The sequence below is a fragment of the Diabrotica virgifera genome, chromosome 7, assembly GCF_917563875.1.
Source record: "Diabrotica virgifera virgifera chromosome 7, PGI_DIABVI_V3a".
Lineage (NCBI taxonomy): Eukaryota > Metazoa > Arthropoda > Insecta > Coleoptera > Chrysomelidae > Diabrotica > Diabrotica virgifera.
In genome coordinates, this window is record NC_065449.1 from 121,757,643 (window position 1) to 121,829,731 (window position 72,089).

At 33.6% G+C, this 72,089-nt stretch overlaps 1 protein-coding gene across 1 annotated transcript; it reads left to right on the plus strand.

Moving 5' to 3' along the window:
• The first annotated feature begins 6,904 nt into the window (after positions 1-6,904).
• LOC114334920 (glycine cleavage system H protein, mitochondrial) lies at positions 6,905-53,610 on the plus strand. Its single transcript, XM_028285058.2, has 5 exons — positions 6,905-7,180; positions 7,237-7,316; positions 21,931-21,994; positions 48,718-48,849; positions 53,401-53,610. Exons 1-5 carry the CDS (start codon positions 7,063-7,065, stop codon positions 53,499-53,501), a joined length of 495 nt encoding a protein of 164 aa, XP_028140859.1. The 5' UTR covers positions 6,905-7,062; the 3' UTR covers positions 53,502-53,610.
• The last annotated feature ends 18,479 nt before the right edge of the window (positions 53,611-72,089 follow it).

Below are 72,089 nucleotides of genomic sequence, written 5' to 3' on the forward strand. Positions count from 1 at the left end.
TTTCAATTGCCAGATGACGCTAGTCACCTACCCTATTTGTTTCAGTTGCGCTGTGTGAGAAAAGCTCTCAGTGCTGGTCAGTTAGGATATGGAGAACAAGCCTGCGCTCTCTCCGATGAGATTCCAATAAGAATCGAAAATCGCGACTCATAGAGCTGGATTGCACTCCGTATTCTAATTGAAAAGTAAGATTGTTTTGCCTTCGCATTGCAATTGAATAAAAATGGTATACATTTTTATTTTATAGTCGTATTACTCCGTAGAGTAACTAGGTGCATTTTACGTTGGAACTTTACCAAGCTGCAGACGGGGATGTGAATTGCATAGTGTAGAATTCCTTCCCTTTGTCTTCACTGCAGCAACCATTTGGCTTGCAAATTGTAGAAGCCTTGGAGATCCAGGAAAGTGTACCAATAAGTTTTTCAATTTAAAAAACTTTTTGTTGATCTGAAGCTATGGCATTTTTATAATTAAGTATTTTCGATGGGAAAATAAAAAATACTTAAAATACGCAACTCATCAATATTGGCAATATCGTTTTAAAGTCTTCTACTTTACATGCCTGACTTGCCGATATAAATGAGTCAGATTAAATAAATTATTAGAAGAATTTTTTACTAAGCAACAACATTTTTGTTTATTTAGTATTATTTTGTATTTTGTCAACTACATCCGACTTGGGCGTCGAAACGTTAATAAATTCATTTTTTTTTTGGTAAAATTGTGGCTTATTTCCCATCGAAAATACTTAATTATAAAAATCTTTTAGTAATATTTTTAATATTTTCAATATAATTAATGTTGCTACTAGGATTGAAAAACTTCATCTATCTTTATTTTTGTTTAGACTCGGTGTCATAATCAAAAGTTTCTTCGAGTAACCGTGTTTGAGTTAGAAGTTCGTTAAAAGTTTTTACTTTGTCACGAGGGATTTTTCACGAATTATTTTATTAAGCAGACCCTAAACCATGTCTAGTTGCACTGATTTTGTTAGCGTATTTTCAGGTAGTTGTGCTAGTATAGCGCGAGCTTTACAAATAAATATATCACTAGCGGTACGTGAGTCTTGCTTATTCTCAAAAAGTTCTTCATACACGCGATATGCGGGCTTTTATGGACCGAATGTAGTGCGTAGAAGTTGCACGATTTCATTCCACGACTTAACCGTAGTTTTAACGCCTTGATACCAGTTTACGGCAAAACCGTCTAGCAGCGTTTGGATTTCTTTCAACTTTAAAGTCTTTAAAGATAGTGACCGCGTCTAGAAAAGCGTTTACGTCCAAATTTTTAGATCCGTCGAATCGCAACAGCATTCTGATAAGTTGCCTGCTTGATGAACGGGCAGTGGTTGAGTAGTCACCGCCAATTTTCGCAATAATTCTTGGAATTGATCGTTTGTATGTGTAACTGATGCCATCTCCGCTGTAGAATTGTCTTCTGAATGGCTAGCAGCTGTTTTTGAGTACTTTGACCGAAGGGATATGTATGCATAAAAGTCTACTTACAGTTTTTATGATTAACCTATATCTAATTTCGTCTTGACTGCAATATCCGCAAGACACACTGTTTCCAAGATGTAAGATTGCACAAGACAAACGATTTGCACAAAAGACGCGATCTTGATTGCAATATCTGGAAGTCGCACTGTTCCCACGACGTAGATTGCACAAGAGTCTAGCACGAATTGTCGAATTAGTCTTATTTTGGAGTCCATTCACAAATTAAGGTTCCGCGGTGGGCGCCAGTTGTAAGGGAGATTTGTTTTCCCTGAGTTCGAATGTACCAAAACTGTAAAAATCAGACAACATTTAAACTATTTATTCGAGAAAATGTAAAAGCGTTACAACGTGTACCAAAAAGTAGGTTAAGAATCATATATTTCAACTGTCCAAAAGTCAACTGTTACTCTTGACTCTTCTCTCAGGCTGGCGTCTGGTAGTCAGAGCTATGCAGCCCAACATGTTGGTATTAAGTGAGTGTTACAAGATCCAGTAATTTTTTGAGCGTTATAAAGTAAGTACAAAGACATAGGTACATATTTTTTTTTTGTAATTATATCTTTAATTTACCGTACACTTTTCGTAGACTCTGCCGATAAGGTAGAGTCGTGTTGAGAAAACCTGGCGTGCTCATATTCAAAGTGGGCGCGCCAGGTTTCCTCAACACGACTCTACCTTAGCGGCAGAGTCTACGAGAAGTGTACGGTAAATTGTATGTATTTTTACTCACTTTATAACGCTTAAAAAATTACGGTATCTGGATTTCAACGCATATTTTTTTATAATTCTCGTATCACAGTTACGCGTGACGTTAGTCGTATTGATGACAATTGGGGAAACATCCGCGACCCATTCAAAGTGGCATGCACCACTTGAACCTAACTTCAGCCCGTACGTAATTCAGAACTGAGAACAGATCACTGGCATGTACATACTACCTAATAGGGCTTTTCGTCGATTGTTATTTGTTTCGAGCTTCTGTCACACCTATGTTGTATAATCTGTATATAATATTAATATACACGGAATATACGACATATAACAGAAGCTCGAAACAAATGACTGTGAATGAAAAGCCATATTAATCCCTTTTCAGTCGTAGGGATGGATTAATTTATTAACATTTTTCACGTCAATAATATCATATCTTTTAATTAATCTGTGATCACTACTTTCTTTTTAGATTTAGACTTCAGATTTCTGACTTTTTTAATGTATTCTTAAGGTATCTAAGTATCTACGGTAAGGTATCTGAAAATCTCAAAGCAGAACAATCACAAAAACAAACACCAGGTTCTAGAAATTAAATGTTATGAGTTGATAACAGTCAAAACAAAGAGATACACACGCATCAAAAAAGCACGTTTCTACATTTACTGAATAGATTCAAGAATAGTCAACTCAAACTAATAAGAGTTGATTCTCTTTTTCCCGGGATCTACTTTCAATGACAAGGTATAGGAAGTGTCTACTTCAACTAGTAAAAGTTGAATTTATTTTTTAAATCAACTCTTAGGTACTGCTCATTTTAGTTTGAGTTGACTCGAACTAGGAATATTCAACTCTAACTGAGAATCAACTTGAACTATAACATATAAACATATTATTAAATACATATAGATATGCAAAGTCCGCAGATAATGTGCTATTTTTTATAATCACATTAGATCTTCGAAAACGTGTTTTCTTTCAATTATCTTTGCTGTGTAACTAAGAATATTTTAACTTTACACAAAAGACACTTAAATAAAAATTCACCGTAATTTAATTCTGCATAGAGATATTTTTTCCAGATTTGCTTCGACGAAAATTTTTCTCGGAGTATCTAAGTTTTCCCAACAAAATCTATAATTTTCAACTAAAATTTTAGGTCAGCAATTATTTATCGATAACTAAATATCTGTGTCCTACCAGTACTTACATATTATATAGCACAAACATGGTCATTCACAAAGGAAAATATGGAACAGATAGCCAAGACTCAGGACAATGGAAAGGCAGATGCTTAGTATCCTAAGTAATAAAAGGAAAAATACATGGATCAGAAATAAAACCAAAGTGAAAGACGTAAACAAACATGCAGCTACTAGTCCAAGTAATGACAAAAAATCGCAATTTTTACAGAATGGATCTATTTGCTTGAAAATTTGACAATAAGTAGTGGATAGTCCAAGGATAAAAACTATATCATGCCGAAAGGCGCTTTTACTATGGGGGTGGTTGCCGCCCCATCTCGGGGGTGGAAATTTTTATTATATTTTAATCGCAAAAGTTGGTAAAAACGTTCATTTTAAGCAAAAAACGTTCTATACATTTTTTTGATACAATTGATAGTTTTCGAATTATTCGCTATCGAAAGTGTTAGTTTTATATCGAAAAAATCAATGTTTTTAATAAGTTTCCTGCTAATAACTCCAAAAGTTTTCGTTTTATCAAAACAACTTTACTTAACAAAAATGTATCTTTTGAAAGAATAAACAAAACCGTTTTATTTAAATTTTCTTAGAGACCAATAATAGTAATCGAGCTATACTTTATTATATGTTGGCTCTTCTTCGTCAAATGCTAAATATTGTAGTTTCAAAGTCAATAGATGGGAAAACTATGCATTTTTCGAGGACAACTTGTTCAATCTAATTTAAAGTGCTTAAAAATATCTATGTATCTCCATCTCCAGAAATAAAAAAAGTCTCTAGCTCAATAATTAAGTGACTTATAATGAAAAGAATGTCAGTCCTCATTTTTTTCAGCGAAAAAAAGTGATCGCAAGCAAGTTCCTAATTAACATTAGTCATTAACCTTATTTGTTTTTTTATTTATGTATTATTGATAGGTTCTAGAAGTTTGACCGGCTTAGAACGATTATTTAAAAAAAATGGAGTTAAAAGCGAATAACAAATTTTTGTAGTTTGGAAAAAATGGCTTTTTTTCAGAATAGCAAGATTAGCATCACAGATACGAAAAAATGTTTCAATACGAAATTATAGCTTATTTAATTTCTAAGAACCTGATTTTCAAAAATTTTTCTTACGACAAAATTAAGTGAGCTATTGACAATTAAGACTTATAATAACATGCAAAAACCACCTTTACCAACCCTTTCAAACTCACCTCTCTTTGCGACTGAGGATTTTAAAAAGATTTAATATTAATAGGCTACTAGATTTTGTCAAAACCTACAAAATTATTTTTTATCGAATTTTCTATGATGAAAAATAAAAAAGTTACGGTTAAAAAATCAATATATTAAAAAAAAAGAGAAGTCCAATTGGAAGCATAGTAATGTAAGTTAGCGGTGTTTTTAGTCATTGGCCTTATTCATTCTTATTTATTTATGTATTATTAATAGATTCTGGAAGCTTGACTGGCACAGAATGATTAGTTTTTAAAAAACTGGGGTTAAAAGCGAATAACGAGTTTTTGTAGTTAGGTTAAAATGTCATTTTCTTTAGAATAAAAATCAGAGATACGAAAAAATATTTCAATATATAATTGTAGGTTATTTAATTCCCAAGAACTTGGCTTGTAAAAAATTTTTCTACGTCAAAAATTGAGTGAATCGTAAGTGAGTATATCGAAAAACATTGATTTTTTCTATACAAAACTAACACTTTCAACATCGAATAAATCGGAAACTATTAATTTTATCAAAAAAATGTATAGAACACTTTTTTGCTTAGAATGAAAATTTTTATGAACTTTTGCGGTCAAAATATAATATAAAATATCTACCCCCGAGATGGGGTGGCAACCACCCCTATGGTAATAGCGCCTTTCGGAATCATCTAGATTTTGATCCTTGGACTATCTACTACTTACTCTCAAATTGTCAAGCAAATCGATCCATTCTGTAAAAATTGCGAGGTGAAAAGCTTCGGTTCCTGGCCTATACTCTCAAATGGAAACTTGCAGGACACAACAGCACACAAAGAGACGGAACATGAAATGAAGCGATAATCAACTGGAAACCTTGAGACCATAAAAGAGGATAGGACAGACCACAGATGACGATGACAGACCATAGATGAGATGGTCGGATGACCTAAAAATAAGATACCTACCTGCGATAATGTTGTCCAGCTTCAAAAAGTACTTGATGATAATGATGACGACGATGACATCATCACAAATCCTGACAAATCAAATGAATTTGAGGAGGACGATTTCAATGAGGAAATTGAACAAATTTAATTTAGCAGGATCATCGTCGAAGAAAAAAAAAAGTTGGGTAGCTACTACAATAAACATCTCGAAACAAAAGGTCTGACCTATCTGAAATCTGAAATATTGAATTTCGCGAAAAAATGAAAGAGATCAAATTAGGTATGCTCTTCAAGAAAATTCAATACTAACTGTCTAACTGCGTATGGTCTAATTGTCACTGTTTGCCCCACTAAATTGGAAATTATCCACCGCATGAAAAAAAGTTATAATAAAAGAAATTACAGGAAATCGCATTTTTAACATTTTCAGTCCTTACACTTTTTATCGAAAAGTTGCGAATGACGGAGATATTGAACAAAAAATGTTCTCCTTTACCTTTAAAATCAAGATGGCAGCTAACGCAACGGCCAAATTCAGTTGCAATTTTAAATTTACACTACTATTGAATCTCCCTAAAGATTAGAAAAATAAAATACTGGGTAGCTCGGCATGCAATGTTTAAAATAAGATATCGACGGGACTAAAAGTAAAATACCTTTTACAGAAGTTAACCCACACGTCGCGCCATCTCTTAGAAAATCATATTACCTGTCTGTCCAAGTAGGTACCTACTGCTGTCCTTTTAGGAAAGAATCCTTTATACATATATAAACAATGCGGCGCAACTCATCGAATTCCAGTTCATCGAAACATATTTTATATACATCGAAATCGAATATAGCCATTTCATGAAGAGACCCAACTCGTCAACTAGACATTTCGTATACATTCTGTACTATGCTGCGACCATGTATGCGAGTTGAGGTGTATTATAAATAGGATCGCATACAATTTGTTGCGTATGCGTTTTGGGTATACAGAACTTGGGATTCGAGAAATTTACTATCGATGAGAGGGTAGGAATCTACTACAATGGCTACCGGTAATAGAAAATCGTAAATCCCTGTAATACTGCTTTTCCAGAAGCCGCTAGGGGGAAGTAGGAATTATTAAAAGGAATTTATTTTTATTTGTGAAATATTTAAAATTTAAAAGATATTTTTTTGTAAATGAGAGTCATGGTGATTTTAATATAATATAATATACTTATTATATTCAGGTGTCCCTTAAACAGAAGTTATTTTAAATATATAAAATAGTTTGCAATATAAATTAAATGAATTACGAAAAACTATTTAATAGTACCTTAGATTTATCACACAAAATTGAGGCAATATTTATCATTTGTTTTTCAATATAATCTCAACTTTGTAATAATTATTATTGTATTACCTAATAGATATAATAATCAGCGCTTGTTGGCTACTTACTACTGGCTACTGCCATTACTGGTAGATGTCACTTAGCTGATAAAGACTGTAAACAATAAATTAAGCAGTTTAAATAATTTTAATTTAAGATGGCTCTTCCTCGCGTATTTTCTAGTGTTTTACAAGTAGTTAAAAATCATAATTTTAGTCAGCACTTAAAAATAACAAGTGCCAGAGGTTTCCATACATCAAGGTGCACATGGGCAGGTATGTATCTAAATTGTGGGTTATCTAAAAGATCATTACATAGTTTATAATTTTAGAAAGACTGTTCACTAATAAACACGAATGGGTTGAAGTAACTGAAAAAATTGGAATTGTAGGAATATCACAGTATGCCCAGGTAATTATTTTATTTTTATTAGCACCTAACCTAAATTTTTCACAAATTTATTATATAAAAAATGCTATACATTTAGGAAAATCCTTAAACTACACAACAAATATTCCTATTTTAAGAAAAAATAATGTCCAGTATGAATAAATGATGCAAGATTGTTCTTGACATAAGACAGGGTTATCAACTAGTGTTAACATAATCTAAAAATATTTTTTGATAAATATAACAAACAGTTTAAATTTAATTTTATATGAACTTCTTTACTTAGGTTACTTAATAATAATAATTTACATAGTTTATCTACCAATTCGTTGCTACCATGTATAGAGAAGTACCCAATTACAGTCGAACATGCTTATTGGAATAGCCTTCGTGACAAGCAAAAGTATTCCTATAACCGAGATATTCTAATAACCGATCATTTTTGGCTAGTACAAGCGTTCCGGGACCTCAAACTTCTATTCCTTAAACCGGGACATTCCTATAACCGGTATTCTAATAAGCGGGTTCTACTGTACTACCAGCACAGAGTAAAATTTAATTAGAATAGCTCTAGTGTGGGGATGTTTTGCAAATTTTGTAGATAAACTTTGTAAAGATAAATAAAGGATTAAAGGGGTACTTAGTTATGTGAGATTAGAAGTACCTGACATATTAACATAGTGTATATTTTATTCCATAGTACTTGTACCATTACGAATTAGGTAATGAACAAAGTAACAGGGGAAGGAAGGATACACTAGATATCGACAGTTAAATACCGAAACATCATAATTCAACATCTACAAGTTTTCAGGAGAGGACCATTTCTTTCTCAGTTTTTATTTAACCCTTAGTCTCCCCATGGTACTAAGTACCACCAAATTCTGGTAACCTTATATGCCAAGTATTAAAGTAGGTCTAATTCGAGAATGTTCTGTTAAATATCATATTAGTTATCAGCTGTGTTTAATACTTCAAATGTCATTCCGACGATTTAGTATTGAATACACAATAAGATTAGTAGGTACTCTAGAGGATCTTTGAGAACAAACAAAGCTTTGAGCTTATTTTAAAAAGTTCTGACCAAAAAAATAAGGATGACTTAAAAGTACCATTAATAAGTGACTCAAAAAACATCTAAAGGAGCCGGGAGACTAAATTTTTAATAATTATTACTTTGAAAAAATCATGCCAAAACATCCTTTTCAACCGAAAAAAAAAAAGAAAAAACATGTACTAAGCGTGAAGTTGTTTCGCTCACCTGAAAAGTTGTAGATTTTGACTTATGAGGTTTTGGTATTTAACCGTTGATAGGCTTTTCTAAAGTATGATTTTTACCCTACATTTAAGTATAAAGTATATATTCCTAAATAAAATGCATTTTTACATATCTTTTGCTAATGTATCAAGAAACAAAATTTTCTAGGTGCTAAGTGCCTACCTACTTTTCTTCGGTAATGGGACGGAACTACTTAACTACTCCTAGTAATCCTGTACCCTTTCATCACAACAATATTAATAATAATAAATTTGACAGTCTGGCACATAACCCCTTTGTAAAGCAACAGGCAAGACAAATACCACCGGCTTCAGCTTACAGTCCCTATACAAAGTTTAGTATTAGGAATGGTACCTAGCGCCTTTGTTAGGATGTACACAATGGCACATACGTACAGCCTTTCTATGGCAGTAACTCAAAATCAAAAGTTTTGGCACAGCAACTTTGAAACTTTCACTCTTCAATTAATTAGTTATTATAATAGTATATTATGCAATGAGCATTTAATGATGGTCATTATGAAGCAAGTATGAGGGTTACGAAACGAGCCATATGTGACGAGTTTCGTATAGAGTACGAGCTTCATAATGATAATTAAATGCAAGTTGTATACACTATTTTTTCTATGATCATTCATAACAAAAAATATATTCAAATTTATTAATTTTGTAACACAAATAAATTCAGTAGTTTGTCAGTTTGACAGTTGTTTACATATTGAGAACTGTCAAAGCATATGTATTTGACTCGCCATTGGTCACTGCGCATGTACCACCTTTATCGTGAATGCCATATCGCGATTCTATTGGTTGAAAATCTGTATCATAATGAAGTTCATTATGATACAGGTGGTGACATCAATTTAGACTAATTATCCTGACAAGTAACGTCTTAGGGCCGGTTGTTCGAACGCTAATCAAGAAGTTGATTATAATTAAGTCCCCTTAACAACCATCAAATAACAAAATCCGTTGTTCGTACGCCAATCAGTTAATTGTAATCAATTATGTTAATTATCATTATGATAATTAACATAATTCATTGATTAATTAATTATTAATTATTAATTAACATAACAATTATTAACATAATTGATTAATTAATTAATTAATCTCATAATTGTAATCAATTATGTTTTCAGCAACCCTATGAAAGTTGACATTGACAGTTGGTGACAGTAATTAAATATTTGATAATGATCAGTTAATTCCATTTTTGATTAGCGTTCGAACTTTTAGTTAATTTTGTTCCGAAACATCTACCTTTTCACCATATGATTAAGTCTAGTTTTTCAATTGATTGTACAACGTATGGTTTTCCAAAAATCCCTCATTAGACTGATAAAGTGCCAAATATGCCATTATTTCAGCTGACACATCACCATATTTTAAAATTGCTAAATTATCTACAAACTCAGTTTCCTCAACTTGTTCTTCTCTGCTTAAATGAACACCATTCTAAATATTTGCACGTTAATATTGCACCAAAACAATAAATATTGACACTGTAAACACCCTTGCTAGTGGTTCATGGGATTGGAAAAACAATATACATACCTACATATTTTTTAAATTATAATAATTTGACCCGTATCTAGTTTTTATTTTTATAATTTAGTATTTTCTATGGGAAATAAGCCACAATTTTACTAAAAAATGAATTTATTAACGTTTCGAAGCCCAAATCGGGTTTATTACTATAATAGTATTTTGTATTTTGACAACTAAACCCGATTTGGGCTTCGAAACGTTAATAAATTCATTTTTTAGTAAAATTGTGGCTTATTTCCCATAGAAAATACTTAATTATAAAAATGCCACAAGGAAATAGCTTCAGAACAACGTTTTTATTTTTGTTTCGGTTTTTGAAAATATAGAAAAATTTTTCTGAGAATATTCTCGAGAGAATTTTCTGGCCCAGAATATTCTTGTTCTCGAGAATATTCTCTTCTAACATCACTAAATACCATATGAACGGTCAGAGGGAAATCCATGAATGTTAATTTTTGGTCATTTTGCGATTTTTGTGCAATCTGTTAGCTTAGAAAGAGTAGGTACTATCAACCTGTGAATGGTCAAGGGGAAATAACGATGAGAATTGTCTTAAAAACATGTCACAAGATTGAACGCAAGGAGGAAAACCAATGAATATGTAACTTTGTTTCTCATTTTACCGAAAATGCTTCCAAATATACATATAAGGGACTATCCGAGAAACTTAAAACAATAGGAAATAAATTCAACATTTACAACAACATTCAAGACAACAAACACATTGAGATCTATTTTGTCTAACGCTAAACCTAACAGTGAACAAGAAAGAACAAAGAATTGTGTTTATAAAATACCTTGTGAATGTGAACTATTTTATTTAGGTGAAACATCAAGACTATTAAACGTTAGAATAAATGAACATCAGTCTTATATTAAAAATAGAGAATTTGATAGATCTCAAATATGTCAACACGCATGGGACAATGAACATAGAATTCAATGGAAAGATTCAAGTATAGTACTGAAATTTCACACATAGTAAAAAGAGAAAAATCAAAGAAGCGGCTCTAATTATACTAAATGAAACCAATTGTGTCGCAAATTCCTCGGTAGAATGCAGTAGGATGTGGTTACCCATACTAAAAGAGGAAGTCAATAGAAAGAAAATACCACGATTAGTAAGTCAATAACATACAGAGAATTGTACATAATTTATATTTTAGTATTATTTATACATATATCTATGTATTATTAATATTATTTATAATTTAAAATAACATACTGATGTGATCTTGATTATTGATATGAGATAATATTTTTATATGTCATTTAATTTAATCAATGCATTAATAATAATCTAATTAATTTACCAGATCACATATCAATATGTTTTCAATCTCAGGGCTTTTTATAAAATTAATTACTTACATACGTGGCTTCTAAGTATTTCTCAATGGTTCCTAATCGGGATAGGAAAGAAAAGAGTAAAATAATAACACATATGGGTTACAATTGTAATCAAAATATTGTTTATTTTATTTAAATGGCAATCACTGCTTAATATTTGCTATATCTTATTATTCTTAAACATAACATTTACACATGGGAATCTTATTTCCTTTTGGTTTCCAATTGAAAGTTTTTATTAACATTTAACTATTATGATTTATTAGCAACAATTCTATTTAAGTTTTATGAAGCTTTTCTGATATTATTGATTATGTTTCTTCAATTTTAAATGTGGTATTTAATACGAAAAACCCATACATTCATGTCCAAACAAATGAGACTAGACCCGTTTCCTGCTATCCTTGGCTGCAATCAAAACCTCGTCCTGGCTTCCAGTAATGTTCTCCTCTGAAACTAGCTCGTATAGCTCTCGTTTCCTGCTTCTGTCGTGATGCTGTGTTCTACCTTTTTCGAAACTGCAATCAGCTACCGGGAACTCTTGGCTCAAAGAGGTTCTTTTACTCTCAACCTGGCCTACCTCTCGTTCCACGATAGATACTCCACACTCACGGAACTACACCGGCTTTCTCACTCTCCGTACACTACCGTCTACTACTGGACTTCACTTCTCGACAGCTCAAAACATTCTGATCTCTATTTGTCATTCATTCCCCTACTTTCTAAATATCCCTTCCAGATTCACAAATCAAACTTCCACCACCAACTCTCATTCGCAGTATTCCTCAAAACCAATTTTTAATCTTTCTAAATATGCTTAATGGATTTCAAAAGAAAAATAGTTAATTCCCATTCTAAAATTACTTTCTACTAATTACAAAATTTAATGATCTATTATCTACTTCCACTAAGTCTTATTTAGCATCGGCTAATGATCGAACCTTCCGCGAACAACGATAATGACCTATTATCGATTTCACTTGAGTCTTATTTAGCATAGGCTAATGATCGAACCTTCCGCGAACAACGACAATGGTACGCGACTTTCACTTTGTTCATTCTAAGCGCATTGTCCCGAGTTTCGTTTAATCACTTCTTAAAATTAAATATAACAATTTGTTGTATACAGGTTGTTCTAAATTTATATGCCCGTGGTTGAGAAAATTGAAAATATTTTATATTAAATTGAATTCTGTTTATAATTATCAAAATTTAATTTTCATATCAAATAGAAATATAACAAATCCCCGCCTTGTATTCGATAAAATTTATCTGCATTTTTAAATAAATTTTTTCGAGGCAAAACCAACTCCCTGTATATTTCCTTACTTTAATCTACGTCTTATACCCCTTCTTCTTGTATTACTCTAATTAGTCCCACCTGTAGAGTAATTGTTTCCTTATTTTCAGTGTCCTCATCCTGTGTTAGAGTGTCGGCTATTATGTTGTCTTTCCCTTTTTCCCATATCAATCTTCTGTCTTTTTCCTCAGATTTTTCACATACTTTTACCGTGTATTCTGCATCCTCGTTTTCATATGCCTCCTCTTCAAATGCCACTGTTTCGATCATATCTTTTTCGCTTTCATTTGTTAGCTTTATTTCTTCTTCTCCTGAGCTCATCTCTTCTTTTGAGGAATCCCAGTTTTCTTTTGCTTTTGATACTCTCAATTTTTCTTCTTCTGGGCTCAACTCTTCTTTTGAGGAGCCACAGGTTTCATTTTCTTTTGTCTTTTTCTGACTTTTTCTCCCTTTTCTTCTTTGTCCTTGCTTCGTTGCCAAATTCATTTCCACTGTTTGTTCTTTACCTGATTCGTCCGTATTTTGTTTCTCCTGTTCCTTGTCCTGTTCTTCTTCTTTTTCTTCTGTTAGATTCATCGTATTATTTTTAAAATCTATCACTACATGTTTTTCTGCCAATTCGTCAACTCCTACTATCATGTCATGTGACATGTTTGGCATTATTACACATTGTAGTGCATACATCTTCTTACCCAGTCGTACCATTACTCGTATGCCTTCATTTATAGTTGCCAATGTCCGTTTGTTTGCGCCCACTAAATTTACCCTAGGTATTTTGTAAATTAAATTTGTTAAGTTAACTTCTTCTATTAGTTTTCTGTTGACCAATGTTATTTCAGATCCAGTGTCTATCATAATTTTAATTGGTTTCTCGTTGATAAATCCATCCACAAATTTTAAATTAACTCCATTTTTCTTTTCGTTGTTTCTTGCCAATTTAATAAACTCCTTGGGGTTACAAAAGATTCCTGTTTGATTTTTGGTTTTTAGTGAGCGCCGTCGTGAAAAGACGCCGGTTGCTCATCGTTGTTTATATTTTCGTCATAATGTCTCTCTCCGTCATATTCATCTGTCTGGGTATTATTTACTTCTCTTCTATTTTCTCTTGGTCTGTCGGATCTGTTTCGGTTTTCTCGATATCCCTGTTCATTTTGTCTACCATTATTTCTGTTTTCTTGATTTGCGAGTGTGGTGTTTCTATTCTGGTATTCTCGATTTCTGTCCTCATTCCATTGCCTATTTCTTTGTTCATAATTTCCTCTTCCGTTGTTTCTATTTTCGTTTTCCCTTCTGGGATTAATATCTCGTCTTGTATAGTCCCTCCTATTTTGATTTCTATCTCTGTAATCCTGTGTTTCTCGGGGCCTGTAATCTTCTCGCGACCTTCTTGATTTTCTTTCTCTTAAACGTGATTCTCTTATTTGTAGGAATTGGCATAAACTATCTATGTCTTTGTAGTTTTGCAATGTGATATGGTCTTCCAGCGTTTCTTCGAAATGTCTTGCAATCAGTTCGACTAATTGTTCCGATGAGTAATTATATTGTAAATGTTTTGCGTTATAGTAAATTTGTAATGCATATGTCCTTTCTGATATACCCATCCTATCATTATATTTCCCATTTTGCAATTCCTTGTTAATTTCCAATTGTTGGACTTTTCCCCAGAAATAATTCAAAAATTTTTGTTCAAATTGTTGCCAACTGTCAAATTCTTCTTCTTTGCAATCGAACCATAGGCTTGCTTCATATTTTAGATGATTTCTGATAGTTTCTTTTGCTGTTTCGAAATTTCCGATGTGCTGTATTTTCTTTTTCAGGCTATTTATGAACGGCACTGGGTGTAATCTTCTTACATCCCCGCCAAATCTTATCTTCACGTCATCTGTGCTATGTATAACCATTTCTCTTCTTTCTCCGACATTCTGTTGCGTATTGATTTCCGCAATCTTTCTTTCCACTTCTTCTATGTCTGCTTGAATAGCGTTTTGCAACTTGTTTTCCAAACTTTCCATTTCTTTTTTCTGGCAATTCGTTATCTCCTTTATTTTATTTTGAATTTTCATTTCTTGTTCTTTCATCTCGTTTTTCATTGTTGTTAAACATCCTTTTACTTCCTTTTCTATGCGTTCCTCCATTTTCTTGTTGTTCTCTTCTATTGCTTGTTTCATTTTTTTTTGTGTTTCATCCATTTTTTTATCCAATTTTTGTTGTGTTTCATCCATTTTTTGTTGTGTTTCATCCATTTTCTGTTGTGTTTCATCCATTTTTTGATCCAATTTTTGTTGTGTTTCATCCATTTTTCGTTGTGTTTCCTCCATTTTTTGATCCATTTTTTGTTGTGATTCATCCATTTTCTTTGATGTTTCTTCTTGATTTTTATCCATTGCTTGTTTTGTTTCCTCCTGATTTTTATCCATTGTCCTTTTTGCTTCATCCATTGCTTGTTTTGTTTCTCTTTGATTGTCATCCAGTTTTTGTGACTGGAGTTGCATCAGTTGTAATAGTTTATCTATTCCTGATAATTCTTGCTGTTCTGATGCCATGATTGTCGTGTCTAAAATATCTTCTTGGTCTGAATGTTCTTTTTGTTTTTTGTTGTCTTTGCTTTGGCTTCTTGTCACAGACATTTGTTTTCAAGAAGTACTGTCCCCGCCAAATATGAAATTTTACTAGTATGTTACCAAGACGACTTTTTCTCACCCAAATATTATAAATTGTCAATAAATATATCAAATGTAAATATCGTAAAAATAAAATATTAAATCAGTTATGTAAAATTTGTACCTAAAGAGATCTAAAATTTTATGTTATCAAATGTAAGTATCTCACTTTTTACCACAGGCATATAAATTTTCAAATACCGGCTTTACTCTTTCTATCCTTCAAATTTGCCACTAGAAATACTTTACAATGCTTTCCACGTTGGACGACAGTTGATGTGATCTTGATTATTGATATGAGATAATATTTTTATATGTCATTTAATTTAATCAATGCATTAATAATAATCTAATTAATTTACCAGATCACATATCAATATGTTTTCAATCTCAGGGCTTTTTATAAAATTAATTACTTACATACGTGGCTTCTAAGTATTTCTCAATGGTTCCTAATCGGGATAGGAAAGAAAAGAGTAAAATAATAACACATATGGGTTACAATTGTAATCAAAATATTGTTTATTTTATTTAAATGGCAATCACTGCTTAATATTTGCTATATCTTATTATTCTTAAACATAACATTTACACATGGGAATCTTATTTCCTTTTGGTTTCCAATTGAAAGTTTTTATTAACATTTAACTATTATGATTTATTAGCAACAATTCTATTTAAGTTTTATGAAGCTTTTCTGATATTATTGATTATGTTTCTTCAATTTTAAATGTGGTATTTAATACTAAAAACCCATACATTCATGTCCAAACAAATGAGACTGACCTTTTTCTGGTGAACTGAGAATGTCTTCACACAAGACCCGTTTCCTGCTATCCTTGGCTGCAATCAAAACCTCGTCCTGGCTTCCAGTAATGTTCTCCTCTGAAACTAGCTCGTATAGCTCTCGTTTCCTGCTTCTGTCGTGATGCTGTGTTCTACCTTTTTCGAAACTGCAATCAGCTACCGGGAACTCTTGGCTCAAAGAGGTTCTTTTACTCTCAACCTGGCCTACCTCTCGTTCCACGATAGATACTCCACACTCACGGAACTACACCGGCTTTCTCACTCTCCGTACACTACCGTCTACTACTGGACTTCACTTCTCGACAGCTCAAAACATTCTGATCTCTATTTGTCATTCATTCCCCTACTTTCTAAATATCCCTTCCAGATTCACAAATCAAACTTCCACCACCAACTCTCATTCGCAGTATTCCTCAAAACCAATTTTTAATCTTTCTAAATATGCTTAATGGATTTCAAAAGAAAAATAGTTAATTCCCATTCTAAAATTACTTTCTACTAATTACAAAATTTAATGATCTATTATCTACTTCCACTAAGTCTTATTTAGCATCGGCTAATGATCGAACCTTCCGCGAACAACGATAATGACCTATTATCGATTTCACTTGAGTCTTATTTAGCATAGGCTAATGATCGAACCTTCCGCGAACAACGACAATGGTACGCGACTTTCACTTTGTTCATTCTAAGCGCATTGTCCCGAGTTTCGTTTAATCACTTCTTAAAATTAAATATAACAATTTGTTGTATACAGGTTGTTCTAAATTTATATGCCCGTGGTTGAGAAAATTGAAAATATTTTATATTAAATTGAATTCTGTTTATAATTATCAAAATTTAATTTTCATATCAAATAGAAATATAACAATACATATAAAATCAGAGTTTGGTGTTAGTTTTGAAAGTAATCTGAATGTAAGATCAAATACTTACAATGTCGGGATAGTATCATGAGGTTTTTTTCCTGATTTTTCCTCGTTATTTACCATGGAATCACTAACGCGAGAATTTTACTGTCACCATTACATGTGGTTGTCTTTTTAAAGACAAATCACTTGCTATGATTTTTTTATGACGGATATTCTTGAGTTAAAGTTGATTTCATGTAATCGAAGGAAAAGTCGTCCAGGAACGCAGCTCATAAAGATTGCCAATATTATTTTATAAAGCGTTCTACTTTAAAATGTATAATATGTCTGAATTTCCGATATGAATGAGTCAGCTTAAATTATTAGAAGAATTTTTTTACTAAGCCACAACATTTTTGTTTAATTTAGTAATATTTTGTATTTTGATAAGGGGCCGTTCAAGTATTACGTAACGCAGGTTGGGGGGATCAAAAATCTTCAAAAATTGCGTTACGTAATAGTTAAACGCCCATTTCAGTGCGTTACGTAGAGGGGTAGGGGAGTCAAAAATCTTCAAAAATCGCGTTACTTAATACTTGAACGCTCCCTAACGACGCGCGACGTCCGATGTGGACGTCGAAAGGTTAATAAAATCATTTTTCAAGTTAAATTGTGGCTTATTTACCATTTAGAATAATGAAGTATTATCATTAAGTAAATGTGTGATTTATGTACAACAAAATATTTTTAATTTCTGAAATAGTAATAATCACAAAATGGTCTATACCATTATTAATACTTATAAGCAGATAACATAAATGTGTATTAATTCTTACTACATGAATGAAGACATCTGGTTATTTCATCTTCAAGAAAATAATGTTTACTTAATTGTTTTGTAAGATGTTGATTTTCACTAATAAATTAAGATGTTTATTTCCCATAATTAATAAACCAGACAGAGAAGAATGGAAGGAAGGTGAAGCCATGCAGGCGGAAGTTACCTGGTGCACCAATGACTTAAAAACATTGGAGGGGTATGTTAATTATAACTATACAAAATTCACAATCAAGATGCAGTAGAAGTAAACAAACCAAGACACATTAACTGTTACAGGAGCACTCCCGAATCATGATTTACAATGTATAAACTTTGTATATCATCATTTGGGATTTACAATATATACACATTGTAAATCATGATTCAGGAGTGCTCCTTGTAACAGTTAATGTGTCTTAGTTTGTTTACTTCTAGTGCATCTTGATTGTAACTGTAGTATAGTATGAGATTCTGTGGGCACCCTAAATAAACTAGGAGCCTGTAACAAGGTTACAGTAGCCTGGGTACCGAGGCGCGATGGTTATAAGGACAATAAGAAGGCAGATGAAATGACCATTTTTAATTAAAAAAAAATTGATTGTAGGATCCATACTTACCCAAGTTATCCGGCAGTCATTCGGACGACTTTCAGTCCTTCTAGAGGTAGAAAGTGGTTCTTTTTATAGACAATGATCCGTCTTGACTTAGTTACAAAGCATGTACTCAAAACACCTTATACACTAAAAACACTATAAATTTACCCATAAATCTATGTGACTGGCTTATGACCAAGCTGTATAAAAACCATCAATACACAGTGACACATAACTGCATTTTATGCCATTTTGAAACTGATCAGTCTCTATTCAAATATAGAAACAAACTTGAATAAATTGTGATAAAGCTTTTTGATCACATAAAATCAGTACCTAAACTAAATTTGACTAAATAGATCCATCAGAGTCATCTAGCCTAATTTTTCTGATAATTAATTGTAGTAATTCCTAGAAAATGGTTCTTTTCATTCTTGTCATTTTGTTAAGTCCATCAATTATTGATGGCAGTATCGAAGGAAAGCAGGAAATGCGGAAATGCAGGAAAGCTTACATGTCCGAATTTAAGCCTACAAATGGTCATAATATCATTCCTTGTAAAATTATACTCTTGGTGCCACAACTCTGTCGGTATACTTGAATGTAACAGTGTGTATCGTGTGGGGAAATTACAGCAATATTTTTTCCAGTGAAATTCCCATCTTCCCTTAAAATTATTTTTAGATATCGTTAAATATTCTTCCTGCATTCAGTCCTTCTCAGTGCCGGATTTAGGGTATTTGCGGCCCTAGGCCAAATTACCCCGAGCGGCCCCCGATAACTTCACGATTATGTAATTAAAGCATAAAGACTTAATAATAATAATAATTAAAACGTTTATTTTAGTTTTACTTTTTAAAATTCGTAATACAAAGTATAGCATAAATGAATAGAAATGCCTCTAATGTTCTATTTGAATACGGGCATAAATAGTTTGAAATATATTTACTAATTAAATAATCTTGGTTTGCAAATTTGGCTAAAACCCCAAAACAGCTCTAACAATTTCTATATTTATAGCAATTTCGAAAAAGAAAATTTATAGAAAGAATTATATTTTTATAGAAGCTTGGTTTTTCGAAGGGTGCTGAAGATCTCTTGGACAGATCACGTGACCAACAACGAGGTGGTGAGACGAATGGATACTGAGAGAAAATTCCTAAATATTGTAAAAAAATAGAAAAACGAGCTATCTAGGAAATAATTTACATAGGAGAAAGATACAACTTTTTACGACTCATAATGGAAGGGAAAGTGGAAGGAAGAAGAGGTTCAGGAAGAAGAAAATGCTCCTGGCTGAAGAACGTGAGAGACTGGACAGGCATGGACACACATTCGATACTAAGAACCGCTCAAGATAGAGAACAATTTGCTGTAGTTATAGCCAAACTTCAGTAATGAAGAAGGCACCTTAAGAAGAAGATAGAAAATATATAATTCAAAATGTTAGCAAACAGTAGTTATTTGTATAATTATTAATATTGCTAAAATGATTATACTTATTATAAATAATTAGTATTGTAGTTAATTGTTAAAGTTAAATTTTTAAATACCATTTGTTTCATTCGGAGGGAAAAGTACAGATGACAACAAAAAACTAAAAAAAGCCGAGTTGAAAAGACATTATAAGTAAAAGAACAAGCAAAATAATATGAACTGTAATAGTAATAGGCTACGGTACTGAAAAATAAAAATATTAATGCCTGGTTGCACCAACAAATCTTAAGCTCCAGCTTAACCCAGATCAGCTTATAGATAGGGCCGATTTAAGTGTCATACGTTGCACCATAATTTTCAATTCTTATCAATGCAATCCACATGACAATCCATTGTGGCAAGCTGAAAATTGATCTAAGACTCAATGGTGCAACGCATATGTTTCGTTAATGCACGCCTTAAGCTAAAGATCTGTTGGTGCAACCAGGCATAAGAATACAACAAATAAACTTCTAGATCGTTCAATTCATTATTCATTATTCTCTTATAATAAAAAATATATCTAAACTCTAAAAACTCGCACTTTTCTAGCTTTTTTGGCTGCAAAATCTTTAATCAAATTTTTAAAGTCTAAGGCTTGAAAATGATCAGCATTTGAAACAAAACTGACCGAACTAGACAATCTAGAATCTTCATCAGAAGTCGAGTTACTCAAGTAGTTTTTGGTTCTTTTCAACACGCTGAATGATCTTTCTCCAGATGCATTAGATGTCATCATGCATAGTAGAATGCGCAAAGCCGTGTCCATATTCGGAAATAATGTTGTTAACTGTTTTTCATGAATGATTTTCAGATACTCCAAAAGTGTATTTCTCGGAGGCTTGGTAATCTTGTTGTCATGAGGTTCTCTTTCTTCATCAAATATACCTTCAAAAAAGCCTTTGAACTGTACAAACTCTTCTCCAAAGTCGCTATCTATGTCGATTCGATATTTTTTAGTCAAAATAGAAACGTTTACCCCGATTTCTTTATTGGAAATTGATGATAAGTTGTTTTAAATCCATATTCTTCATTAAGACTGAAATAAACTTCGGACCTTTCATTCAATTCTGAATAAAGCGTGTCAATTACAACATTGAATCTTTAAGTTTTCTATGCCATTAAAGTTGGGTTCAGTGGATTTATCTTCTTTGTCTTAGCCAGGGAGAGCTTTTCTTTTCGGGCGTCTTTTTATTTCAAGAATTTAGGTTTCATTTTTTCTTTTTTCTTTTCTCTTTTCCTCTTTTTTCATAGGAATCAAAGTTGTCTCTCAGACTCAATGCATACTCCTTTATAGATTTGTATGTTGCAAGTCACATTCAAGTCTGTAGCAGATGTATTGCTACTCTTGTCAAAACGTTCTAAAAACCGTACCACGTGTTTAGTAGAATAGCCATTCTCTTATTTGAAAAATTGTTTACTGATATAGTAAAATTTTTTTACCAAAAAAGTTTTTTTGACAATACGCTGCGGCCCCCTTTTGCTTGCGGCCCTAGGCCGCGGCCTAGTCGGCCTAGTGGTAAATCCGACACTGGTCCTTCTAGAGGTAGAAAGTGATTCTTTTTATAGACAATGATCCGTCTTTACTTAGTTACAAAGCATGTACTCAAAACACGTTATACACTACAAACACTATAAATTTACCCATAAATCTATGTGACTGGCTTATGACCAAGCTGTATGAAAACCATCAATGCACAATGACACAAAACTGCATTTTATGCCATTTTGAAACTGATCAGTCTCTATTCAAATATAGAAACAAACTTGAATAAATTGTGATAAAGCTTTTTGATCACATAAAATCAGTACGTAAACTAAATTTGACTATATAGATCCATCAGAGTCATCTAGCTTAATTTTTCTGATAATTAATTGTAGTAATTAATAGAAAATGGTTCTTTTCATTCTTGTCATTTTGTTAAGTCCATCAATTATTTCTTTTTTAGGAAGCCTTAGGAGATGTAGTATATGCTCAATTACCAGATGTAAATACAGTGGTTAAACAAAAAGGTAAGCTGGTTAAGTGATAATATGGGATGTATATGTATCTATATAGGGTGACTGATTAGTGTGGTAAAGCTCCGTAGATCCGTTATAGTAATAGATAGCACTAAAAGTTAATAACAAAAATTGTAGCAGCCCACTTTGAGCTTCACATTTCAAAATTAATTAAAATGTTACATTTTGGTCTGCCACTATGTTATCGAACACCCTGTAACATTCTAACTAATTTTGTAATATTAAGCTCAGTTAACTTAATAGGCAATTTACTTCTCTGGCGCTGAGACCCAGAACTATACAGGTGTTGTCATTCTGGTCTCACCAAGATTACAAAAGTCTGTTGTCGAATTTAAAGCTGTGAGCGATAGGATAGTTCTCCTCAAACTGGAAGGCAAAAGACATAAACTTAATATCATACAAGTTTATGCGCCAACCAGCACATCAGATGATATAAAGATCGAGGAGTTCTACGAAAAACTGGAAACGACAATCGCCAACATACCAAATAAAGAGCTTACTTTAATATGTGGCGACTTCAATGCAAAATTTGGCAACACTACACAGAATGACGACATAAAAAATGTACTGGGGAAGTTCGGCATAGGACAGAGAAACGAAAGAGGAGACCGTTTAATCGAGTTTGCTATCACAAACAATTATTCTATCATGAATACTCGATTTAAAAAAAACATGTACGTCGCCTTTATACTTGGAATATTCCTGGAGATAGGTCTAGAAATCAAATAGATTACATCTTTACCAATATTCGCTGGAGATTGCCAATTCAAACAGTCAGATCATATCCAGGGGCGATATGCGGATCCGATCATACTCTCCTCGTAGCTAAAGTAAAGCTTAAACTTAAAGCGCCCAACAAACGAAAAGATACAACTAGGATAGAACTGAGAAAGAAGGACGACCTTGTCCAGGAAGCTCATAAAATAATGCCCTCTATTTCGTAACGGAACATCACAAGAAATATGGGAGACTTTTAAACATTGTGTAACAACACCTATTGATCATCCAAAGATAAATAATCCTGTGAAACGGAAACACTGGATAACAGATGAAACTTTTCAAATCATTGAGAATAGAAGAAATCTTTCTCAAAGTGGTGTGCATAGTGAAAGGGAAAAAGCTAGTTTAAGAAACCTCAATAAAGAAATAAAACGAAGATGCAAGGCAGATAAAAAACTGTACTATCAAAGTATATGCAAAGAAATTGAGAGATATGATCAGAATAATCAGCTGAGAGATCTATTTAGAAAAATACGCTACTTAACAAGAGACTTCAAAGCCAGAACTTGGGCCATTGAAGACAACACTGGAACTCTGAGAACAAACAGAGAAGATATAGCAGAGACATGGAGATCGTATTGCAGGGACCTATATAAAGATGATCAACGCCAAGAACCTGTAAACCAAATCTCTGACGAGGTGGAAGAAGAACCTGATATACTTGAAAATGAAGTAAGACTCGCGATCAGTAAGCTCAAATATAATAGAGCACCAGGTGCAGATATGATAACAGCAGAAATGCTCAAAGCCACAGAAGAAACTGGCGTAAAATTACTTCATCTACTCTGTAACCAAATATGGCATTCTAAACAATGGCCTGAAGACTGGACAAAATCTACAATAACGACAATTCATAAAGAAGGCAGCTTCCATAAATGCGACAATTATAGAACTATTTCTCTTAATCACATGCCAGTAAAATAATGTTACATATAATCAATGAGAGATTAAAAACACTCCTTCAAAGAGAAATTCCACAAAAGCAAACTGGATTTACCAAAGGTAGAGGTACTGTAGTAGAGTAAATAATAAAATATATAAAACATATAAAAATTTTTATTCCATATTCAGAACGCTGCATGTTGATCCAGATAAGTGCGCACCCTCTAGACATAAATATAATTCAGGTTTATGCTCCCACATCTGAGAGTACTGATGAAGAAATTGACGAGTTTTACGAACAATTAGACGAAATCATAAAAAACCTAAAGAAACAAGACATAACCATGGTAATGGGAGATTTTAACTCCAAAATAGGAAAAGGCGAAGTCAGTGATGTAGTTGGCAAGTATGGGTTGGGAACAAGAAATAAACGAGGTGATCGACTAATACAGTTTTGCCAGGAGAAAAACTTAATTATCACTAATACTTGGTTTAAGTTACCATTAAGAAGATTGTACACTTGGAGGTCACCACAGGACAAGTCTGGGTACATCGTTAGAAATCAGATAGACTTTATAACAATCAACAGACGATTCCGTAACGCAATAATATCAGCCAAAACATATCCTGGAGCTGATATAAACTGTGACCATAATCCTCTTGTAGCCCAATTACGAGTCAGACTAAAAACCTTAATCCAGAAACAGAATAACAAAAGATTAGATATGGGTCAACTTAGAAATCCCGAGATAAAAGTCAAGCTTACAAATAGCATTAATAGTAATGTTGCTTTAACAACCAATACTGATGATATTGAAAGAGACTGGATCAACTTAAGGGACGCTATATGCAACGGTGCGAAAGAAGTAATTGGTGACTACGAGCGGAAGAAGAAGAACGAATGGATGACAGATGAAATATTACACCTCATGGACAGAAGGAGGGAAAATAAGAATAATCCCGAACAATATAAAGAACTGGATAGAACTGTCAGCAGAAAGATAAAAGAATCCAAAGAGAAATGGTTACAAGAAAAATGTCAAGAGATAGAAGAGCTAGAACGAAGACGCGATAGTTTTAACATGCATAAAAAAATTACTTATACTTACAAGAGTTTACTTATACTTACAAGAAAAAACAGTTTGGTAAGTTAATAGACGAGAACAACAAACTTATTGTAGATAAAGAAGAACAGTTACAGACTTGGGCAATTTACATAAAAGATTTGTTTACGGATTATCGTCATATTTCTACGAACACTCTTGATCTGAATGGACCAAAAATATTGAAAAGTGAGGTGATAAAAGATATAGATCAAACGAAAGATGGGAAAACAACAGAATGCGATGAAATACCAGTCGAATTTTTAAAAGTTTTTAACGAGAACAACATTAATGTAGTATTGAAACTGTTCAATAAGATATACGATACTGGTCAAATTCCATCGGACTGGCTGAAATCTACATTTGTGCCCCTTCTCAAGAAATCCAATTCTAAGACGTGTAGCGAATATCGCCTTATAAGTTTCATGAGTCATACCCTTAAAGTATTCTTGCGTATTATCCATTCCAGAATACGAGCAAAATTAGAACACAGCATAAGTAAAACACAGTTCGGTTTTAGATGCGGTTTTGGAACTCGAGAGCCCCTATTTGCAATACAAGTCTTGATTCAAAAATGCCTGGATCAACAGAAAGATGTTTACGCCTGTTTTATCGACTATGAGAAAGCATTTGACACTATCAGACATGACAAACTCATAGAACTATTACATGTTTCAGGACTTGACACTAAGGACATCCAGATTATAAAAAATCTATATTGGAATCAAACAGCCCACATAAAGAATGGACATATGGTGAGTGAAAACATAACCATTTCTAGAGGGGTTAGACAGGGCTGTATTCTTTCGCCACTGCTTTTCAACCTGTACACGGAACAAATATTTCTAGAGGCACTGGAAGAGTACAATGAGGGCATCAAGATTAATGGCGTACCAATAAGTAATTTTCGATATGCAGATGATACTGTTATACTAGCCGATAACATCGAAGATTTACAGATGATGCTAAATAGAGTAAATACAACTGGCAACCAATTTGGACTGAAGATCAATAGAAAGAAAACTAAATTTATGGTGATCAGTAAAAAGAACATTCAACATATCGACCTGAATATTGAAGCCGAACGTATTGAAAGGGTACACCGATTTAAATATCTGGGATATACATTAAATGATAAGTGGCACCCAGACGTAGAGATTAGGATCCGAATTGAAATAGCAAGATCCAAATTCATAAAAATGAGAAAGCTCTTAAGCAACCGCAACCTAAGCGTTAACCTCCGATGGCGCGCCACAAAATGCTATGTACTCTCTACGCTACTTTACGGAGTAGAAGGGTGGACGTTAACAGCAGCAACTATAAAGAAGTTAGCGGCTCTAGAAATGTGGCTGTATCGACGCATACTGAGAATTCCTTGGACAGACAGAGTGACCAACACAGAGGTATTGAGACGAATGGGTAAAGAGTTGGAATTGTTAACAACTGTTAAAAGGAGAAAAGCGTCATACCTTGGCCATGTGTTCCGTAATGATAAGTACAGTCTGCTACAGCTTATCGTCGAAGGCAAGATTGAAGGTAGAAGAGGTTTGGGCAGGAAGAAGAAATCCTGGCTGAGAAACTTGAGAGAATGGTTTCAAATACCAGAAGCTGCGAACATAATACATGCGGCACAAAACAGAGAAACCTATCGTTTGATGGTCGCCAACCTTCGGTAGAAGACGGCACATAAAGAAGAAGAGGTACTCGAGAACACCTGCTGAATATAAGACAGATAATCGAAAAATCTAGGGAATTCAATATTCCACTGCACATATGCTTTATAGATTATCGTAAGGCGTTCGACAGGGTCAAGTGGAGACACTTATGGCGAATACTAAAAGAAGTAGGCGTACCCCAACACCTTATTTCGCTTATTACTGGGTCACTATACACTACCGGATCAGTTAAAGTTCTTGACACTTAAAACTAATTTCATCCAGAACGGGGTGTCAGTCAAGGATTATACTATCTCCACATTTATTCAATATATATGGAGAGCATATTATGAGAAGAGCACTTGACGGATGGGAAAAAGGCATCTCAATAAATGGTCATAAAATAAACAACCTACGTTTCGCAGATGGCACCTTCTTGCAAATAGTCAAGCAGAGCTGATTGATCTTATACGACTAGTTGAAAACGAAAGTCAAATATTTGGGCTGCAATTAAACATATCAAAGACAAGGATCATGATAATGCATAGACTACATAACAATCATCCACACATAACCACAATTGATCGGTTTGAGGTTGTGAGCTAATACTTATATCTGGGATCATTAGTCACAAACACAGGGTCCCTACAGGAAGAAATAAAACGTAGATGTGATCTAGCAAAAGTCGCCACATCAAAAATGACCACAATATGGAAGGACTGTCAAATTTCAAGAGCGTTAAAGATGAGGTTGATAAACTGCTTAATATTCCCAATACTGACCTACAGATGTGAATCTTGGACCCTGAGAAATTCGGAAAGAAGAAAGATAGACGCCACTGAAATGTTCTGTTGGAGACGAATGCTACGAATTCCTTGGACCGACCATAGAACAAATAATTCAATTTTAAGAGAGCTAAAAGTTAGCCAGCGACTCTATAGTAAAGTCCATCTCCAACAATTAAAATACGTTGGACATGTTATGAGAGCAAACATAAAGACTCATTATACAAGGAAAGGTGGAAGGCCGAAGATTACGAGGAAGATCCCCAACAAGATGGATCGATCCAATTACAGGAATATGTAAAAGACCTATGCATGAGTTAAAAGAAATGACCAGAGACAGAGATCTTTGGAGACGGACAATACACGACATCACGTCGACCACTACACTCCCTCCGGGGGTCAGGATTGAAGAGAAGCTCAAAGTTGGCTACAATTTTTGTTATTAACTTTTATCGCTATATATTACTATAACGGATCTACGGAGCCTGTATAGATAGACCTATAACCCTGTATAGATAGACTTTTACGAAATTATATTTTTTGTTATGAGAAGCTACAATTTTTAAATTTATGTAAAACAGAATTCGTAAATTGTTTTACATTAAATGCAGCTAATATATATTTTAAATTAGTTTTTGTAATTCACCTTTGATGTATTAGCAGATATATTTAGCATTAGCTATGAGAGTATGAAGTAATAATTGACTATATGACAATACTGACATATGTCTATATGTTGACTGGAATAAAAAGAGATAAAACTAGTGGAGGTGGGAAATTATCAATATAAACCTATAAAATTTACATTATACATATTGATAGTTCCTCACCTTTAGACGATCGTTTTAAAAAATTCTCCTGTCATGGTGGCAGTTGCCAAACTCATCCGATACGTCTAAAGATACACACAAGAATGTATTTGAACGGCCGTAGCTCAGCGGCATGATAACTGGCCTCATACGCCAGAGCACACGGGTTCGAGCCCCGCCAACGACAATAAATTTTCATTTCTAAAAATGATACGAGCCGTTTCACCGTGCCTCGGAGAGCACGCTAAGCCGTCGATCCCCCTGGGATAGTGTGTATAGAATAGAATAGAAATATGCTTTATTGTCACTGAAAATTATACAAATTTTATGGACAAAGCTTAATTAAAGTCAGAAAAAATAAATAAATAATATCTAACAATAACAATAACAAATACAATTTTCTGAAATTTGATAAATCGTCAATATAAAAAAATATACATAAATACAAAATATAAGTTAATAAAGTAAAGAAAAAAAAAACAAAATCAATATATTGCAACAATTTATAGAAATTGCAAAGTGAACATACAACAAAGTAAACTATTTATAGACATAGGAACTAATAAGTTTACGCTGCTTCATGTGACACCCAAATATAGATAAGTTTGGTTACTTGTACATTACTGTAATTTCTTAGTTAGTCATTAAGAAACTCTTCTACTGAATAATATGGTCTTTTAGATAGATGAGCTTTTGTCATTTTACGGAACTTGGGGAAAGATGTTGCAGATTTGAGTTGTAAAGGAAGATGGTTGTATAGTTTTTTTGCGGAATATAATATAGATTTCTTTACTAACTCAGAGGACGGGATCGGTATCGGGATCAGTACATCGACACTAGTTACTTGAAACAGGGTTAAAGATGTAATTGGCGCCAGAACCTGTCCGAAAGGATCTCCCCGGCAAAAATTCCATACATTATTATTATTAAAGATAGGAAACTATCAATATAATGTAAATTTACAGGTTTTTATTTGACAACGTATTATGTTTTCCGTCTTTTGCGTTATTTTGCCGGTTATTAGTGTACTCGTCACTGTATATCTTGGATTCATTACACTAAAGTTTATCTTAAAATCTTCTTTTTTTTTTCTATATTTAATCTATATGTATTATATCAAAACATTTTCTACCATAGAGTGTAAAGTATAACAAATTTCTAATAATGTATTGATACATTAGCGCCAAATTAATAGCAAAACTTTAAATAATGGTAGGGGAGCAAAGTATGCTGAATGTGCAATCATTCGAGCGTTATAGGGACCTATTGGGTTGTGAAGAGTAGGTCCTAAAACCAAAAAAAGTTAAGTTTTCCATTTTAGTGGGGATTTTCCATTTCCAACAATAGTTTTTTAGATTATAGCGCCAACCTAGTGTTTGGCAATTTTGAAAATGTTTGGCCATGAAATTGTGGCCATGAAATTGTGTAAATTAATAGCAAAACTTTAAATAATGGTAGGGGAGCAAAGTATGCTGAATGTGCAATCATTCGAGCGTTATAGGGACCTATTGGGTTGTGAAGAGTAGGTCCTAAAACCAAAAAAAGTTAAGTTTTCCATTTTAGTGGGGATTTTCCATTTCCAACAATAGTTTTTTAGATTATAGCGCCAACCTAGTGTTTGGCAATTTTGAAAATGTTTGGCCATGAAATTGTGTACTATGTTTGGCTCAAATGTGTGCAAATCCGCGTTATCAAGAATGAACTTTATTAAACATTGGTACAGATCTCAGCGTACAGATAAACTCCCTAATGAGAATCAGTTGCACTAAACTCACTTCAAACTTCAGACAGGTTGTACATAACAAAAATGTCATTTTTCTCTCTGATAATTTAATTTTGTAAAGAGTTTTCCCCTTTGTTATAGTTACTATAATCATTAATTTTGAATTTAAGTAAACTGTAATATAAAATTGCCACGTGCGTTTTTTTATATTCATTTCCTCTCTACTATATGTTAAGTGGGAGAATTTTTCAGCTGTGCATGTATTTGAAATAATTTTCAGATTTAATAAGTTTGCAACAAACAACTTGAATTGAAACTAATGTAGAAAACATAACATATTAATTACCATTTTGTACTATGATTATTTATTTTAAATTCCTCAGTTTCCTCTCTACAAAACTGAAGATGTCTAAAAACTTCATTAGCATTTAAAATATAATTTCCTAACTTTTAAAATATTCTCAGTAACAATTTACAATACTGATACCGATAATAACATCAAAACAATACACGATGATCAAAAACGAATAACCATTTTCTAACTGTCTAATACACTGTCTAATACACGATGAATTTATATTTTTTATATTTACTGTACCAGGAAAGCTTTAAGTCTACAGTGACAAAAAAACAATCAGATAGATATTATTAGTTTTCATTTCCATATTAGTTCATGTGTGAGGCCTCTTTCGTATGAAAGATATTTCTGACTCGATTTCTTTGCGGATTGCTGTTCAAAAATGTCACCTTTAAACAAATCAGAACGGTTCCGGGCGTAAAAATTTTTTTAAACACATTCAGAATTACCTTTTTCCCTCGAAAAATGTATTTTTAGGTTTCTTGAATAATTTTAAACAAAAAAAAGGTCTCTTGTCATATTTCTAAAAAGTTGATAGTTTTCGAGCTATAAGCGATTTAAAATCAGAAAAATGCGAAAATGCGCATTTTCGATGTTTCGATAAAATGATAGAAAATATTTTTTGTATAAGATGATTAAAAAATGCTAAAAACATATTTTCGGGGACAAAAAGGGTGATGTTTTGAATTTGTTAAAAAAAATTGTTAAACAATTTCAGCCCAAGAATTTCGCCCGGCACCCTACTGATTTGTTTATAGGGGATATTTCTTAACAAGAATCCTCAAAGAAACCGAATCAGGACAACCAGACACAGGCAGCATTAAATCTGGACCCCGGAAGTGTCATAGGTTTTTGAAACAGACCCTCAGCGAAACTAATTGGTGACCCCTGTATAACGCCATCTATCAATAACTCGAAAAAATGTCTCGAATAAAAGTTACTTATTTTTACGTAAGGAATCCAAATCTGCAATCAAAAATGGGGGCTCCCATTTAAGATTTTAAAGTAACCCCCTACCCCACTTCCGTGGGGGGTCGTGTTCAGTGCCATTCGATAGATTTTTCAAAAATATTGAATAAGTGTAAAGTAATTCAGTTTTTCGATCTGATGTTTATTTCGATAAATTTCGCGGATTCGTATTTAAAATATTAAATTTACCGCCCACCCCTCTCCGTGGGAAGTCGTGTTTGGTATCATTCGATAGATTTTTGAAAAATATTGAGAACATATATTTTAGTTTTTCGATCTGTCATTCATTTCGCGAAATATTCGCTTTTTTTTTGTGAAACTTTGGGACTCACCCATTTCCTTACACCCCGCTCAAATCGTCAGATTTTTGAAATAGACACTGTTTTGTATGTACTTAACTTACCTTATCTTAATCTGGCGATTTCGAGTTTTTCTAAGGATAGATTTTTTTTCGGCCCCCCTTAACGAACTCTCCTGCATTAAGAGCCAATATATGGTAGAGGTACATTTTCAGGGTACAAGGTTTCTCCCCTTGTAATAATCTGACGCGCTCCAGTAACTGCAAAAAATCCCCGCTTGGGCTCTCCTACCATAATCTCTTATTGGCTCGAGTAGAAGTTTACTAGCTCTTAAATTAACGTCTAAAGGTGGGACTTATAATCAAGTCTGGAAATAATAAAAACTTACTACTTACTTACTAGCGAACGCCCACCATTGGCATGTTAGCCATTTGTCGGCGCGCTGACCAGTAGTCCAGTCGGCAAGTACTTTTAGCGACGAAAAATTCCGAAGTTAATGAAATTTTAGGGTGTTGTTTGTACATGTTTAGTGATGTCAAATCCAAGTTTTCGACCTCGAGGAGGTTGTGGAAAATTTTTGGCGGCCGAAAAACCTCGAAATTTTCGGACTTGTTTCAGTTTGTTGCTCATAACTCTAAAACGGTCAATCCTACGTGAAAAGCTATTATATAGTAATTTAAAGAAGGCACAATTTCCCGTCGATCAAAAAAAGTCCGGAATCGGTCCAATAGATAAACTTTTACGGGCGATTAAAGTTTGGCAACACCTCTTACCTTCACATGATTCACCACACCCTCTGTCAACGATGATCTGCATATGAAACACTCCTCTCTCGTAGGTGTTGACGAAGTTGAGGCCATGTTTTCGTCACTACACTACTAACAACTATATACTACTGTACACACACTACTATAATATACTATAATAATAACTATATAGTAACGAACGTTTTGGAAGGATATCAAGTAAAAGTAGAAAACTTCGCACGATAAATACGACCCGATACTTTGGGAGGCTTCTACACAACTGGCTAAATATTTATATTTGTTTTTACTTCTGAAGGGACGAGGTCGAAAGTGAGGAGGGAAAAGGAAGGGTGAAGGGAGAAAGAAGGGAGGATTGACCCAACCAAATCATACTTTTGACGTATTTCCCGTTAGCTTTTATTGCTTTCACCTTAAAACTATTTAGTAAAAGGTCATTTGCCTACTGAAAGGATTAACCTATTGTTGCATAGAAAACAGTTTCAACTTATACTTGTAAAAGATAAGTGAACTTTTAGTCAGGGAATTCCTTTAAAATGTGTTCAATTTTTATAAACAATAGCCATTGATTCAAGTGTTTTTATTTTCTGGCAAATAAAATGAAAATTTCCAATCAAATTAGTTTTTTTTTCACATATACATTTTGGATATTTTTCCTCTTATTCAAAACAACACTAACTTTTACAATTATTTTATTTTAATTTTATTTTGCTTTTCGTCATAACATCAGTCAGATTTTAGTAGTATTTATTAAATAATATTGACAACCGTTATAAAGTATACATGAATTTATTAAATAAATGCAATAAAAGTAAGGAGTTTGAAGTTTTAAATTAACTTGAAAATATGAATCGGGTTTTAGGGTCCTGCACTGAATGTGTTAACTCTGCGGTATAATATTTACGTGTATTTATATTTGTATATATTATCAATTCTATCAATAAACCGCAAAATGTAGGTGCAACCTTATTTTTTTAATCACTTTGTGTATCAAATACAAATTCAACTTAAATATGTTCAATCAGTTTTTATTTATATATCAATACATTCGTTTTTGTTTCATTAAGAATTGAAGAAAAAGTATTTAAGAAATTTTCAGCCTTCTTTCAGCTTTAGAGGCGCATTTTTCGCTCAAAGCAAGATATGTTGCATATTCATAACCTTCTATCTTTTACCGTAAGTTTGATAGAATAAAAGATTTTACATTAGGGAACCAGTTCAAAAAACATATTAAAAATTGGAACAACGGGATTATTTCTTAGTTGACCCATTTTTTTACGCTATTTGCACTGGCCTATACCTACAGATATTTTCTACTAAAGGATAATAAATCCTGACCGATGAAATATCCTGATAATATGGATACGGTAGATTTAAATACATATATCTTCAATAATCCTACATACATAGGTAAATCCTTATTACGTCCCTAGGTCGATATGGAATGGTATCAGAGACGATTGTGGGTTATAGGGTTGAATAAGCCCCAGGAAAGAGCATAAAACCAGGTGGGAGCTACTTTCGAGAAACGCCAATTTTAAAAAAACAGGTTTTAAAATTTCAAAAATTAGGCCAATTTTAAAATTTTTGTGGTTTTTGAACTCTCTTGTTGATGCTCTACAACTTTTAGGGAGGGGGGTAGGCAATTGGGAGTGATGCTGTAAAGCTACAGCACTTTGAAAATGAGGTTATGCCAGATTTTAACAAAATTAGAAAAAATTGTCATTTTTTGATCGCCCGTAAAAGTTTATCTATTGGACCGATTCCGGACTTTTTTTTTGATCGACGGGAAATTGTGCCGTCTTTAAATTACTATATGATAGCTTTTCACGTAGAATTGACCGTTTTAGAGTTAAGAGCGACAAACTGAAACAAGTCTGAAAATTTCGAGGTTTTTCGGCCGTCAAAAATTTTCCACAACCTCCTCGAGGTCGAAAACTTGGATTTGACATCAGTAAACATGTACAAACAACATCCTAAAATTTCATTAACTTCGGAATTTTTCGTCGTGACGCCCCTTTTCCACAACCTGCCGACTGGACTACAGTATAGACGAGCCGTTTCTCGTAGGCGATCTTCATCCTCCTCGGGTGGGTCTGTTATCAGGGCTGGGCACTCTGGGAGGTGAGCAGCATCCATCTGGGGCTGATTACATAGTGGACAGTTGTCATTTTCACGGACGCCGATGCGATGTATATGGGAGACCAGGTAGTCATGCCCCGTAGTTGTTCTGAACGCGGCTACACTGATGGGTCTCGGCAAGTTGTGAGGGATTGATATTTTTTCGGTGACGTATTACACTGACAAACAGGGGTTCACTGTAGTGAAAGAAGAATCACCGAGAGACGAAACGTGAAACATGAGATTCAAATTGCCACCATTTGATGGGAAATCTTCTTGGTCCATACACCTTAGACAGTTTGAAGCTATTGCGACCGCCAATCATTGGACCTAACAAGAAAATGCTGTTTCCTTGACTGCTGCTCTACGAGGTGAGGCTGCAGGTGTATTAAGGTCAATTCCTAAAGGCCAAGAAAAATGTTACCAGACCTTGTTCACTTGTCTAGAAAAACGCTGTTGATATGTTTATCTACAACAAGTATACAAAGCACAATACCCCAGGCTATGGGTGAAAAAACGTGATATAATTCAGGAATTTTTGAAACCTATCAGGTGTTGTAAAGGACGATGCCAGGAATAACTTCTACTAAAATGTGACCAAAAATATTGTGAGCTTTTTTTTTAATTGCGATTTTCATTTGTTAAATTTGCAATTTTTAAAGATTTTTAATTTTGCAGCTTAGGATATTGATTTTAGAGAAACACTTTTTGATAGAAAGTTGTAGTAAATTAAAAAACCTACAATTTGAGCTATGGTAAGTTTAATTTCGTTTATTGGTTATTGCAAAACAGCATGCGAAAGGTCCAAAATGGCCGTTTTTTACAATTGCGTTATTTATTGTACAAATATTTTTTTTTATTTTTTAAAGCTTTAAAATGAAGATCTTTCAATTCCAAACATAAAAAAATTACAAGGTTGGATTAACGAATTTGTTGCTTAGATATTATAAATTGTTTATCCCAAGAGGTCAAATGTCGAAGGCTATAACTTTTTGAAGAAAAATCGTAGAGAGTTGTTGTAACATCCAATCTCCTTCCAAAGAGTTTTATTTTCATATTCTGATGTAAATAAATGCGTAAAACATTTTTAAACCTCTAATTTCTGGGTTTGAAAATAAGGGGGCAAATGTCGTTATAAACATTTAGAGCTGAAGCGGCCCAGTACATCCTGTGAGTTTTTAACTTACAGATTATTGTTGCTGAAGAGGAAACGAAGATTTATAAAAAAATAAAACATTTCTACGACCAACTGAAGCCGAGCTAAATGTTGGGTTTGAAAATAAGGGGACCAATTTCGTTATAAACATTTAGAGCTGAAGCCGCCCTGTACATCCTATGAGTTTCTAACTTACAGATTATTGTTGCTAAAGACAAAACGAAGATTTATAAAAAAATAAAAAAAATTTACAACCAACTGAAGCCGAGATAATTGTTTATTTTTTCTTAAATCGTAGTGCCTTTATTTATAACAATTAAGAAATTATTTTACAGTCATTGACTAAAGAAAGACTTATATTATCTTAAAATAAAAATTATTATAAACTATAATTACATTTAATTATTAAAAATTATTTTTAAAATCGGTGCTTTTGCGAGCGGCCGAATTTTGCAAATCGCCCGGCTTGCTTCAAATCCGCGCGCTCGGAAAATTTTTACGTAACTTGTATTAAATTTTGACCGAAAACAATTTAATAATATTACCATTATATTATACAGTGTATTTACCACTGTATTTGTTTTTCTTGATAAACTTTTATATGTGAAATCTCATTTCTGAAGAAATAATATTACAAAAATGATACATATAACTATATTTTTAATTTTTGCATTGTTATATAAATATAATAATAATAATGTTACTTCTTATTATACAATATAAAACTTTTTCTTCTTGTAGTGACTATCCGTTTTGGATGTTGGCGACCATCATGGCAATTTGACAAACCCCATTTGGAAACTGAGAACCAGGAAGGCGAAGGATTACCTTGTTAGAAAATTTACGTACGTCGTTCAACACAACAACTACAAATTTTTTAGAGCAGCAGTACCGATTTAGTGTGCAAGTACAGATTGCCATGATGGTCGCCAACATCCAAAACGGATAGTCACTACAAGAAGAAAAAGTTTTATATTGTATAATAAGAAGTAACATTATTATTATTATATTTATATAACAATGAAAAAATTAAAAATATATGTAGTTATATATTTCATTTTTGTAATATTATTTCTTCACAAATGAGATTTCACATATAAAAGTTTATCAAGAAAAACAAATACAGTGGTAAATAGACTGTATATTATAATGGTAATATTATTAAATTGTTTTCGGTCAAAATTTAATACAAGTTACGTAAAAATTTTCCGAGCGCGCGGATTTGAAGCGAGCCGGGCGATTTGCAAAATTCGGACGCTCGCAAAAGCACCGATTTTAAAAATAATTTTTAATAATTAAATGTAACTATATTTTATAATTATTTTTAATTTAAGATAATATAAGTCTTTCTTTAGTCAATGACTGTAAAATAATTTCTTAATTGTTGTAAATAAAGGCACTACGATTTAAGAAAAAAGAAACAATTATCTCGGCTTCAGTTGGTTGTAGAAAATTTTTCTTTTTTTTTTTTATAAATCTTCATTTCGTCTTCAGCAACAATAATCTGTAAGTTATAAACTCATAGGATGTACAGGGCCGCTTCAGCTCTAAATGTTAATAACTAAAATTGCCCCCTTATTTTCAAGCCAAACATTTAGCTCGGCTTCAGTTGGTCGTAGAAATTTTTAATTTTATTACTAATCTGCGTTTCGTTTTTAGCAACAATAATCTGTAAGTTAAAAACTCATAGGTTGTACAGGACCGCTTCAGCTCTAAATGTTTATAACGAAATTTGCCCCCTTATTTTCAAACCCAAAAATTAGAAGTTTAAAAATGTTTTACGCATTTATTTACATCAGAATATGAAAATATAACTCTTTAGAAGGAGATTGGATGTTTCACCAACTCTCTACGATTTTTTTTTTTTTCAAAAAGTTATAGTCTTCGACATTTGACCTCTTGGGATAAACAATTTATAATATCTAAGCAACCAATTCGTTAATCTGGCCTTACAATTTTTTTTATGTTTGGAATTGAAAGATCTTCATTTTAAAGCTTTAAAAAATAAAAAAAAAATTTGTACAATAAATAACGCAATTGTAAAAAACAGCCATTTTGGACCTTTCGCAGGCTGTGTTGCAATAACCAATAAACGAAATTAAACTTACCATAGCTCAAATTGTAGGTTTTTTAATTTACTACAACTTTCTATTAAAAAGTTTTTTCCTAGAATCAATATCCTAAGCTGCAAAATTAAAAATCTTTAAAAATTGCAAATTTAACAAATGAAAATCGCATTAACAAAAAAAGCTCACAATATTTTTGGTCACATTTTAGTAGAAGTTATTCCTGGCATCGTCCTTTACAACACCTGATAGGTTTCAAAAATTCCTGAATTATATCCTGAAATCAACCTATTTTGCACCCACAGCCTGGAGTACAACTGTGAAATAGAATTCAACGAGCAAGTGAGAATCTGCAAAATTTTGAAGCAGATGTTGCTCGTTTGGTGCGGTTGGCTTATCCAGAGGCGCCAGACAGCATTTTGGAAGAAATTGCGGTAGATACCTTCGTCAATGGGTTGAAAGAGAGTGAACTTGCTATTTTATTGGAACCAGGGCACAAAATATCCATGATATTTATATAAATATCAAAATATCGAATATATATGATATATATCCGATATATATCCACAATGTGATATTTATATGATATTTATGATATTTTGGAAATCATTTCAATAGAGAAACTAAATTGACCAAAATAAGACTCTAAATGTAGAATGTAACAGTATAAAAGATATATTTGTACTTAAATAAAAAATACAAAAATATAAACGTACGTATGGTAGTATGTTTCATAAACGGAAAACAAAATGATACGAGTATCCAATCCAAAATAAAGTATGTACTGATATATATCACGATATACCGGGTGGTGAATTGGAAAGCGGGCCATAGGAAACTCAATGTAAAATTCTAAGCTGTTAAATTCCTGCTTCCCTAATTATTTTACATCAAAAGTCATCAGAAACTATTTGTAGAGAATTGAATTCTCTATTGAAAACAACTGTTAATATTGTTCTATGAACAATAATTATTCAAAATTTTGTAAAAATATAATACAATTTTCAGAGTAATACGCCAAAGCTAGGCCACACACAATACAATAATGTGTATAAGATTGCATTTGTTGACAATGAATTTATTATATTAACAATTAGAACTGTCAATTTTTTTAATTATTTTATCATTTTTTGTTTAAAACACAATAAAGTTGATAAGATACCCTTAGTTAAGGAGAAAATATTAATAATAAAGATATTTTCTTCAGTCAATAATGTGCTCACTGTCAGTTAAATAGTAACGTGTGGCCTAACATACCCACACATACCTACTGCGGTAAATACATTATATTTTTCAAAATTTTGGAATGTGTTTAAATCGTAGAACAATTGTAACTTCTGTTTTTAATACAGATTTCAATCCTCTACAAATAACTTCTCATGACTTTTGATGTAACATAATTAGGGAAGCAGGAATTCAACAGTTTAGAATTTTACATTGAGTTTCCTATGGCCCGTTTTCCGATTCACCACCCGGTATATAATATAAATATCATGATATATATCACGATATATATCGTGATATATATCAGTGGATAAATCCTCGCGCCCTGATTGGAACACGAAACGGCTAGTCAAACTTACGAAGCCATAGAGTAAGAACCATTGAAGGAAGTGACGAACGCAACGATAAACCTGGAAATGGTACGGAGAGTAGTTCGAAGGAACGAGATGCCAAAGAGACGTGAGCCTAGGTGTTGGAATTGCGGCGACGCTAGGCCATATTGTAAGAAGATCCTACAAGAGTCGGAAAACTAGAGCGTGTCGACACCAAGGGGCAACTGTCGACTTCGAGAACTAGAGCCCCCATACTAACTGTTAACATTACGTCCTCTGGTGGAATTCATAACTTACACATCGAGGGTCGTATCAATAATGGATGAAGTTCGTTTTTGATGGATCCAGGTGCAACAAGAACTATCGCAGAAGTAGTACGAGGCCATCGTAAATTGTCACCTGCAACAGTAAGGCTTAGAACAGCGACTGGTGAGCTAATTAATACATATGGCGAGGCTAATATGTCAGTATCCATTGGCCAGAATTAAACACCAAGTATTAATTGCCGAGATCTCCGATGAGTTCATGTTGGGTATGGAAGTAGTAAGAAAAGTTGGGGAATATTGGATGCTCAAAATGTGTAACACCGTTAACACGTTAAATTAAATAAACAAAAAAATATATTCAAACAGTGTAGTTATGTAGCAATCCTAAACAGGTGCAAAATGTAGGTAGTCCATAGGCATGATGTTCTTGTTGCTACTTTTCGGGATGCTCCGGTAAGCTACCGTCTTCAGAGATTAAAAGGGGTGGGTTATTAAAATAAAATTTACTATTAAAAGATATTAATCAGTGGGCGCCATTAATAAATCAAAATAAAAATACTGCCATATGCCTATCCAAAAATAAAGAAAGCTATTTCCAATATCGTTCCATCTGATATAGGTTTGTACTTACTATTACGGTCGTAAATTGTCTGTACGCCTTTCCAATAATAAGGATAAGAGATGTAGTGTGCAAAAGAAAAATACTGATATAAGTTAAAACATAGTAGTCGTTTATTTATAAAAAAAATTAAGAAAGCAAAAATGAATTGAAATGAATGAGTAAAAAAATTAGGTCCTTCACGAGTATGATTGTTCAAAAAAATAAACAGTTTATTACGAGTACCTGGTGACCTGGGACTTCATTGCTGACCAGAGCTAACGTAGATCTAGTATAGCTCAGCTGGAACTCTTGTTACCATACACTTTTCACTAACACGTTACGTTTGTTTGATCTAAAGTACTGTTTCACAAAGTCTTATAATACGAAGATAGAATTCCAAAGTTTTTCATTTTATTTTTACAAAAGGTAATTGCTTAATTATTGATTGTTAATGAAACATTCCAACATTGGAATGATGTAAACACTGTTCACTTAAACATAGCAAAATCTTGTTTAAAAAATTGAGTTTTTTATTTTATTAAAACGTTGGGAAACTCGCTCCGCGAACTTGTATTAATATCTTCTTAAAAACAAACATAACATAACCGTTCCTTCCAATACACGGGAACTAGACACAAAACATACTATTATGGTATTCACTGTAACCAACATTGTTTTCTCACTAAGAAAACAGACTAAAAAGTTTGGAGTTCATTTCATCTGATAACTCAACTTATCTCGAAGACAAAACTAAAAAACTGTTTCGCGGACTAAACCAAACGGTCTGCGCCTCAACTCTACTCTGTCGTAGATAGATCTTGACTGTTCTCTCCTCCTAATTCAAGGCCAGATCCCGGTCTCAAACACAGAAATTACCCTCCCAATATCTCAATTACCAGATAGTTATTCAATTAAAAGAAACCAATCATTTCTTCTACCAATAAAATAACCAGGGTATGTTCTTAAGTCACATCCCACTGAAATCGTAAATCTTCCGACGAATCAAAATCATATAGCTAGATCAGTTATGGCTTTCGTTTTTCCCACAGAAGTGCGATCGTCACACATTACCAGCTGCGGTAATCTGATCCTATTGAGAACTTCCTATCAACAAAAGCTAAGACTAGTCTCGCAAAAGCATTAAATCCTTTTGATAATTCGCCGAAGATAAACAAATTCGCTACTTGACTGGGCAACGAGAAATATATCGTTGTGGGAAAGAGGATTACGCAATACTCATACGTCTAATTTATTCGTCACACATGGTCGGACCTGATATATTTATATGACGATAAAAACATAGTTATTGGGACCGTTACACTGCCTCCCCCACGATTTCAACTTGGTGCAAACACAGTCCGAAATCGGAACAAGAACTCAAAGAAACTGAAACGGTCAAAAAAAATAAAAAAAATGCAAACCAACACATGGTAGCCACTATATCATAATATCGTTCAGAGACCTTAGGCTCACTCTAATGATCAAAACATGTCATACGATCTACGTGTGGATGCGTTAACTATAACACAAAAGAAACTAACACAAGATTAACATGTTACCCTTGACTTGCGAGACATAAAGTCTCGCATTTATGACTTATTCCAAGGATAACATAGTATAATAACCCTATAAGCAGTTATTACTTACGAATAAATACAAAAACACAACGAAGAGAGTTACTGATAGTTCTAAGTTGGACCTTGCAATTCTATAAAGATAAGCCTGTAATTAGTTTACTGGGGAAGATGGACACATGCTTTTCAGAAACTTAATACTCTTTCAAGAAACAGGGGGATAGGAAAATATTGATGTTTAGTTTTGTTGTGATAACCAGAACAAGCGATATCTAACGCGTATCACACGCCTATAATAGGGACAATATTCGGTAGGTCAACTTTAGGTAGGGTCATAGTCAGTAAAGTCTATTATTCAGGGTTACACAACTAAACGGGGGTTTTAGGAAATGACATAGGGGGTCATCACCTTAGGTCTGTTGCTAAATTTCGATTATGAATGACTTCTCATTCCGACGAGTCAGCTAGCGGGAATCCGCTAACTTCATCCCTCGCCTTCCTCAGTGTCTGGCCATTCATACTGCAGAGGGTTAGACAACATATTTTCAATAGGGGGGGCTGAAATTCGTAGGTCCTTGAAGTAAGAATAAACTTAGGCAAAACGAACAAGTTCTATTATGAACTATCACTAGTAACTGAACAAAGGACTTATGATATCAATCTAGATACCAAAAAAATAAAAAAAAAAACATTCCATCAGCTTAAGCTGGATTGCATATACACGAAAGGACTAGTAAGGGTATCCTAGGACTAGTAAGGATATCCCAAAAGAAAAATAAAAAAAATCAAACTTATGATTATATAGTAAAAAAGATTTTATTTCTATGTCGGACTAACACACGACATAAAAACATTTGCAGAAGGATATTTAACGTGTCCTTTCAGCAAAAGAAAAATATTCTTATTAATAAGGTAAAACAGTTCAAAGAACTGGGGTGTGAGCCAAACTGAGATGCTCTGGAGATCAAACGTGCGGAGTCCCCTACACTACTTGCAGAGGCTCGTCTCCTCGTGACAACATTAAAAAAAAATCAAAAAGATAAAACATTTGGGAATCCCTTTTGACCGCAGCGGGACAATTCCCGACTGTTGGTCTACACCACAAACATCAAAAAAAGGTTTTCGAGACAGTTGTAAAAAATTAATACGCGTCACTCTTCCTGAAAGGAAACGAGGTACTTGGGGGCGGTTTTGCCGAAGCAAAGTGGTATTCAATTTACTAAGTACTAGGGTATCAGTGCTTTACTGACCCCGAGTAGTTGCCTAATCTTCAATTTCGATAAATTTGCGCATTCACAACGATAATTTAAGAGCAAAGTGCCACGTTACACTCCTCGCAAAAGCACCCAGCGGCGCTACCTGTAAATAGCTCAGCAGCTGATCGAAAAGAACAGCCAGGTCTCTAACCTTCTCTAAAAAATTGAAAACTCCTTTGGAATCTCTGTTAAATTTGATGTTCCAATCGGCTAAATTAATTGGATGCGACACCTGAACGACGGGAGCTGGAATATTTACGACCGGTTGTGAAGGAATTACATTTGAATAACCAGATGGCCCATCAGAAACGATTTTGTCATCTAATTGCCCTTCCAAAAGTAAACAATCTGCAGAAGTCTCTGCCTTATATTCCTTTTCTTCCTCAAACTCGACAGGTAACCTAGCTATTCTAAGAGATAAATGAGTAAGATGAGCCTTTGCCGTACGATAGACCGAATCTCTAATATCACCTTCGAAATCTCCAATTAAACTACGGACGTCAGCGGCGGTTGCATCTATCTGCTTCTTTTCATCACTGAATGTTAACCTATTTTCATCTAAATCAATACTAGCACTTTTACTAAGTAGTTTACGAAGCATTGTCTTTTTATCACTAAGATTTTTCTTAGTTTTAACTTCTCGTATAAATAATTCATAGTCAATTTCCTCATTTTTCAAATATTGAACCACAGAGGATTCCATTTTGAACTATATCTTTTTAAAACAATGCAAAAAATTCTACAAAAAGAAACATTCAAACTCAAAATTTACTATCCAAATTGAAATTGAAATCTAGCAGTTATTAGCTTAACTTTTGGAATTTCTCTTTTCGTATTCATATGATCAAAAAAATACTATCTATTGTTTATTTGGACATATTTTTTTAAAATTTATAATGAATAAAAATCTCTTTACAGACACCTTAAGACAACAATGAACCATATATTAGTACGGGAAAAATATCATTTACGTGTAAAAAAACTAGAAAGAAAAGGAATTGGCATAATGCAAGCGTCATTTTTATGTATTAAATAACGAACAAAAAACAAAAAGGTTACAAACCTTACATTCGGGCGCTATTTGTGTAAAACATTACTTAGCAGAACAAACGTGGACAAGGAAAAGAAGACAAGGCCCCACATGGTTGGAAGGCCATTTGTGTAACACCATTAACTCGTTAGAATAAATAAACAAAAAATAGATTCAAACAGTGTCGTTATGTAGCAATCTTAAACAGGTGCAAAATTTAGGTAGGTTATAAGCATGTCGGTCCCTATGGTATAGGTTGGTACTCACCATTGCGGTCGTAAATTGTCTGTACGCCTTTCCAATAATAAGGATAAGAGATGTAGTGTGCCAAAGAAAAATACTGATATAAGTTAAAACATAGTAGTCGTTTATTTATAAAAAAATTAAGAAAGCACAAATGAATTAAAAATGAGTAAAAAAATTAGGTCCTTCACGAGTATGATTGTTCAAAAAAAATAAACAGTTTATTACGAGTACCTGGTGACCTGGGACTGCATTGCTGACCAGAGCTAACGTAGATCTGGTATAGCTCAGCTGGAACTCTTGTTACCATACAATTTTCACTAACACGTTACGTTTGTTTGATCTAAAGTACTGTTTCACAAAGTCTTATAATACGAAGATAGAATTCCAAAGTTTTTCATTTTATTTTTACAAAAGGTAATTGCTTAATTATTGATTGTTAATGAAACATTCCAACATTAGAATGATGTAAACACTGTTCACTTGAACATAGAAAAATTTTGTTTAAAAAATTGAGTTTTTTATTTTATTAAAACGTTGGGAAACTCGCTCCGCGAACTTGTATTAATTTCTTCTTAAAAACAAACATAACAGAACTGTTCCTTCCAATACACGGGAACTAGACACAAAACATACTATCATGGTATTCACTGTGACCAACATTGTTTTCTCACTAAGAAAACAAACTAAAAAGATTGGAGTTCACTCCATCTGATAACTCAACTTGTCTCTCAGACAAAACTAAAAAACTGTCTCGCGGACTAAACCAAACGGTCCGCGCCTCAACTCTACTCTGTCGTAGATAGATCTTGACTCTGCTCTCCTCCTAATTCAAGACCAGATCCCGGTCTCAAACACAGAAATTATTTTATTTATTTATTAAGCGCAACAGGCCTTGTAGGCCTAGGGCTAAAATGTTTACATTTCTGATTACATAAATAATATAATAAATAACTTAATATAACTTACATGACTTATAAAACTTATAAATTTTATTTAATTACACTTCAATCTTTTTATACACTCCTTCACCACCTCTATCCATCTCCTGTCCAATGCTAGTTCTTTCCATCTCTCAATGTTACTTTTCTTCAAGTCTTGTTACTTTTCTTCAAATTCCATATTCATTAAACACGCCCTGAATGGAGCGTTTGATGAAGTAAATGTTGGTAAAAGGGTTGTAAAATTTGGTGACAACAAAAAGCTTAAAAAATATACATATGGAGGACAAATAATACTGAACATCAAAAAAATTCAGGATATAAAGAAACTTTTACAATATATTCCTCTCACAAACCAGCAGTTTTATCTCAATATTATTGGAATCAGTATAAGTAACATTGAACAAGACTATAACCAAGTTGATGAAGCAGAGGAAGTAGACAGGGATGATGAAACCGATTTTTTTTTAATAAAAAATAATATTGTAGGTATATTCTTAATTTTAGAATGGTTCATTTTGTTATTTTCAAAAAGGTCATAAGCCACATTTATTTGTTTAATAATTTTTTTCTTAAAAGATGCAGTGTCATTTTCTATTTGTCTTTGAAAAAATATATTTAAGAATTTATTATGCATGTAAGGAATTAAGGTAAACATTATAAAATATAAAAATGTGATTTCAGGATTTTGTCAAAAACTTTAAACGTGATTTACTCAAAACATTTCAAATGAGGCTTAGGTCCTTTATTGCCTCGACCCCTTGAATTACTCTGAGTCACACACTAAAAATATTCTTAAAAATTATCCACTTAAGAATTTTTACAAAAGTGGAACAAGACATCACTGAAACCTAATTTGGATTTAGGAATGCCATGGGTACACTAGAGGCATTATTTGGATTTAAGGTCCTCATGCAAATATGTATGTACATATATATGTACATCCTAAACCAGAGAATATTTTTCAAGCAAAATCTCAATCTTCAAGGGTATATGGGTTAAACGATTTTTGTATTCGCGGTGTGCAAGTACTTGGAGGGGATACGAGAAACGATCGTGCGCGAACAGCGGAGAAATCTTGCAACTTTCTGAAATAATTCATTGTCAATTGGAATTGTCAAATTGACGTATATTTCATACCTACTGTCATTGAAGAAGAAAAATTATATATTGCTCCACAATATTGATATGATATGCAATTATTATATAAAAGTAAATCAATTGATTGTATTTTGCTTGCAGTACTGCGTTTTAATAATTAATTTTATTTCTTCTTCTTCTTCTTCCTCTTTATAAGCAATTCTGCTTGTTCATTGGCGGATTGATACCTCTGTGGAAGGTTGTCACTCCATCTTTTGCGCGGTCGGCCGATACTTCTGCCGATTGGTGATTTATCTCGTACTATTTTGACCACACGTGTCTCTCCCATTCTGGTTATGTGGTTGTTCCATTCTTTTTTTCTATTTAGTGTCCATTCGTTTATACACTGTACGTTACATTGTCTTCTAATATCTTCGCTCCTCTTTCGATCTCTCAGTGTATTTCCTGTAATTCTTCTCAGTACTCTCATCTCTGCCGTTTTCAGTAGTCTTTGTGTTGTGGCTGTATCGGGTCTTGTTTCTGATACATATGTCATTATTGGTCTTACACTGGCTTTATAAATTCTTGACTTCATCTCAGTGTTAATATGTCGGTTTCGCCATATAGTGTTATTAAGGCATCCTGCCAATATATTTGCTTTTTGTACTTGATTTCTCACTTCTTTGTCTAGGTCTCCGTAACTTGACAATGTAATTCCAAGGTATTTTACTTCCATTACTTGTTCAATACTGATACCATCAATTTCTATTTTGCATCTGATTGGTTCTTTACTGATTACTATTGTTTTGGTTTTCTGAGATGAAATTGTCATATTGAATTCTTTTGCTCTTATGTTAAATCTGTGGACCAAACTTTGCAGACTATCTTCATCTTGGGCTATCAATATTGCGTCGTCTGCGTAGCAGAGTATTTTTACTTCTTTGTTTTCCATTCTCTGACATCTTTCTTTGTTGACGTTTTTGATCATTTTATTCATGATTAAATTGAAAAGCATAGGACTCAATGAGTCTTTCTGTCTTATTCCGCTGCCTATATCTATAGGTTCTGTAAGTTGTCCATCTATTCTGACTTCCATTTTGTTATTTTGGTAGATTTTCTCAATAGTTTTTATGATATCTAGAGGGACTCCTCTATTATACAGAAGATGGATTATATCTTTGAGTCTTACTCTGTCAAATGCTTTCTTTAAGTCAATCAGACATAGAAATGCTGGTCTGTTATACTCTAGTGATTTCTCAGTAATTTGCTTTATGACGAATATTGCATCTGTACACGATCTTTCAGTACGAAAACCCTGTTGTTCATCTGCTAAACTCATCCTCTGATTCATTACGTCTTGTAAGATTTTAGTTGTTAGTTTTAGGGTAGTATTTAACAAGTTGATACCTCTGTAGTTTTCTGGCTGCTTTTTATCTCCTTTTTTGAATAGTAGAATTAGTTCGCTCGTTCTCCACTCTTCCGGTATTTTATTGTGATTTATGATTTTGTTAATTAATGTTGTTAATTGTTCTGTCATTGCTGCTCCACAATATTTCAGTAATTCGTTTGATATTCCATCCTTACCTGCAGCTTTTCTGTTCTTCAGATTTTCGAGTGTTTTTCGTACTTCCTGTGCACTTATATTAACATCTTCATTTGTGGTAATTTCTGGTGTTTCCGGTTCTAGCATCATTTGTTCTTCCTCTGCATAGAGCTTTTTTAGGTAGTCAATCCATGTATCCTTTTCTATGTGTTTTGGTTCTATTAGTTCCTTTACCTCCGTTCTTTGACCTCTTATAAAGCGCCATATTTCCTTTTGGAGACCATAAAAATCATGTTCCATTTCTTTCGAAAACGTTCCCGGTGATCATTTTTTATTCTTCTTACTTTAAATTTTATTATTGTTTTTATACTAAAATATATTAGTATTATTATAAATTATTATATATTAGTATCATTATACTAAATTTTATTTACTACATACAATTGTTTACATTTTTATAACATAACCTTAATCTTAATTTTTCTTCTTATAATTTTTTGGACTATGGCCTTGACAATTATTCAGCAATCAGACTAATATAATTGACCAATATAATTAAAAGTGCGAAAAACGTTGCCGAGCTATGAAACCAGGTGTCGCTTTTCCGAACTTGCACGGTCCAAATACCATGGTCCTAATATACTTATATTGAATATTTTTTACACTCTTTTAATATAATTTTAGTAGAAAAAATTTTAAAATTCACAACAATATTTCAACAATTTGATATTAAAAAAAAACAGTAAAATCCTTTATAAAAGGTATATATTTAAAATCCCTAAAAAGGGCTACATCACAAGCACATAACTAGTTTTCGACTGGTTTACCAGTCATCATCAGTGCTTACGTGAAATTTACATGCTAACCACCAAGATATAATTTAACAAAAATATGTGGGCCAAAGCACTGTACAAGTAATCCCTCAAGGAAACATCGGTTAAAAATGCTAACTTAAGCATGGATGTTCAAAATATTTTACTGATATGCCCCAGGTAACATCTGAGCTGTGGTTTGACTTGTTCACATGGTGAAAGTATGGCAGCAAGTTATCATTTGATAATAATTACCATAAGGTTTTGAGATCACCTTTTTTGGTATGATCATTGCTATATATGATAAAATACTATTTAAATCAAAGATAATCTATGTTTTAGATGAATGTGGAGCATTAGAAAGTGTCAAAGCAGCTAGTGAGATTTATAGTCCAATTTCAGGAACAGTAGTAGAAAAAAATGTAGAAGTTGAAAATAATCCATCACTGATTAATACTTCGTGTTACGACAAAGGTAAATATTTTTCACGATTGCTATTATTATAACTAAAATTTGTAGAGTATATCAAACTAAATGACTGTAAATAACGTTGTTGGAAAATCTTGGCATTTTTCTTCCACCAATACTTTGTTTTCTATTTCGTAAAAATAATAATTTGTAATAATACTTGACTTTAACATTCTGTATAGTCGTTCTAATTAATTCAGCTTCTCCGGTATTTTAACCACTGTGAAGCTGTGATACTATTGTTTTTTTTTAATATCCAATAATCATAATAATCACCAAATCACAAGTCAGTAAAGTTGAAGATAGGATTAACTTTTACTTGTAAGTAGCGTTGAATAATTTTTGATCCGAAAGGCTTAAACCATTCAGATTGTCCCGGCTCGGCTCTTAAAATTATCGTCAAAGCTCCAAAGATTCGTCCTTGGAATTTTCTTCGACGCTTAGAAAGCCTACGATCAACTTTAACATTCGGTACTACTGCAGAAACTAAAAACATCGGCTTGTCAATTCCCTTTAATACAGTAAACTCAAAAAACAAGACAAAAAAGAATCTGAAAAAAAAAACGTTTTCTTCACGCTCTTCCTTCTCTATTTACACCTTCCTCTTTAGGACACCAGACCACTGACACCATCAACAACAAAAAGTGAATCTAACACAAAAAAAAACAATACCAGTGCTGAAACCGCTATCCAAAAGCACATCCTAAACAGATACGAGAAGATACTTAAACCGGACAACTAAAATACCAAACAACCAAAACCAGCTTACATCGTGACAACGAGACATCTAGTGATGGGATATTACATTACAAAAAGTATTCTGAAGATACCCAGGAAGAAGAATATGGTGGCTTAAAATCTGAGACCCTGATGTGGAGAAATAACAGAATCTATGTTTAGGATACCAGTTAATAATATGATGATCTCCGATATGCTAGTTAACCGGATATATCACTCCAAACAGAAGTCAAGAGATGTATCCAGACACGATTGATCAAACAGGACACGGTACAAAAATTCCATTTTCTGAAGTACATTTTTTTAAGGTTATGGCGAATTTATTAGACTAACGTCTTAGCTCCTTAACCTTTAAAATAAGTTACATATATAAGCAGTCTCTTAATGTTAAGTATAATCAAACATTGATATTAATATATTTTATCCTGAAACATTATCCTGGAACAAATTACAGAATGGAACCGTATGGTAACAAAGCCTACAAAATAAACTTCAAAAATTACTAAACTTTTTATTACTACAGCTGTATGGTGACAAGAAAACAAAGCAGTTCACAATTTTTGGTTTTGATGAAAGGCTTTAAAACAGTTTTTTTCCTCGGTGAGGCAGGGCCTTGTATCACATTTTTCACATTCTAGACGACCCTTTCCCTTGATGCAATACCTACATCTTACTTTTGTGGTATGTATTGGCCAATGTGCACAAGACTCCAATCTTGCTAAATTATTTGGCGGTTCAACTACCGAACATCTTATTTTTGGAAAGCACCCTGGCACAATCTTGGTCTTCCTCTTCTGGAACCTTTTCCAACTTGAAATAATGCTTTTGCAATGTCCAATCTAAATTTTTTCAAAGGCGTGAACTTTATGTTCAAAGCTTTAGAGTCTATTCTGTACAACAACCAAGCATTCGTCATACATATGTCAACAATATAGGAAAAATTTCAAAGTACTATCTGTTAGCTTTGTGTGGAGATTTGTAAAAAACCTATTAATGCATTAGCCGTATCTACGCCTCCCGTATGTTTATTGTACTGTTTTACAATGGAAGGGCATGCAACATCTATTTTTGTTTTTGAAATTTTACGGTACCTTTTTACTGCATCTACTGGTTCTATTCCGTGTAATGCCTTTTTCCTTATTCGCCTTGTAATCGTACTTTCCTCTTTCTGCTTTTTTCAAGACTTTTTCTGTTTCTAATGGACATTCACCAACTCTGTCACTTCGTAATGTTCCCAAGATATATGTATCTATTTTTTCTTTTAAATATATACAAAGTGGTAAGCCTGCAAAATAATTGTCGAAAAAAACTGTTGACTTACTAGGAATGGGTATGGATTTTGATAAGGCTATAACAATAGTTGCCCACACACCTTGTTCTATCTCATCCTTCCCTAGGTCATTATTAGGTGTGCCCTTTAGTTCTTCTAAAGTGCTTGAACCTTGTTGTGGACTAAAATCCACAATATAACCAGACACCCCTGATAGGATAAAAAATTTGTAACCCTATTTGGGCGGCTTGCTTTTGATATACTGACGTAAATTTCCAGCTCATGTTCCTTTGTACGCTACCATAGTTTCATCTATGGAGTACATATTCATTTTCAGTGTGAAACTGTTTAAAATTTTCTCTAACTTTTTCTAAAAGCAGACGTATTTTGAAAAACCTATCTGTTGTAGTTTGTGCTATATGTCCATTATTATTGAAATGAATAAATCTTCTCAAAAGTTTAAAACGTTTGATCGACATCAGGCTTGCAACTTGTTCGATACGTGTTTCACAGGCCCAATAATCTTCATAGGACGGAAGATTTATTATATCCCTCATCAACAACATTGACAAAAAATCTGTCATCTCATTAGGATCAGTACCAATGCGTGTGCCTTTTATTTGAATACTGTACAAATTTGTCTGCTCAATTATGCAGTCTAAAATATCTAGTGAGAACAGTTTGGTAAAATACTCCAGTGGAGGAAGTCATCATCATCATGAATCAGCCCTTTGCATCCACTGCTGGATATAGGCCTCCCCTATTTCCCTCCACTTTCTCCTGTCCTGGGCGCTTAGAATCCAATTAGTGATCATTCTTTTTATATCGTCTTCCTCTACTTCTTTTATCGGCTCTTGGTCTCCATTCGAGCAACCTCTTAGTCCAGCTCCCATCTGTCAGATGGGCCACATGACCGGCCCAGTTCCATTTAAGTTTAGTCACCTGATATACAACATTTGTGACTCCTGTTCTCAATCGTAGTTCTTCGTTTGCCAATAATCGACCTTTCCATCTTACGTTGAGCAATTCTTAGCTTCTTAGCAGATGCGGCTGTTAATGTTAGAGTTTCAGCACCATAGGTCATAACCGGCAAAACGCATTGGTTAAAGACTTTCCGTTTCAAGCAGATTGGAAGATCACTTTTGAATACGTCTCTGAGTTTACCGTATGCGGCCCAGGAGAGGATATTTCTTCGTTTCAATTCGCACGTTTGATTGTCTCTCGTGATTCGTATTTCATGACCAAGATATTTGTACTTTTTGGCAAACTCCATTTCGTAAATAGTTGTTAATGACTGAATGTTTTCACTGGGAACCAGGTTTAGGTCTACCAGGAAGTAAGTTCCTCATTTATTTTAGGAGCAAACGTAGTGTCTCTTTCATTTTGGGGTAAGTCGCTTTTCGTCTATTTGAATGTTATTCCTGACTTTTTCCTTTTTCTAGGAGGTTGATCAGCAACTTCAGGGTCGTTTATTATATTTTCTACAATAATAATAAGAAATAAGAGTTGGTAGCTTCTAAAGTTTTATGTAATTTTACTTTTACATGTAGTTTGTGTCCTTACTTGATGAACATGCTCTGCTGGCAGTAAATTATCAGAAGAATCGGAGTGCTCAGAGTCACTTTGTATTATATCTGAATCATCATCTAAAATTATTCAAATATTGTAAATTATTACCAATAAATGTTCTTACTCGACAGTTTTTTTAAGGTTTTCAACAACTATAATTTCTTTGTCATCCGTATCGGAGCTGTCAGAAACTTGAGGAAAGATGGTATTTTACCCTTCAATTTTCCATCATATAGAAACTACATGAAGGAATCTCATTGAATCGATCCATAATAGCAAAACGCTGAAAACGACAAACAACTATGTTACCATATGGTTACCAATGTTTTTGGATAAAGTTATGTTATCAATTATCACGTTATATGTAATATCATGTAACACGAATCATCAAATATATTTATGTAGGTTCAAGAAACCATCGTTGTATTCGTTTGGCATAGAAATATATTTTTACGTACCAAAAAAATCTTATTAATAAGCACGTACACAGCTAACTTATTATTATCGTGGCTGCGCAACCTAAGAGAATGGTACGGATGTACATCAAATAAACTGTTCAGAGTAACCGTCTCTAAAATCCGAATAGCTATGATGATAGCCGACTTCCGACGCGGAGATCATACTTAAAGAAGAAGACACAGCTAACCTAACAACTGACAGAACAACGCGCGAAAGCTACAAACATGTGAAAAATGGTGGCCAATATTGACCATTGAGTGACGTTCTCCCACCGTATCGTATATGACCGTTACCATATGCCTACACTGAACAGCAAGCCTTGTAAAGCATAGTTTGAATAAAATATACATTTTTTGAATTCAGCGTAAGCGTATGGTTACATTATCCAGTAAATGGTATTGAAATATTTTTGAATGTGCCCGATAAACGGTAAAAATAATAGAAAATCCAGAATTAATTTTGCAATTATTTGTATGTATTTGAATACTTTAACATACTATACATAAGTATATTGTTTTTAGGTTGGTTATACAAAGTAGAGTTATCAAATCCAGACGAGATCAAGGAGTTAATGTCAGAAGAAAAGTACAGTGAGTTTGTAAAAACCGAGGAATCTCACTAAACACCAAAGATTTTAATGTTTGTTGTATATATTTTGTTGTGTTATAGACGTTTTGGTAAGATTTTATAAAAAGTAATAAAACCTTAGTTTTAAAACTAAGATAGGTATGTACTTTAGTCTTATTTAGTCCTTTACTCCACTTCCACCCATCTACATAATGCTCACCCATTTTAGACGGTTTATTATGTGTTGTTGAGTTCAAAAGCATATCGCATTCTTCATAGATCCCGTCAATAGTTTCACTTTCTATCTCATAAGTTATTTTACTGCATTATTGACGTTGCATACTATTTAGTTTTTTTTTATAGTTACCACGCATCCGATATTTTCTACATATTTTGATAAGTCCAAAAGCTTACTACTTTATTTTGGTTCTTACAATTATCACAATGTCATCAGCAAGGTGCATTATTTGTAGACTTCGGGTGTATATCGTACCAGTTAAGTTAATTCCCGAGTAAATCATAACTTTTTCCTATGCCAGGTTGAACACCATAGCGCATCTCCTCGCGCAGTGCTCTGTTAGTTATTTATTATTAGTTGTTAGTCCTCTTATGCTCGTCTTTTACATTCGACTTTCTTCATTATCATTTTAGCATATAATTGATATAAGATCATATCCACATATAATTCTGGGCTATCATTTCATTAATCATTATATGTTACCGCTTTCATCTCATAAAATCGCTTCTGATCATATCAATGCGTCGTTATATTTCAAGACTGCGGTTTTATTTTTCATTTACCTCACATCTCAACTAATTGTATCTGAATTATTTATCTTATATTTCTTATAGAATAATAAACTTCGATCATTATGAAAGAGGATTGCCAACGTTTGACTGCTTAAATATATCTACTGATCGGTTGTTTTGTCTTCACGATTTGTTTTTGTTTATAGACTTGATTGCTCTCTTCTTCAAAAGGGGTCCGTTCAGAGCCCTAATCTGGTAGGTTTGTTAGATAGGTCGGTAGTCGGCTGATTGAAAAGATTGTCTTGTAGTGCTAATACGCTATATTTCTGTATTCGTTTTGTGTGTTTCAGCTTTCCATTTCTTTAAATTCTTTATTGATTTGTTTCGTTTTTGTTAATTTGTTTTTCAGGTCAAACCGGTAAACGAGTGTATGTTCTCAAAAAAATTGATAGTGTGTAAAAAATGTTTTATTATCAGCTAAGTACTTTCAACACATAACGTTCGATCATCAGAGCTTCCTAAAAGGACATTTAAGATAAGATTTTTTATAAAAATGAAAGATTGAAAAACTTACGTCCTCTTATAAAACCTTCATAGAAGAGCAATTGCTAAACGACACAATAATAAACATAGATCCTGGGCAAAAGTCACAGATATCGAGTATAACAACCCCTTAAATTGAATAAATTACATCTAATTTCTTTTTTTTTTTATTTTAAAAAGACAACATGGCTGAGTCAAATCATTTTGAGCCCACGTGAATAGCTGAGGAGGACTGTCATTCATTAAAATGATAAAGAAGGAACCACTATCCTATGCGACCTCTATATTCATAAACAATAATTAAAATTGAAAATGACTAAAAAGCCATGTATAGGTTAAATGAATTTTAAGTTCAGATATTAAATTGACATACGTTAACATTACGACCTGAAGCATCAACTAATTCGTACGTCCACGGGGATACGACTTTACCTATGGTAAACGGTCCAACATATCTTTTCGCGAATTTCGCAGTAAACTTTTTAGCTGCGTCAGAAATTACATAATTCTTTCGCCATACCTTTTGGCCTACCATATACCTATCAGGTCGTCTACGAAGGTTGTACGAATCTTTGGATTTCTCATATGCCTTACTCAAACGTACTCGTACATCAGCAAAAACTCTCTGCATCACTTCACTCTTTGTCATAACATCAAGAGGTGGTTGATCACTATCTTCAAATTTTTTCTCAGATGCTTTACCGAAAGCAGGTACTTCTCTACCAAACATAACAAAATTTGGGGTATGTCCATGAGATTTATGAACAGTAGACCTAGCGGCGTACGATATTTTACCTAGAAACTGATCCCACTTAGTATGAAGTTCCGAAATATAGCTTATTAACATTGTCTTGAGACCACGATGTGTTTTCTCGACAGAATTACATTGAGGATGGTAATATGCAGTATATCTGTGTTTAATTTTATATTCACTAGTCAGAGCTCTAAATTCCTTACTCTTAAATTGACCATTGTCAGCAATAATGATCTCCGGAGCACCATATATGAGAATTACATGATCCTCTAACCATTTTAAAATGCTACGAGTTTTTGCATTCCTCAAAGGAAAGAATAAAACAAATTTGCTGAAAACATCTACAACGGACAAGATAAAAGTATAACCATTAGTTGATCTGGGTAATGGACCTACTAAATCGCAACTAATAATCTCCCACGGCCTCTTAGCAACTGGACCCGTGCTAAGCATATGACCAACAGGAGCCTTATTATCTGGCTTTGCCATTAGACAAGTCTGACATTTAGATATATATCTAGCAACATCACACTTCATGTTTGGCCAATAATAGTACTGAGATATACGATCGGTTGTTTTAAAAATACCTTGATGTTCACAAGTGGGTGGATCATGATTCTCACGGATAATTTTAGCACGTTCACGTTTAGGTACCACTCTTAACCAAACATTCTGTGGATCGAGCAGATCTTGAAAAGTTTACTTCTCTTGTATAAAATGTTATTTTCAATCAACCAATCAGGGAACTTAGAAGGATGTTCTTGAATTCTCTTTAACATAGAAACATACCACCGATCATTTTCACCAGAAGAATTACTGTTACTTGCCACAGAAGCATCTACGGAATCTATAATGGGATCGGAACGAGAGAGAGCGTCTGGAACGACATGTTCTTTACCTTTTCGGTGAACGACGTCAAAATCGTACTGTTGGAGTCTTGCCGCCCAGCGCGCAATTCTACCAACAGGATCTTTGATACTATTCAACCATTTTAGACTGTAGTGATCCGTGATGACAGTAAACTTAGTACCTTCAAGGTAAGGACGCAATTTCTCTATTCCAAACAATACGGCCAAGGTTTCCTTCTCGCCGTTTTGTACCTGACTGAGTACAACACCTAAACCAAAATCTGAAGCATCACACTGAACCACAAAAAGGACAATTAAAATCTGGACAGGAAAGAACCGGTGCCTTGACAAGATTTTCTTTAACAGATTGGAAAGCCTTCTCGCAATTTTCATCCCAAACAAACCTGGTATTTTTACGAGTTAGAGCTGTAAGTGGTGAAACAAATGAAGAAAAATCTGGAAGAAAACGACGATACCAGCTTGCCATACCTATTAAACGTCTAATATCTGAAACGGTTTTTGGAGTTGAAATATTGGTAATTGCCTCTACCTTTTCGGGATCGACTAGCAAACCTGACGAATTAACGATGTAACCAAGATATCGGAGCTCCGGCTTACAGAATATATACTTTTCCTGATTCAGGGTAAGTCCAGCGTTAGTGATTCTGGTGAGAACTTCTTGCAAAATCTATAAATGTTTGGAGAAATCCGGACTGATAACAATCACGTCATCTAGATATTGAAAGACGTAAGGCTCTAAGTCAATTCCAATAACGTTATCAATACATCTCTGCCAAACGGCTGGAGCATTCTTTAAACCAAACGGCATACGTTTAAACTGAAATAAACCCTTACTCGGTACAGTGAAAGCTGTAAGTGGTCTCGACTCCTTGGAAACCGGAATTTGCCAATATGCGGATTTGATGTCTAATGTGCTGATGTATTTAGCATTACGAAGCTTGTCCAAAGTTGCGCTGACAAATGGAATTGGATATGCATCAGATACGGTAATCTTATTGAGAACACGATAATCTACACAGAATCTCCATTGCCCTGACTTCTTTTTCACCATGACAATCGGTGACGACCACGGTGAATTGGAAGGCTCAACAGCGTCATTCTGAATCATCTCGTCAAGCTCTTGATTCACTTGCCTTTGAAGCGCAGGAGATAATGGGTAGTATCGTTGTTTAACTGGAGTCGATTCAGTTTTAATGACCAATTCCACTAAGTCGGTACAACCAAATCCAGACTTCATTTTAGAAAAACATTCGTCTAGAAGTGAGTTCAGATGAAGTTGATTGTCTTCACTCAACATGTCCCTGGATTCAATAGAAGCTATCTGGATGTCATTAACATCATTAGAACGAAAAGACCATTCATTTTCTCGAAGATCTGGAATTATTCCCATTCGCGTCCAAAAATCAATACCTAAGATCAGAGTGTGAGGTTAACTAACACCTCCAAGACTACCACCTTATCTTGAACACCAACCGGTAAAACAACAGATCCTAAACATTGACAATTTTGTCCATTCGCTACAACACAATTGGTTTGAGTTTCCGTATTCAAATAACAAAAATCTTTTAAAATATCCCACCCTGTAGAACCAAGGATAGTTCTAGAGAAACCACTATCTAAAAGACCAAGAACAGACCTACCATAAATAGAGACATTCAAATACGGTCGCTCGTCACCTTTTGCGTGAGATATGATGAAATCCAATACGGCATGCTGAGCTGGATCAATTGTGGCCATTGAGCTACTCAAAGGAAAGGACGACTGGCCTATCTCCCCTCCGTGCTCAAGTTTTTTGAACAGCCACATTGCGCCAAAAGTACATTGTCTCTTCCACACTTAAAACAAAATCGACGCCTAGGCTTCGAGCATTTCCGGAATCTATGACCAGTCTCTCGACAGTTCCAACAAACAACTGAGCTATTTCCAGAAGAATTTGGTTGAACAGCAGCAACTGAAATACTCGACAAATCAGAAACAATTGGGGATTCTTGAACAGAAGCGATAGTAGTTCTGTTTGGTTTGTGATAAGCCAAATCGGGATCCACAAGATACTTATAGCGTTGACTGATAAAAATACTGGAAGATACGAAACTAAATGAGCGTTTATGTACGACACCAGTGGTTTTAGAAATAGATGACGTTAGCAGCTTTCTAGGTACGAGATTGAATTTACCTGAGACAACGATGAGGCGTATTCAGGTAGCTTTGGTTATCGGAATTTGGGGTCGGTCGGGTCGATCGGATTATAATAAAAATTATTTATTTCTTTTGATGCATTTAAATTTGAGTTCTCATTCAACGATAACAATGGCAATCTTTAAAATAATTATTGGAGTGTACCTATGTATTACTTTCTAAACTCGTTTTTAAATTAGCAAGAATAATTGTATGTAGTTGTAATTTGTCTTTTAATTTGAATTCTTAAAACAAATCATTGAATATTCTAAAGTTTATTTAGTAATTTTATATAATAATATAATTGATTTAATAAAATATTTATTTAACGAGAAAAATACTCACTGGGTGATTTTAGATATTGTACATTTCTTATTTGCCTCATAATCTCGATAAAAAATTAGGTAGTTATTTTCGTCGTTAATTACAGTCTCTTCTGATGATTGTATATTTTGTTTGGAGATATTGCAACCGTATTTACTTAAATGAAATTGACTTAGTAACCCGCTCGGCCACTTTAAACTCTTCGAGAGAAAAATGGTAAGGACTCGTAAATTATTGCAATCGCGATTTCCTACAATTTCTTCCAAGTTTTTTCGTGCGGTCGATATTTTCCGAGTTAGGGGGAAAATAGTGACTAAGTATAATTATTGAAATATTTATTATTAACTTTACTTCTTAAAGATGCCGTGCATTTCTGCGTAGGCGTCCACCATGCATTGTATTGTCAGGTGAGATATTAGATAGTCACGATTACATTATTCTATTAAGAGAAATTTCATTAACATCATTTGGCGAATATTACCCAGCCATGACATCTTTTCCTAGACCTCTCTTACCCTCTATGTTTCCTTCGAGTTCCAGTTGCCGACAAGTATATCATTCTCCTCGCAATATATGTCCCTAAGTATGTCCATAATATTTTAAGCATTCGGTGCAGGCACCTCATTTCAAAGACTAGTTTGTTAGTGGAGATTTGTAGAGTTTGTAGAGTTTGTTATATTTATTATCCATGCTTTCATTCCATACAAGAGAACAAGCCAAACGTAACACTTTAGCGTATTGTATCTCAGGTTGAAACCCAAATTTCAGTGAACAGTCATAAGAGTTTGGAAGTCGATATCCCATTGTTTATGAGAGATATTTTTCATTAAGTTGAGCCCGTTTAAGCTGACAGTCGGAGTGAGTGTATATTGTCTTACCAAGATAGACGATTATCCAGTTTTATTCCCAAGAAGTTAATCAATTCTGAATAATTTATTGTAAAATCTTTAGGAATTACTTATTAACTTTTGATCTCAGAACGAATTTCGAATAAACATTACGTTCTTCAGACACAAAGATCAACAAAAATATACATTCAAAAATACAAGAGCACACAGATCCGATATTGATTATATATTGACAAACAGAAACATCCATCATTCTCAAGTACTAGACATAAGATGTTTAAGTGCAGCTAATATCGGAAGTGATCACAACCTAGTACTTGGAAAAATCAGAATACATCTACAAAAAAAAACAGGAAAAAAGACCCTATTGAATGTGAGACAAGAATAAATGTAGAACAGATACAAGACTTGTCAACACGAGATCTATACCAGAGAAGACTGCAAAAAGTACTGAACGAAAACTACATAACACCAGATGAAGACATAGAAGAAAGTCGGAGGAAGATTAGAGATAATATCAAAATATCAGCAACGGACGCACTTGGAGAACGTAAGATAAGTAAACATATACGAAAGAAAAGGAGAACGCCGTGGATCTGTGAAGAAATAAAAATAAAATGCCAAGAAAATCTAGCTAGAATACAAATTCAAATGAACGAGACAAACATATGAAGAATATAAAATACTCTGTTACGCGGATGACACGGTGTTAGTAGGAGAGTGCGAAAACGACCTACAAAGATTACTGAACGAATGAACGAAAAGAAATGAATATGAAAATATCAGCCCAAAAAACAAAAAGCTTAGTAATATCCAAAGAACCAATAAGATGCAAATTGGACTTAGACAATAAAAGAAAATACCTGGGAATTAATCTATCAGCCGACAATAATATCGAAGAAGAGGTTAAATACTAATAATTAAAGCCAGTAGAACGGCCGGATGCCTAAACGACACAATTTCGAAAAACAAACACTTTAGAGTGGAAACAAAGGACCGAATATGTAAGTCATTTGACTGAAGTTATTAGACCAGTTATGACTTACACTGCCGAAACAAGACCAGATGCAAGCAAAATACAAAGACGTCTGGAGACCAACAAAATGAAGATCTTAAGAAGGATTGCTGGAAAAGGACTACGGGACAGGGTAAGAAGTGAGGAAATCAGATGCATATATGTGGGATAGACAATATAAATACCTGGGTAAAGAATAGAAAAGAAGAGTGGAATCAACACATAAGCAAGATGTCTGAATCAAGGATAGTAAGAATAGCCAGGGACAAGTCACCGTTAGGCCGAAGAAGTATAGGACGCCCAAGGAAACGATGGAATGACAATTTAGGGACAGAATGAAAGGCACCGTTGAAGAAAAACAGGCAGTACTGCCTATATAAAAGAAAAAGTAGAAGAAATTCTTTAGGTAGATTTTTGGTAGTATAATGTGCTTCTTTGGAGTTTTACTGAAGATTATTGTTTTCGTTTTAGTGGGAGAAAATTCTAGGCCAGCAGTGTTTGACCAATTCTCTAATTTCTAAATGACTAGTGGGTTAAGTGATTTAGCGATATCATTGATGGCAATAAGGAAAAGTACAACGAGTAGACCGTTGAGGAATGTCGTTTAATTGGATTTTTGAGTCTTAGGCAAGCCGCACACCAAAGAAACATGAAACGAAAAACATGAAACGTGAAACATGTTTCATGAAAATAAAGCACTGCTAAACAAATCTCAAAGTCCGCCTACCAATGAAACGAGTGTGATTCATGCTCATGACACATTTTTATTTTCGGAGAGTTTCATAAATGGCCGGACGTATATTTGTTTAGCAGTGTTTTATTTCTATGAAACATAATTTACGTTTCATGTTTCTTTGATGTGCGGCCTGCCTAAAAGAACGTTATCTATTCGAATAAGTTTCGTCTATATAGGAAATTACTAATAAATTTTATATTTCCTTGAATTGACCTACTTAATAGAATTCTTATATCTAATCCCCAAATGGCACGCGTTATAAAATATAATAAAAGATAGCCACAAGCCAAACATACTTGATCACATCCAAATGACCCATGAATTACAGATTCAATATCCACTAGGTTGTCTAATGTAGATATGTGGACTTTCTAAATCCACTTTGTATAAGGCTAGGTAGCTATAATATCAATAAGTCTAATACTTCTAGTATCTATCAAGTGAATAAACTGATTAATTGTAGCAAGTTTTGTTCTATTGAGTTTTTTCACTAAGCTAATACTTTTCGAGTTATTTGCAAGTGAATATGTTCGTTTTTTAACAAAAAAAAAAATACGTTTTTAGACGGTTTTACGCAAATAACACAATAAGTATTCAATAAAAATATAGTTTATAAAAAAATAAAAAAAAATGTCTGTATAAAGTCTTTATACTCAGTAGAAGCAGAGTTGTAGCTAATGAAAAGTAAGTTCTTATTCGTCAAATTCCAAATCGAATATTTCAACGTGAAATAACCAAAAAATAATGCACATTTCTGGGAAAACTCATCGCAACTTTTTTAAAGTGTTTAAAAAGCTTTGTTTTTGTTTTTAAAAAATTTTCTAGCATTAAAGTAAGCACGTTACGCTGAAAATAAAATTGGTCCTTTTTTGTAAAAGATAGTTTTAAAAAAGCGTGAAAATCACCCTGTAAAAGGGAACTTGCATAAAATTTTTATTTCGAAAGAGATGCTATAAATTTGTTCTGCCGTGCTAAGCCCAAAGGCGGTAACTGATTTTTTATCGAAAATGAGATTGTTGTATTTCTACGTAGATTATAGGTATTTAGAATATTTTTACCAAGTCCTTAGAGTTGTAGAACTATTATAATGGGTATCTAGAATATATTTACAAAGTCTTTGGAGTTGTAGAAGCATTATAATATAATGAAACCTACCTAGAAATACAAAAATTTCATTTTCGATAAAAAATCAGTTACCGCCTTTGGCTTAGCACGGCAGTGTTATAAATCACAACAGAACACGATTTAAAAAGAAAAAAAGTTGTTTGGGTTTTTCGTTTGGCCCCTCAAGACGAATAAAATCAAATTATTGTTACCGCTTCACAAGTGACTTTACTTATGTATTGTTTATAATATGATATGTAAGTTTCATCGTAAATTTAGTTTTACAGTATTTTTTTTTATTTTGAAAAAAATGCCTTTTTTTAAACTTTCTAATTATCAGTGATACGAAATATCCCAAAGTGTAAAGATTTTGTTTTTCTGTAATACAAAAATTGGTTAAGATATGGCTGTTCCGAATTTGCATATACTCGTGATTAGTGACTCATTGAAGCCCTTTTAAATACAGCCTTTCAAAAATAAGCACTTTGAACCGATGAAACTTACAGATCCTCTATAAGCATACATACGTAAAGTAACTTATGAAGCGCTACTGATTAATTTCATTTGAGATGCTAATTAGGAGGTCATTTTTAGATCTTTTTTACAAAAAAAGGGATCAACTTTATTTTGAGCGCAACTTGTTTACTTCTGATACTAGAAACTCAAAAAAAGCTGTTTTTAAACTTTTTAAAAAAGTTATGATGAGTTTTCCCCGAAAAGTTCTTAATTTTTTGGTTATTTCATGTAGAAATATTCAATTTTGAATTTGACAAATAATAAGAACCTACTTTTCATTAGCTACAACTCTGCTTTTACTGGGGCTACGACTTCATATGTCATATTTATATAAAACATTTTTTTAACTTTTTGATAAGCTGTATTTTTGCTATGAATGTTTTTTTGGTGAAATACTTCCTTTTTAAGTTATTTGCGAAAATCCGTCTAAAAACGTACTCTTTTTTGAGAAATGAATATATTCACTCGCAAATCACTCGAAAAGTATTTACTTGTGAGGTCAAGACTAGTGAAAAAAACTATAGTCAATTTATATTTTCAAGATTTTTGCAGAAACAAAAACAAAAAAAATTAATACAGATTAATATGATAGTGGCTGCTGCGTTAAAATTTTCAATACGGGCCACGTAAAATTAACCGCGTGTTCTTGGCTAGTTCCTTGAGTAGGGAGAATTTTACACTTTCCTCTAAGGCTAGTTCCAACAAATTTAAGCTAGGCGCGCCACTATACGGGCAGGTTTTAAAGACAACAAAATAATGCATAGGCTTTCGTATCTTTCCGTATTTATCAATCAACGCTTATAGTTCGTAGGAGGAGGAGCAAACCTTTGTAATCGAACTTCAGTGTCTTTGACTTGTCTACTTAATGTAAGTAAATCATCGATGGTCTTTATCTGCTGTATCGCAAGATGAGACTGGATGTATGGAAGAAGATTACGACGCATGATCGCAAGGCGAGTTTCCTCGGAAGGAAGACTTGATAGTTTCCTAAACATGCTTTCTATAGCCAGAATAAAACTCAAAACCTTCTCTTCGCTCCCTTAAGTTCTACGCCTAATTTCTTCCCAACGATCTTCGTCCGATCTCTGATACATGAGTCGAAGTTGATTCGCAAAATCATCCCAGTCTGCAAACTCTCGTGTTCTAAAGAAACGAAGAGCATCATTTGTCACCAAATCCGGGACAGCACTAAACAATTGTTCTTTAGAAGCACCCCTAGCAATACGCAACTCTTCTACCCTCTCAGGGAAATCTTCTACACTACCTTCTCCAGAATACTTAACATTCCAATTACTAACATCAATATTGTTACTACGAGAACAACAACTTGTGTTACTTTGAGGAACAAAGTAAGGAACAGCAATATAGTTTGAAGGAAGGTTCCTAGAAGGAACTGGAAATGAAGCTAATGGTGGTACTTGAGTGAAGTTGTGAATATTTGGAATACAACATTGAGTATTATTGTTGTTCGCTAATAAAGTTGGCATATTTTGAAATGAAGTTGTGTTTGATGGTAAAGGCGGATGAAAATTGTTTAAGTGAGGCACATATGAGTGAGTTCCTTGAAAATTGTTCGATGTAGATATAGACGATTTGAGATTACCTGATACAATAGAGTCATCACGCATTGAAGAAAACTGATTCACATTCAAATGATCATCAAAAGCCAGCAAAGAACCTGACTGAGTACCAGGTACTCTAGTAGAGTTATTAACTGCCATATTCAAATCAGTAAAATGAACACGACTACCACGTCTATTCGGTTAATGATGAAAATCAGAAGCTCTGTCTACAGAATAGTCAGATAACCCATAGGTACGAGAATCAACACTATGCTGTCCTATATCTGTCCTAGGTTGACAACAATCTTCTGTGGAGTTAACTATACGATCCCTAGGAAACCTTTCTCGAGATCCGGACATACCATCCGTTAAGAATTGTTGAAGTCTATCCATACTAATTCTTAAGTTAGAAGTGGCTTCCTCGAGTCGTGCATACTCTCTAGTGGTCGTTTCTCCACGCTCACTTAATTGAGTACTGTGTAAGACAGGTCGTTCACCCACAAAACGATTAGTATCCCTAGGATGAATAGGTGATTCTCTAAAAGTTTCTCGTGGTCTGTTAGAAATAGAAGAAGGTATCATGTTGACTACCGGTACCTCACTTCGACTATCATACTGTTCGGGTGGAGGAATAATCTGAATGTCATCAAAAGATATCATGTTAGGTGACTATTACTGTGACAAGTTAGGTAACTATTATATTTTATAGAGAAAGAAGAAAAAAATTGAAAATCAAACATATTTAAACGTCCGGATTATGCTAGTAGGTTAGCTAGTGTTACAGAAAATAAAGATCGAGAGATGTTACTGAATAAATAAAATGAATATCAATATATTCCACAATATATAATACAAAATTCAGTTAATCTCTCTATCTCATCTCAGGGATTTATTATGGGTTAGTAGAAGGTGATCCGGTTATTTCTCAGCATTAAAACAACCCATAGCTACGAAGATTTATTCAACATAAACTATAAAATAAAACATAAAATGGGGGAATTAATCAAAAATATAAGAACATATGTATAATGACTATTGAAACTATTAACTATAAAATAAATATAAAGTACTGTTAAGGCTTAAAAACCCTAACTTAGCACATATGTATACAACTTAATCCTAGGAATATGGTCAATTAAATATACACTACACCCTGAATAATAAAATGTACCTACGTTCAGCAAGACTCATATATGTACCGTACCATACTATATTTATATTATTATACCAAAATAATGTGAATAATTTATACCATCCAGTGTCAAATACCTACTTCTGTGTCTACCCGTGGAATTAACTAAGTACAATTCAATATACACCCTGTAATTACTTGGTTATAGCTATATCCAGGTGTACAATGAGGGTAGAGGGAGGACCTACATCTGTACAAAAATGGTAGGTACAGACACACTATGGAGTATAAAAAATATGGTATATATAAAAAAAGAAAGATATTTTAAGGGTACTGACTTTCTCTGTCCTTGCTTACTCTGGTACTGGATGTCGGTTACTAGGGCTGGTTACTGGTGCTGGTTACCAGGTACTAGTTGCTAGGTATCGTGGTGACTAGTTGCTAGGTTTCGTGGTGACTAGTTGTTAGGTGTCGTGGTAAATGTCCCCAAGGAATTGGCCTACCAAGAAGAGAAATTACACTGTCAGTAGGGACTGTACGAGACAGTAGAAATACTAGAGGCTATAAGCCTAATATAGCTTTAAAGATATTTGCCTGTTGGTGTTAGGTGGCCACAAGAGAATAAGGGTTGTTGCGGTTATGCTCGTAACAAACTAAAATTTCCATCGGCACTACAAAATATACGGCCCCAAATCCGTCACTGGCAAAAACTCTTCCAGACGATAAGTTTTCATAAACTTGGACCGTATTTTCTCACCGATGGAAAAAGGTTTAGCAAACACAGCTTAATTCTGCAACCCCGAGCACTTTCGTCAAGACCAAAACCAAGATGTCATCCGTCTTACCTCCATGTCATTCGATCCCCAAACGAACATCGAAGTACACCATGGTTGACTCAGTTACGCGACAAGAACCTACACAAATACCGTGAGCCAGAAAAAGACACACACACCGTTCTATGTTGTCAGATATTCCTAAAACAACTCAACAGACCCATTTTGCAAACGAACCAACCATTTTATAGTAATTACCATAGGCGTAACCAGGGGGTTTAAATATCTTTCAGTTTAACATACATGAATAAATTGTGGAGGTTTAAAAAAAACCGTAACACTAGGTGAAGGACTGGGTAGGCGGACATGCTTCGTAGGTAAAACACAGTGAATTGGAATGGATCCTCAAGGCAGATGTGTTATGTGAAACAGAGATAGACGTGTTAGCTATGAGAAAGACAACGCTTGGATGGAAAGTTCGTAAATGCAGCTAAAGTGCAGATTGACTAAGCACTTGTACGATTGTAAAGGTCTTTGCTCTTAGATGTTTTTGAGCTATGGGCAAAGGTCGAAGTAAGAAAAATTGACAAATAGGAATCAGTTGCAAGATTGTATTGTTTTCAGTCGAAGGACTGAGGGGTGTAAGTTCGTTTATATCAATGTAGGTGCCTAACACTAGAAACTTTAAATGTAGAGAAATATAGGAAATTTGATTAATTTGATACAGAATGTTAAAATATTGCTTAAAACCGGTGATTATTAAAGTTGCTCTGAGAAAGGGGGTGGAGGTTTGGGGTTTGTTTAAGCTATTGTATGAAGATGTATATTCAGAAAATAATGAATTAATAATTACAGGGTGTGGGCACTTACATTGAGAAATTTAAATTAATAAATAAATAAACATAACACAAGACACAAAAACACATAGGATTTATCACAACTACATAGAAATTTTTTTTATATCAAATCACTACAATTCTACAGGGTGTGAATGTTGCTACGAAATTAACAAAAAAACGTAATTATCTTTTAAACTACTTCGTATATTATTACGAAACTCTATACTAACAAAGAAGACATCGAGGAAAATCCAAAAATATAGGTAGAGGGTGTTTCATTAAAAGAAACAATTCTTTGTGTCACCCTGTCAATACGGGTATCCCTTTATATTTGAAAATATGTTTAAATTATGGTCCGATCTGTGCCTTAACTTTTACCAGCATAACTTTTTTTCGTATCCCTTACGATAAACGAGTAGTTGGACTTCCTCGCACTAATTCCCCACCCTGTATGAAGTTCGTGAAACATCTAATATTAAAAAAATAATAAAGATACAAAATTAATTTTTCCAAAACTAATTAACGGCAAATAAGCGGTAAATTCAGCAGCAACTCGATTTGGATTTCTGGATTTGAAACACGGGATAATAAAAAATAATAATAAAGCGACAAATTTAATTTTCCACAACTAATTAGCGGCAAATTCAGCACCAACTCGATTTGAATTTGAGATATTATTCGCTTTTATGATTCGCTATGTTCATATGAAGTTAGCGAAACATCGAATACTAAAAAACATAAAAAAGCGGCAAAATGAATTTTTCCACAACTAATTAGCGGCGAATTCCTATTATAGCCCAGTCGGGATAACATTTGACCTTGCATTAGGAGCTGCCCCAAATTTTATTTTTCTAATCTTTAGGGAGGGTCAATATTAGTATAAATTTAAAATCTCGACTGAATTCCACCGTTGCGTTAGCCGCCATCTTGATTTTAAACGAGAACCGTTTTTGCTCAATATCTCCGCCATTTTCAATTTTTTGACAAAAAGTGTAGAAACTGAAATTCTTGAAAATGCGATTTTCTATAATTTAATTTATTGTAATTTTTTTCGTGCGGTCGATATTTTCCGAGCTATGAGGGGAAAATAGTGACAGTTGTAGCATAATTATTGAATTATTGAATTATCTCGTTTATTATTAGTTTTACAACAAATATTTACCTATACAAAATGAAGAGAATTAAATTTTGTACAATTTTGATGCCGTTAATTTTTTTGATAAAATCAATATTTAAGGTAGTACGTATGTGGTAAAGGTGCGAGCGTAAGACCTGATTGATTTTGTAGCAATTGTTTTTGTTCAATATCTCCGCCATTTTCAACTTTTCGACAAAAAGTGTAAGAACTGAAATTGTTGCAATTACGATTTACTACAATTTTTCGAGAGAACCAGTGGCGGGTCTACAAGGGGGGAAATGGGAAAATTCCCCCCAACAGGGTCCAAAATTAAAAAAAAAATTGTTGGAACATCACGATATATTAGCTGACATAAAACTTAAAATATCGACAGACAAATTCAACCAATAAAACCCGCTAGTTAATAAAATTAAGTGAACTTTTTTTTTTCTCTCTGATTCTGGCTTTGGTTTTGAACTAGAACCTTTAGCCACGTAATTGTATAACTTATCACTAAGTCAGGGGAGTAATGTGTAGTGTGTGTTGAGTAAGTGAATTTAATTAAGTGAACTTAATCTATATTATGTCTTTTTATTTCTTTTATATACTTAGTTTGATTGATTTTTCATTGGAAGTTTCAACAATTGTATAAAATATAATTCTCTTTATTTTTGTTTATGTACAATTATGTCGTAAAGTTAATAATAAATGAGACAATTCAATAATTATGCTTCCCCTCCGCTTCCATTATTTTCCCCCTTAACTCGGAGAATATTGATCGTATAAAAAATTGTGCCAAATAAATTGTAGGAAATTGCATTTCTAACAACTTTCTTTCCCACCATTTATGTCGAAAAGTTGAAAATGGCGGAGATATTAAGCAACAACAGTTCTCATTTAAAATCAATATGGCGGCTAATGCAACCGCGGAATTCAGTCGGGATTTTAAATTTACACTACTATTGATCTCTCCTAAAGGATATAATTATAAAATTTGGGGCAGCTCGGATACAAAATTCAATTCAATAATTATGCTCCCCCACCACTTTTTACTATTTTCCCATGTAACTCGGAAAATATCAACCGCATGAAAAAAATTGTTAAAAAGAAATTGTAGGAAATTATATTTTGAACAATTTTAGTTGAAAATGGCGTAGATATTGAACAAAAACAATTGCTATAAAATCAATCCGGTCTTACGCTCGCGCCATTACCGCATACGTACTACCTTAAATATTAATTTTAGCAAAAAAATGAAAGAGATTAAAATTGTGTAGAATTTAATTCTCTTCATTTTTGTACAGGTACATATTTGTTGTAAAACTAATAATAAACGAGATAATTCAATAATTATGCTCCAACTGTTACTATTTTCCCCTCATAACTCGGAAAATATTGACCGCACGAAAAAAATTGTAATAAATGAAATTATAGAAAATCGTATTTTCAACAATTTCAGTTTGACACTTTTTGTCAAAAAATTGAAAATGGCGGAGATATTGAGCAAAAACAGTTCTCGTTTAAAATCAAGATGGCGGCTAACGCAACGGTGGAATTCAGTCGAGATTTTAAATTTATACTAATATTGACCCTCTCTAAAGATTAGAAAAATAAAATTTGGGGCAGCTCCTAATGCAAGGTTAGGCCTGTTGTTCGTCTAACGCGACTGGACTATTATGCTTACCGTATTATCTGCGAGAAGTGATTCGCTAAGTTTATGTACCTACATCATAATTTTTGGTCTGTGGTTTTTGCATGTTATTGATTTGTCATAGGTAGTTTTAATTTTTAATGACTTTTATTTCCGGATATTATAATTGGTTGGTTTAATTTGATACATTTGGTTAATTTAATAATTATTGGTTAATTAATTTTAGTTTATAATGGATGATCTAACAGAGTTAGATGCTAAAATGGGGCGTAATCAAAGCTCAATTAAGCCGGCTTGAAACACTAATTATAGATAATATATAAGGTGTGATCAATTCATAGAATTACGTCTTCGGAAATCGAAATGTAAAGAAAATAGAAAATTGGGATTTTGCAGAAATCCAGTTAAAAATTGAAATGAGACAGTTCAGATAAACAATTAGATGAAAGGATTAGTTTCGAGGATAGTCATGTTAAAATTATTGTGTTAGCCGATGGTAAATTACAAAATTCATACGATGGTTCTAAAATTGCGGGTAAGTATAAGTAAAAATGCGGAAAATCGGGCTCCAACGGAAAGAGGAGTATTAGTAAAAAATACATATTTTGCGGCTTCTAATGGGTGTTCTGTGTGCGGCAGATCTCACTATTTATTTGAGTGTAAGGGGTTTGGAAATATGTCTATGGCTGATCGTAGGAACGCATTTTGGAATTGTGTAAAGGAGAATCATAGGGCAGAAAACTGTACTATGCCAGGTTGCAGTGTTTGTGGTAGAAAACATAATGTTCTACAGGTAAACAGAGTTAACAAAACCTTTAAGGTCACTTGTACCCCATAAACGAACGTCTGTCATCTCTTCTCACGGTTGCAGACAAATTTATTTTACTGTACTACATAATGTTCTAAGTACTACAAATTTCGGTTCTACTACATTCTATATTCAGACTTCGATCAAAGCGGTCGTATTTTGCTATTCTACGATAAATTTATATTTAATTGATTATAAATGTGCTTTTGAAAAAACAGTTATTGTGATTGTGTTTTTAAACCTTTAGGTAAGTGATAACGATATATTTGCTGTTTATTATCAATCCAAAATTAAAATTCGTATCTACAACCAACACCAACTGGATCATGCCGAATACATCGTGTTGTGCAAATTGTTCTAAGCTAACTTCTACCGCCGATCGAAAGCTCCAGTTTGATGACTGTAAAGTTGTGCTCATTACGAGGCGCCAAGCCTTACTCCGATCAATGTATCGTACCCATGTATCCAATACCAGGTAAAATATATGCAATATTTTAAATACTGTCAGCAAACGTACAACAAACACTGAGTAAATACGAAGGGGGACGACAACAATAGATACTAGGCGAGGATACAATCCATTGCTCTCCGTAGTGAGCAAATCCTAAGAAGCCGATACACATCGCTTGTACGGATCTGTAGGTCGATGATCGAGTTACTAGGCAGAAAGTGCGTGGAATATGTATACTTTGCAATGCATGTAGTTCAAACATTGGAAATATTAATGAAATCAAGAGTCTTTTAGTGGAATTTAAAGCAGATATTAAGAAGAAAATTGAATATTTCGATAACAAACTATCTGAACTCTATGCTAACGGTACGCATAATGAAAATTTAGTTTGTTCAAAATCTGGGGTGGCTCCTTTGAAGCCCGTATCTTTGCCAGGACTGGAGCTCTGTGCTGCTTTTTTACGAGAGAAATTGACTAAAGAGGTAATTAAACCCTTAAATATTAGGTTTACCAAGTAGCAAGGTAAGACTCTGGACGGATTCCACGTTAACATTAGCATGGATACGGGGAGAATCGTGCCAATGGAAAACTTTTACAGCCAATAGAGTAGGGGAGATTCAACGGTTAACGGATAAAAATTCTTGGGGACATGTTAGGTCAGAGATAAATCCAGTGG

Bases quoted from the DNA above. Each gene is read 5' to 3' on its own strand.
- LOC114334920 (XM_028285058.2), top strand. From the start codon at position 7,063: ATGGCTCTTCCTCGCGTATTTTCTAGTGTTTTACAAGTAGTTAAAAAT. The intron at 7,317-21,930 runs GTAATTATTTTA...TTTCTTTTTTAG, and splicing joins GAATATCACAGTATGCCCAG to GAAGCCTTAGGAGATGTAGT. The intron at 48,850-53,400 runs GTAAATATTTTT...TATTGTTTTTAG, and splicing joins TACTTCGTGTTACGACAAAG to GTTGGTTATACAAAGTAGAG.